This window comes from Astyanax mexicanus, chromosome 14 (assembly GCF_023375975.1).
Source record: "Astyanax mexicanus isolate ESR-SI-001 chromosome 14, AstMex3_surface, whole genome shotgun sequence".
NCBI classification, from domain to species: Eukaryota; Metazoa; Chordata; class Actinopteri; order Characiformes; family Acestrorhamphidae; genus Astyanax; species Astyanax mexicanus.
In genome coordinates, this window is record NC_064421.1 from 3175787 (window position 1) to 3236734 (window position 60948).

At 36.9% G+C, this 60948-nt stretch overlaps 2 protein-coding genes across 3 annotated transcripts in view; both read left to right on the forward strand.

The window, feature by feature from the left end:
• Positions 1-13274, forward strand: part of wdhd1 (WD repeat and HMG-box DNA binding protein 1) — a 49774-nt gene extending 36500 nt beyond the window's left edge. For both annotated transcript variants that reach the window (XM_049464006.1, XM_049464007.1), the window contains exons 20-26: positions 455-591; positions 1177-1236; positions 2477-2508; positions 2980-3150; positions 3398-3537; positions 5134-5269; positions 12731-13274. In XM_049464006.1, the coding sequence (XP_049319963.1) occupies positions 455-591; positions 1177-1236; positions 2477-2508; positions 2980-3150; positions 3398-3537; positions 5134-5269; positions 12731-12925 (871 nt within the window). In that variant the 3' untranslated portion in view covers positions 12926-13274. The remainder of the gene's footprint in view (positions 1-454; positions 592-1176; positions 1237-2476; positions 2509-2979; positions 3151-3397; positions 3538-5133; positions 5270-12730) is intronic.
• A 3351-nt stretch (positions 13275-16625) lies between these two features.
• Positions 16626-49798, forward strand: gch1 (GTP cyclohydrolase 1). The gene is made up of 6 exons (XM_022673309.2): positions 16626-17244; positions 33013-33122; positions 43893-43948; positions 45767-45798; positions 45951-46035; positions 47491-49798. Exons 1-6 carry the CDS (start codon positions 16845-16847, stop codon positions 47615-47617), a joined length of 810 nt encoding a protein of 269 aa, XP_022529030.2. The 5' UTR covers positions 16626-16844; the 3' UTR covers positions 47618-49798.
• Positions 49799-60948: the final 11150 nt, after the last annotated feature.

A 60948-nucleotide genomic window follows, 5' to 3' on the forward strand; every position in this document is an offset into this window, starting at 1 on the left:
AGACTGTAGTCTGTAGTGTGTTTACTGTATTAAAACAAGCTACCTAGGAAGAACCGCTATCTGATGTTACCCGGGCTTACCGGAACACTCAGGGTTTCTCAGTATTAGCCGCTAATGCTAATGCTCCAGCCTAAGTGCTGGAAAAATTCAGGAATCTAAGCTTACTGTAAATAAATGGAAGCTCTTTACTCACCCAAATAAACAGTTTTCTTGTTGTTTCTTAGTAAGAATATGAAAATATTACATTGGAGTTATCTTCGTATCTTTGCCTTATTTTTACAGTTTCTAATTGTCTCTAAATATATGCTCTAAATTACAATATTTTAATTTATTGGTATATATTTAAGTAAAATTATAATTTTACTCAAATATAATTTTTTCCACCTGTAAATTTGCACATAGAAAGTTATGACTGAAACGTAGAACTGAAATGTAAAACGTCTGACGTCCACAGGCATCACCAGGCCAGCAGAGCGTCTAGACTCTCCAGCAGCAGATCAGCAGTGCAGGAGAACGGTGAGGAAGAGGAGGAGGAGGAGGAAGCTGTACAGGAGGAGCCAATGGAAGCAGAGGAGGAAAGCAGGAAGCCACGTAAGAATAACGTTTACATCCACATTAATTATTCAGCTGTAGCAATGGATTTTAATAGAGCACATACTCTTTATTTTTTTCTTCTTCTGCAGTATACTACTGGTAATACATCTTTTACATTACATTACATTACATTACATTACATTTGGCAGACGCTTTTGTCCAAAGTGACTAACAATAGTCAAGTACAATGTAAAATAAGTTTAAAGGTAAAACATCTTTGGATAGGGATAAAAGGAGGTCAAAGGGGAGTAATAGGATAGAGGAGTGAAGGAGGGGAAGAAGGAAATGAGGTTAGAAGTAGTTAGTGTGTTAGAGGTGTTAGGAGAGTAAGTGCTCTTTGAAGAGCTCTGTCTTCAGGAGCTTATTAAAGATAGTGAGAGATTCTCCTGATCTGGTAGTAGAAGGTAGTTAGTTAGAGGTGTTAGGAGAGTAAGTGCTCTTTGAAGAGCTCTGTCTTCAGGAGTTTATTAAAGATAGTGAGAGATTCTCCTGATCTGGTAGTAGAAGGTAGTTTGTTCCACCATTGGGGAACTCTGTATGAGAAAATCTGACAAATGCTGCTGTATTTGATTAATTCTGCAGGTTTGAACCCTTTCAGTAAAAGTTCTAAGGGATCACCTGAGAAACCGTCCCCAAAACCAGGTGAGTAAAAGCTCTTCATGATAAAAACTGGAATTAATGCGTCATTTATACATTTTAATCTGCTGTAAATCAGGAGAGAGACTCTTGTGAGAATTAGCTTAGTTAGTATTGTGAAAGAATGCAGAGTTCAGGGAGCATGATATCATCATTTTCACACATGGATTGGCATTGCGTATACAGCTCTGGAAAAAAATAAGAGACCACTTAAAGTGATGAGTTTCTTTGATTTTACCAAATTAAAAACCTCTGGAATATATGGGGGCGCCGAGTGGTCCAGCGGTCTAAAGCGCTGCCACTATGAGCAGGAGGTCGCCGGTTCGAACCCCAGCTCATGCAGCTTTGCCATCAAGCTGCCGGCGTCAGAGGGAGCAAAATTGGCCCTGCTCCCTCTGGGTGGGTAGATGGCGCTCTTTCCCCACATCACTATGGTGATGTCTGCAGCACAGGGCGTCTTTCAGCTGATGTACCAGAGCCGAGCCGCTGTGCTTTCCTCCAAGCGCGCTGGCTGCTCGGTAATGCTGCATCGGCAGCAGCTCGAAAAGAAGCGGTGGCTGACTTCACATGTATCGGAGGAAGCATGTGTTAGTCTTCACCCTCCTGAGGTATCACTGGTGATAGGGGGAGTCCTAATGAATGGGTTGGGTAATTGGCTGTGTAAATTGGGGAGAAAATGGGAAAAATTAGAAATAAAATTATAAAAAAAAAAAAAAAAACTCTGGAATATAATCAAGAGGAAGATGGATGATCACAAACCATCAAACCACCAAACTGAACTGCTTGAATTTTTGCACCAGGAGTAAAGCAGCATAAAGTTATCAAAAAGCAGTGTGTAAGACTGATGGAGGAGAACATGATGCCAAGATGCATAACAAAAACTGTGATTATAAACCAGATATATTCCACCAAAGATTGATTTCTGAACTCTTAAAACTTTATAAATATGAACTTGTTTGTTTTCTTTGCATTATTTGAGGTCTGAAAACTGCATCTTTTTATTTTTGTTATTTCAGCCTTTTCTTGTTTTCTGTAAATAAATGCTCTAAATGAGAATATTTTATTTGGAATTTGGGAGAAATGTTGTCTGTAGTTTATAGAATAAAACAACAATGTTCATTTTACTCAAACATAAACCTATAAATAGTAAAATCAGAGAAACTGATTCAGAAACTGGAGAAAACTGGAGGATTTTTGTATATATAGTATATTTGAAGATTATTTAAAATTCTTATTTCTTTTTTAGTGAGCAAAGAAGGCAGAGTGAACCCTTTTAAGGTGAGAATATGTTCTTCTATCTTAAATGGCGTACCATGATTTATTACATATAATAAAGTTATTGCCATCAGCTGCCGGAGCCCTGAGAGAGCACAGTGGCCTTGCTCTCTCTGCGTGGGTACAGTACAGTAGATGGACACTCTTTCTTTCCTCTCATCACACCTAGGGTGATGTGGATCAGCACAAGGCTGCGTCTGTGAGCTGATGTATCAGAACCGAATTGCTGAGCTTTCTTCCGAGCGTTAGCACTGTGATGCTACTCGGTAATGCTGCATCAGCAGCAGCTCAAAAAGAGGCGGAGTCTGACTTCACATGTATCGGAGGAGACGTGTGCTAGTCTTCACCCTCCTGTTGTTGGAGCATCACTAGTGATGGGGAATAAAGCTAAAATCTAGTTAAATTGGGAGAAAAATAGTTATTTTATAATTTATCAACAGATAAACATATTTCTAGTATTATATTAATGTATAGGTTGCCGGAGGAGGGAAGTCGTCTGGATCTCCTGCAGGTCAGAACAGAACAGCCAACGTTCTGGACACCATGACCACGACCAGCAGGAAACCCTCAGCACTGACCGGCTCCTCCAAACAGCAGAGCAAAGCTCCAGTACTGAAACCCCTCGCCCCCAAACCCAGGAGCAAGGTACTGAATACTGAACACAACGTAAAAGAACATATACAGTATATACAGTCAAAAGTTTATACACTCCTCTGTTCTTATTTAGTGTTTTAATTATTTCTTGATTTAATTTATTTTCTACATTGTAGATTAATATTAAAGACATTAAAACAATTAAGGGACACATGTTGGATTAGAATCAATTTCAGTCATTGTTTTGTGTATTAATTGGGGTTAAAGTATTTTTATTATTAATTATTATGTATTCTAGACTCAGGCTACCCTGCTGCAGATGAGTGGCAGTAAAGGAGGGAGTAAGAAGCTGGAAGAGAAAGAAAAGGAAAGAGAACCGGAAAAACAGGCGGTACAGACCCCACCAGCTCCAGCAGCAGAAAACACGGAGAACGTGAGGTAGGATATAGGTCCCGGTCTCGATCTGACAAGACTATCAAACATACTGTTTGTGTTTGAGCTAAACGGCTGTTCAGGTGCAGTTTAACCTGATTTATTCCCCAGATAATTATTACAGTGCTGCAGGTTGGTGCCCCAATTATCGGCCATTTAAGTCAAAACTAAATCTAAGCTTAGTGTAAATAAACAGTTTTCAAGAGAAAAATCTGTGTAGGTTAACATCTAGCACTCATTTAATCTTTAAAAGAAAAAGGGTTAATTAATACTTACAGAATTAGAAGGATCCCCTATTTTCGGCCTCCTTACTTTCCACCTAAAATAATCTAAATTAACTTTTAGTGTGGGAGGTTTCATGGCTAAATTGGAGCAGCCTGGTGATCAATCTTCATTAATTGCACATTATTGCACCAGTAAGAGCAGAGTGTGAAGGTTCAATTAGCAGGGTAAGAGCACAGTTCTGCTCTAAATATTACAATGCGCACAACATTATGGGTGACATACCAGAGTTCAAAAGAGGACAAATTGTTGGTGCACGTCTTGCTGGAGCATCTGTGACCAAGACAGCAAGTCTTTGTGATGCATCAAGAGCCACGGTATCCAGGGTAATGTCAGCATACCACCAAGAAGAACCAACCACATCCAACAGGATTAACTGTGGACGCTGTAAGAGGAAGCTGTCTGAAAGGGATGTTCGGGTGCTAACCTGGATTGTATTCAAAAAACATAAAACCACGGCTGATCAAATCACGCAGAATTCAATGTGCACCTCAACTCTCCTGTTTTCACCAGAACTGTCCGTCACCACAATCAATTATTGTACTCTAAAACCAGGTGTTTCAGTTTCACTGTCCAACCCCTGTATATATTTAAGCTTTTATATTAGTAATAACAGCACTTAACATGATATTGGTGCCTAATAAAATGTGTAATAATGCATTTTTTGGGTCACTGGGCTTATTTATTTGTGTGGAAAGTGTCTTTGCCTGAGCCGTCTATTGGAGACATGTCTTAGCGTTTCTGCACTGTGTCTACAGTATTCAGCACCTCCCAGTGGTATTTAATGACATTGCATTTGTCCTGTGTGGGCATCCATACTCTGATTACATCAGGAAAACATGGCGACACCCTCGTTCACTTCGATTTATGCATCCTTAGTAGTGCACAACCTTAAAATCGAGAAAAAATAGCCGTCGGGCTACGGAAATGAGGTGCATGCTCCACACAGTTTTTACACACAGATTTACAAAATTGTTAATGATACTAAAATAATGTTTTATGACGTGTTTTTTTTTTTGTGAGAATAATTTTTTTTTTTTCCTTGATGTAATGTGATTGGAAGAGTGAGGAAAAAAGAAAATCTGGCTGATAATAGGGGGTGGCACGTTAGTTTATCCTTTATTATCAGTCTGAAATCCCTCGTTCTTTATCTGTAGGAGTGAAGTAGGTCTGCTTCAGGTGCGCTGAAGGTTTTAATAGGTTTTCTGTATTTAGTGAAACTGTAAAACAAGTACCTGCATGCTAATTTCACATAACTGAGGCAGTGGTGCAGCCGCAGCAGTTGTTTACCAGCTGCAGTAATTATATTGTGTTTCTCAGGCCGAAGACCGGATTCCAGCTGTGGTTGGAGGAGAACAGGAAGATCATTCTGGCTGACAGTCCTGATCTGGAGGAGACTGAGATCATTAAAGAGGCCATGGGTCGATTCCGCTCGCTGTCTGCCGACGACAGACTGGTGAGAGACTAACCATTAGATTAGTGTTAATAGATTTTACATTATTATTATTATTATTGTTATTATTATTATGTATTAGTTTGAACTAATAAAGCATTTATTACAGTGTTAGTACTGGTTGTAGTAGAGGCTCATCTCACAGTAATTAATCTCATACTAATGTCCTTTTTTACCAGCATGGATCCGGTTCTGTTCTGGTTCAAACACCTTATTTTAAACCATCAACCAACTAAAATCAGTTCTGAAGCCTGAAAAGTTTGTTCCCAGCTGGAACTCCTCCTCCTTTCCTTCTCCTTGTTTCCTACTCCTCCTTCTCATTTCCTCCTCCTAATTTACTATTTTCTTTTCCTACTCCTCCTGTTTTCCCCTCTTCCTTGTTCCTACTATTTCCTCCTTCTCATTTCCTTCTCCTTCTCCTTTCCTGTGTCTTGTTTTCTACTTCCTCTTTCTTCTTTCCTACTCCTTCTCCTTTCCTCTTTCTCGTTTCCTACTCCTTCTCCTTTCCTCCTCCTCATTTCTTACTCCTCCTGTTCTCTCCTCCTCCTCGTTGCCTACTTCTCCTTGTTTCTTACTTCTCCTTCCCTCCTTCTCGTTTCCTACTCCTCCTCTCTCCTCCTCTTTATTTCCTACCTCTCCTGTCCTCCCCTGCTCTTCATTTTCTACTCCTCCTTTCCTACTCCTCCTCATTTCCTCCTTCTCCTCCTTGATTCCTACTCCTCCTGTCCTTCCCTTCTCCTCATTTCCTATTCATTCTCCTTTCCTCCTTCTCATTTCCTACTCCTTCTCTTCTCCTCTTCGTTTCCTAATCCTCCTTCTCTTCCTCCTTTCCTCCTTCTTGTTTCCTACTTTTCCTCTCCTCCTTTTCTACTCCTCGTTTCCTACTTCTTCTCTCCTCCTTCTTTCCTTCTTCTTGTTTCCTACTCCTTTTCTCCTGCTCCTCCTTTAATCCTCCTTTGTTTCCTACTTCTCCTCTCCTTCTCCTTTCCTACTCTTCCTTTCCTACTCCTCCTCCTCGTTTCTAACTCCTCCTTTTCTCCTTCTTACCATTTTCCAGTCCTCCTCCTCTTCCCCCTCTTCCTCCTTTTCTGCTCCCAGTTTCCTACTTCTTTCCTCCTCCTTTCCTACTCCTCGTTTCCTCCTTCTTGTTTCCAACTTTTCCTCTCCAAATCAAATCTTATATTTGCTGTCATGGATTATTATTAAAGCTTTGGTTCCTTTTATTAATTTGAGATTTTATAGATTTAAAAAGCTGATCTAATTTTTAATCCGAGTTTAAGTTTTAATGTGTAATAAGTGTTTTATTAACGCTGTCGGCGAGTCGTGCTGCAGACTGACGCCTGTATAAAAACCTCATAAACCTGCAGTAACTGAAGCTGGAGAGCGCTGGGAGGAATTCCCCTAAGATACTGTGTTTATTACAGAGCGTGATTTAGTGGTTTGGGATGGAGGGTGCATCTCAGAAAATTAGAATATCATTGAAAAGTTACTTTATCTCAGTAATTCAGTTAAAAATGTGAAACTCTCATATTATATAGATGTATTAAACACAAAGTGATCTATTTTAATCTTTTACTTATTTTATTGTTAATGATTATGGGTTACAGCCAATGAAAACCCAAAAATCAGTGTCTCCGAAAATTTTAATATTATAAAAAAAAAACAATTGGTTCTTTTGGCAGTGTGGGCAGTGTGCCAAATCCTGCTGGAAAATGAAATCTGCATCTCCATAAAAGTTGTTTTCAGCAGAGGGAAGCTGTAAGATATGAAGTGCTGTAAGATTTTGTGGGAAAACAAAACTGCACTGACTTTAGACTTGATAATAAAACACAGTGGATCAACACCAGCAGATGACAGACATGACTCTCCAAACCATCACTGATCATCAGTAAATTTTACATTTCTTTTAAAGGAAATCAAGGGAGCAGAGTCTGGAGGAAGAGTGGAGAGACACACAGTCCAAACTGCTCGAGGTCTAGTGTGAAGTTTCCACCAATCAGTGATGGTTTGGAGAGACATGTCATCTGCTGACCAAAAAGCTAAAAGTTAAAGGGTGCAAATTATTAGAAAAAAAATTCAATTTAGCCAACAGAACTTAGAAAGCATCTTAATATTGTAGAATAAAAAGTAAGATAATGTTTCTCAATGTAATAGAAGATAAAAAAAATCAGCCAAAAAGAGAGAATCCCTGTGTATGATGGAGTAAAGGTTGGTGTCAGTGCTGGATGCTAGGGATCTTCAGGCCCTCAGGTGGCAGTGCATTAAATAACAGGCTGTACAGGCTGTGATTCTGTGTTGGAAATCACTGCATAAGTTTAGGAACGCTTTCAGAATTTCAAGAATACAATTCTCAATGCTGTAATTTAATACTAATGCAGATTAAAGCCCAATCCCATTTCACCCATTACCCCTACACCTCTGTTTTGTTGTGTTCACACCAAGGAGTAGGCATGTCTCAATTCTTATTAGGCTGGAGGGGTGGGTTAGGTTGGCTCTTAATACTGAGATTTTTTAGATGCATACTTCAAAACGAGGGGTATGAGAATCACTGGTAAGAAACCCACAAATTTCAGTATTTTCCTTATTAAAAGTGACTATTAGCACTATATTGCTATAGTTTATTGTGTAGTTTCAGTGTTTTATGGCCAAATTCTTTCCAGCAAGCATAAAAAGATTGTAAGTAGTTTGTCTTGGTAGCTAGCTAGCTTGCTAGCTAATTTAAGGCGGAACTGGAAACATAATATAAAATAAAATAAAAGCTAATCAAAGCTAATTTCAGCTCCCCTTCACATAGGAATTAGGGATTGGACAATAATGATTAACAATTTCTGCTCCATCTCCTCCCCCCTTTCTGAAGACATACAATAAAATACACTCTAAAGTTAGCTAGTAATCCAGCAGCAGCAGTTAGGTTGCTGAACTTTATTGAGCACTCCTGATGACGTATTGGGAGCTTGTTAAAGGGTTTCCCAATTCTTTAAGGCAGGATTTCGCCCCTTTCTCTAACTCTGTTTTAAGGAAAAAGGTTACACTGAGAAATAAGTTATAGGGATAAGTGGTAGGTTCAAGAGGTGAATTGGGATTGGGAAGAAGCTATATGGCCACGCCCTCCAGAAACAGCGCCGTCTTCTTCTATGGGCCAAAACTGGTTTAAAATGGACTGAGGCAAAATAGAAGACTGTTCTGTGGTCAGATGAATTAAATTTGAGTTTATATATTTATCTAACCACTAATTACCCCTTAAAATTGGCCCTGTCCCAACTTTTCCCTGTTTTATTTTATGGGTAATGGGGACACAACTATTCTTGCATTTTTTGGCCTGTGTGTACAGTGTGTGTTCCGTCCTGTTATTGTATAAAAACAAAAGTAAATGCGTGTGTGTGTTGAAGAGTGTGTGTGTGTGTGTGTGTGTGTGTGTGTGGTGGGGGGGGGGAGTGTTGTGTCTTGTCGGCCGTGTTGCTGTGGTAACGTGGCCTGGGGGGGGCTGCACTGAGCTGATTGATCTTTATGTTAATGCTGAGTGCGAGTGTGTGTGTGTTGGGGGAGCGTGAGTGTGTGTTTTATGGCTGTATGAATAGAGATGGAGAGATGGAGAACGTGTGGAGGGAGAGAGGGAGGGGGAGTTTCAGGCTGAATGATTAGAGATGGACGGATGATGGGTGAAGAATGTGTGGAGAGCAACAGGTTCAGTAAATCCCTGTATAATTGAGTCTTTACGTAAGAGTAAGCTTTTCTTTGCCTCGTCAGCCTCTGCATTTCATTAATGCAGAGTTTTAAAAACCCACCTGTATTGAGGTTTCATGTGTGACGTTGTGGGGACTACTTTCTATTCTTGCTCATCATTCTCTTTAAGAGTAGATCAGGTGGGCGCTGAGTGGTCCAGCGGTCTAAAGCGCTGCCACTATGAGCAGGTTCGAACCCCAGCTCATGCAGCTTTGCCATCAAGCTGCCGGCGTTAGAGGGAGCAAAATTGGCCCTGCTCCCTCTGGGTGGGTAGATGGCGCTCTTTCCCCACATCACTCCTAGGGTGATGTCTGCAGCACAGGGCGTCTGTGCGCTGATGTACCGGAGCCGAGCCGCTGTGCTTTCCTCCGAGTGCGCTGTGATGCTGCTCGGCAATGCTGCATCAGCAGCAGCTTGAAAAGAATCGGTGTCTGACTTCACATGTATCGGAGGAAGCATGTGCTAGTCTTCACCCTCCTGGTGTGTTGGGGCATCACTAGTGATAGGGGGAGTCCTAATGAGTGGGTTGGGTAATTGGCTGTGTAAATTGGGGAGAAAATGGGAAAAATTTGAAATAAAATTAGATCAGGTGAGCTCTGTCATTGGTGGATTGCTATTTTAATGGTGCAGCTACCTGGACGTGTTCAACAAATGCTTCTCAAGAGAGGAAACTCAGCTGCGCGTTCACGTTGGGTTTGTGCACTGCTGCATTTCCATATGTGTGTAACAAGTGGGGGGTGTACATGAGGCATGCCAGTGTTGCCAAGATAGCAATAAACATTTGACTGTTGGCGTCTGTCTAGGTTGTATTCAGTCAGTGGAACTCCTATGTTTTCTGTTACCAATATAAACAAGCAAAACTCCAGAAATGTACCTGAACACACCTCATTTCCAGACCACCACACAAGACATCGCAAGATTTGTTAGATTTTATTAATTACTCCCTTTGTCCGATATTTTTAGTACGGTCCCTAAAATGTTGCTCATATAAAACCCTTTATGCATGTAAGATCACAGTTTGGACAGTAAATGAAATGAATAAAGCAATAAAATTATTAAATTAGTTTTAATATTAAAATATTAAACTGTATAGACATTTAGAGATGAGAGGAGTTAATGTACTAGTGCTAAATGAATAGAGATGGAGGCATGGAGAACATGTGGAGTGAGGTGGGGTATTTTAGGTTAAATGAGTAGTGGATGAAGGGATGGATGGATGGAAAACGTGTGGAGTGAGATGGAATATTTTGGGTTTAAATGAGCAGTGGATAAAGGGATGGATGGATGGATGGATAATGTGTGAAGGTGCGGTATTGGGTTAAATGAGTAGTGGATAAAGGGATTGATGATGAAAGGGATGGATGGATGGAGAACGTGTGGAGTGGGTTATTTTAGGTCAAATGAGTAGTGGATGGATGGATGGGTGGATGGATGGATGGAGGGTTGAAGGTGTGAAGGTGCGGTATTGGGTTAAATGAGTAGTGGATAAAGGGATTGATGAAGAAAGGGATGGATGGATGGAGAATGTTGTGGAGTGGGTTATTTTAGGTTAAATAAGTAGTGGATGGATGGATGGATGAAGGGATAGACAGATGGAGAATGTGTGAAGGTGGGGTATTAGGATAAAGGGATTAATGAAGAAAGGGAATTAGGGATGGATGGATGGATGGATGGATGGATGGATGGATGGAGGGAGAACGTGTGGAGTGAGATGTGAATGTTGGGGAGGGATGAAGGGATGGATGGAGAACGTGTGGAGTGGGTTATTTTAGGTTAAATGAGTAGTGGATGGATGGACGGTTAAAGGGAATGGATGGATGGAGGGATGAATGTGTGGAGTGGGTTATTTTAGGTTAAGTGAAGAGTGGATGAATGGATGGATGGATGGATGGATGGATGGATGGATGGATGGATGGAGAACGTGTGAAGTGGGTTATTTTAGGTAAAATGAGTAGTGGATGGATGGACGGATGGAGGGATGGATGGATGGATGGAGGGATGAATGTGTGGAGTGGGTTATTTTAGGTTAAGTGAAGAGTGGATGGATGGACGGATGGATGGACGGATGGATGGACGGATGGATGGACGGACGGATGGACGGATGGATGGAGGGATGAAGGGATGGATGGAGAACGTGTGGAGTGGGTTATTTTAGGTTAAATGAGTAGTGGATGGATGGACGGTTAAAGGGAATGGATGGATGGATGGATGGATGGATGGATGGATGGATGGATGGATGGAGGGATGAATGTGTGGAGTGGGTTATTTTAGGTAAAATGAGTAGTGGATTGATGGAGGGATAGACAGATGGATGGAGGGATGGAGAACGTGTGGAGTGGGCTCTGTATCTGATCAGTGTGATGTGTGTTTGGTGAGTCATCGCTCAGCTCTGTAATATCCAGCAGCTTGTTCTGCTCAGTGAAGAGAGACAGTATCTGTCCATCCTGATCTCACACACACACACACACACACACACACACACACACACACACACACACACTCTGGATCAACCTCACTCCACCAGGTCATACAGAAACCTTACATACAGAAAAACAACATTTTCAATATGATAGTAGTAGGGATGCATTATTGTGGTTGTTTGGGTGTTTCCTGCATATTTGTATTTTCATCAAATAGGAATTCCCAAGCGTCTCTCTGTAAACTCTACGTCTGACTGAGCACTTGTTTTGAATGAATGAACATTGTTGTTTTATTCTATAAACTACAGAGAACATTTCTCCCAAATTCTAAATGAAAATATTGTCATTTATAGCATTTATTTATAGAAAATGAGAAATGGCTGAAATAACAAAAAAGGTGCAGAGCTTTATAAGGGTTATAAGAGTTCAGAAATCAATATTTATAGTGGAATAAACCTGGTGGTTTTTAATCACAGTTTTTTTATGCATCTTGGCATCATGTTCTCCTCCACCAGTCTTACACACTGCTTTTGGATAATTTTATGCTGCTTTACTCCTGGTGTAAAAATTCAAGCAGTTCAGTTTGGTGGTTTGATGGTTTGTGATCATCCATCTTCCTCTTGATTATATTCCAGAGGTTTTCAATTTGGTAAAATCAAAGAAACTCATCATTTGTTGCTCTCATATATTTTCCAGAGCTGTATCTGCAACATAAGGGAGTACACTTGTCCAAATAGATATTTTTCATCTTTCTGTGTTTGTTAATGCGGAAGCATAAATATGGTTAATTGTTAATTGACTTGCGGTTGTGTTGTATTCAATGTCTGAGGCTCCTGTGCATTCCTAAATACACCAATAATTCAGTTAAACACCCTTTACCAGAGTTTATACTCCAACTGCACTCTCTCTGACTCCAGCTGCTGATGGATAAGCCGTGTGACCTGGAATTTGAGCCGAAATACAACTTTTTTTTTCTGGCCCTATTTTACCGATCTCTAGGTAAGCCGTCATCCATGCACTGTGCGGCTTGATTTAGTTGATGGGTGTGTCTTTGCTATCGTAACGGTGAGAAAAGTACACTTTGCTTGGCTGAAATCGCAAAAATGCATGAAGAAATTTTCCGCCCCCAAGATAGCAATACGCCAGAAATGTACCTGAACACTTCCACAACTTCCAGACCATCATGCCCATCAGTGTGGGTATATATATTTAGAAGCACTGTTGCTATTTAAATGAGGCACGGTAATTGGTGTGAAAATAGACTGTTGGTAGGGTGTAAGATAGCAATGAGCATCACATGGCGTGTCTGTGTTGTCTGCAGAAATGGACGGAGCGAGCGAAGGGCGGGTCGGCGGAGACAGCGGATCTGAAGAAGAGGAAGCGTGAGGAGGAAGAGGAGGAGGGTAAAGAGGCGGATGGAGGGATGGAGGTGGAGGAGAGCAGCAGCAGCGCTAAGAAGAAGAAGCCGCTGGACACTTCGGCCAGACTGTCCGCATTCGCCTTCAACAAGAATTAAACTGGTTCTGATCGGGTTTCTTTGTTTGGTTGGGTTTTATCTGGTTTTAATGTTTCGGCAGGTTCTTTAGATTGAGATTGTTCAGGGTTTGAGGGAGCTGGTTGCTCTGGTTTGGTGTGTGTGATGATTCTTCACTGAGATAATTGAGAGATAAGTGCTCGGTGTGTGTATGTAGCTCTTGGAAAACCGATGCTGTGTGTGTGTTACCTATATTCTCTCAGTCTGACTCGATTTTATATGTATTTTTTGTTAGAAATGTTTTGTTCTGTCGTTTTTGTATTTATGTATGTGAACTCTGTACTCTGTGTAAACTAAAAACAAATAAAAATACATTTTTAAATTTAAAAAAGTGTCAAATCTGCATTTGTCTTATCATTTGTATTTTTCCCCCCCTACAGATTTCTTATGTTTTAGCTTTTTTGTCATAGTTACATTTTTGAGATTATCAAATTAACTTTAATATCAGACAAATATAACCTGCATAAATATAAAAAGTACTTTTTAAATGGTTATTTTATTTATTAAGGGGGGGAAACTATCCAAACTGTATGTAAAAAAAAAAAAGAAAGAAAGAAAAATTGTTAGCCCCTGCCATAAATAAACTGTGATATTAATCACACTTTTTGTAAAGCTAAATTCAATTTCACTACTTACCACAACCAGACCTGATTACTGCCAGACCTGTAGAATCAAGAAATCACTTAAATAGAACCTGTCTGACAACATGAAGCAGATAAAAGATCTCAAAAATCAGCAGAGAAAGACCAACTGTGCTCTCTCGGGGCTCCGGCTGCTGATGGCATCTAAATGCAAAGGTAGAAAATTTGATGTAAAATCTTTTCGTCATATATATATATATATATATATATATATACTCATCCACTTCTCAATATATATATATATATATATATATATATATATATATATATATATATATATATATATATATATATATATATATATATATATATATAATATGTATATATATATATATATATATATATATATATATATATATATATATATATATATATATAATATGTATATGTAGTGCAGTATACAATAAATAAGTTTTCATGTGGTCAGTGTAATGTTTGGCAGTTTAATTTTCTGACTGTTTCAAGCTAAATTTGAAAATAGAAAATTGGGTATAAAACTTAATTATTCGTTCAATATGCTTTGTTTATTTTGTGCTTTGATTATTAATGACATTTCCTGACCGTTTTAGGCTAAATGCAAAATTAGAAAATTAGATGTAAAAAAATATTTCACTTTATGTAGAGCAGTGCCCCTCACAATCAGAATTTTAGGAAAAATGAAAAAAATGATCTTTATTTTATTTTCTGATTTTTACCATTTTTGCATTTTGCAAGGATTATACCATCAGATAAAGATACAAAAATGGACAAATCTGAGAATCTGAGAGAAGATTCACCTTTTCATTGTTTTTGAAATTCTGTTTGCAAAAGGTTGAAATGAAAAACTAGATTTGAATGAATTAACATTACACTGGTCTTATCCATTTTTCCTATTAGTTTTTTTTTTCATTTCTGCCCCTCACAATCTGAATTTTAGGAAAAATAAAAATTATATTTTCTTTTTCAAATTTTTCCATTTTTGTATTTTGTAAGTTGGATTATACCATCTAGATTTGTGTTTCAAGATACAAAAATGGACAAATCTGAAAATCGAGAGAAGATTCACCTTTTCTTTTTTCTTGACATTCTGTTTGTGAAAGGCAGAAACAAAAAACTAGATAATTGAGAAAAAAAATGGATAAAAACACATTTCTTCTTTACTCTACTGAGTGGGAAAAATAATACGTTTTATGTTACACTGACCCTTCTGCCTCAGCATGTAATTAAATCACAGTGAGGGGAGTAATTTTATTTATTTATCTTTTAAACACACCTCTTTTGGGTCAGGCTCCGCCTCCTCCTGTGCTGAGACTGCCTACACTGTCCTCAATGTCTCCCTTTCTTCTCTATAGACTGGATCAACAGGTTTACGCTTTAATGGGGAATTTCTGGCATATTTTAGTTGTTTTTTACTGAGTTTTGCACCAAATCAACTGCTGTACGAAGCAATACTCACTCCACTATACTGTTAAAGGATTTAATCATTGTTTAATATGTGTAAATGTTGGTGTATTCTTTGTGTGCAAGCATTATATTATATATTTGTTATTAGTTAATGATTTTTTTTTGCATTGTTAAGAAACGTATTAAGTAAATAAGATCAGATTATTATTCTATTATAACATTTACTAGACAAGGCCAGTTTATTTATATGGCACCTTTCATACACTATAGTCATTCAAAGTGCTTTAAAAATTAGAAAATACAAAAACTTGTAAGAGAATAACAATAAAAATGGAAATAAAAGTTAAATAAAGCATGAATAAAACATGATTTAAACATGATTACATATATATTTTTTGTAGCACAGATTAATGTAAAGTGATTTCATTTTTTATTACAGTTTTGTCAAATAATTCCACGTTTATTACATATTTATAGACTTTTATTTTTGATTAATTACTCTAAGTAAATAAATATCTGTATTTATTTAAGTTGAAACAAGAACACTGGATGTGCATATATTATGCATTAAAAGGTGCCATTGGAAAAATGATCATTTAAATATGTAATTAGGTGCTACCTTACAGGTTAAGAATTATTGTCCCTGAAATTACATGTTTTTATTACAATTTTTCCCAAAATAATTGCACTATTTATTACTTCACATCTTGAGGTGTTACTACGTTTTTAGAGTATCAGTAGTAAGTGCTAAGGTCTGCTTATAGTACATTAGATGTGTATCATAAAACCTTAATAAATGTAATGAATAAGTATATTATATTATATATATTTAAATAAACATTTAAAAATAAATGCGTATGTATTTGCTCTTCTTTACTCAAGCCCAACTTAATGTAAACATTATTGTTATCCCAGATATTGCATAAAACATTTTTTTTTTAATAAAAAAATGTGCACAATTTATTACACATGTATTTTTTTGATGATTATTTAAATAGAATATTTATTATTAATATTTTAGGTTTCTTCTGTGAAGCAATACATTTATTATTTTTGATAAATTTGTTAAATTCATATTTAAATATATCATTAATAGCACAGATTAATGTAAAACATTATCATTACATTACATTTTTATTCATTTTTATCCAGATTAATTCCACTATTTATTTTTTTTTGTATCTCTGAATTTTATTACTTTTCTTTACAAAATTTTTGGTTTACAAAATGTAATAAATAAAGTGCTACAACTTCTATTTACAGTATATTAGACATGTATCATATATCCTAATTATTGTAATAAAATAATTTATTGTGAATATTTTTTATTTCTAATTAAAGTATAATTTGTTTTATTCCTGGAAAGATGATTCAGGTTTGCTTCCACTAATCATTTATTGATTTAGCTGTTGACCAATCCCAGCGAAGGTGGAGGCACGATCAGCCAATCCCGTTCGACTATGTCCCTGAGGGGGCGTGGCTGAGGCTGGCTTGCCTGAATACGGGCGTTTAAATCAACGCAAACCAAACCCATCATCCTCTTACGGAGCCCCGCCCTGCGGGGGACGTGGCGTTGCGTCACAGCGCGACTCGACCAATGGCGTTTTAGGAATTAGCGGCGTGTTTATAAAGCCCAATGTGCTCGCGCCGCCGCTGAGTGTGTGCGTGTGTGTACGGTAGTGTGTGTGTGTGAGTAAGGAGTGTGTGTGTGTAGTTTCATTCTGACTGTCTGACTGTCTTTCTTCAGTTGAGAGAGTAAAAAAGAAAAAGAGGGAAGACAATAGAAAATAAGAAAGAAAGACAGGAAGAATCTCCCTCCCTCTTTGATCTCTTTGGTCTGTTTTCTTTGATCTCGCGCTGTAGACAGATAGTAGTAGATGGAGCGCGCGAAGCTGAGGCAGGGGGAGCAGGAGGACGCGGCGGCGGCAGCGGCAGCGGCAGTGGCGGGGGGGGAGCAGCACTCTCTGAACGGGCACTGCGAGGGCGGCCGGTCGAAGGTGGCCCGGTGTCGGGAGTCCCCCGGGGAAGCGTCCGGCAGCGGCGCGAGGACCCCCGGCCAGAGCGGCCACAGCTCCTCGGTGATGGAGAGCTGGAAGGAGGAGCGCACGCGGAGCGTGGAGGACAACGAGATGAGCCTCCCCAGCATCGCCGCTGCCTACACCACCATCCTCCGGGGGCTAGGAGAAGACCCCCAGAGACAGGGCTTACTGAAGACCCCCTGGAGAGCTGCCACTGCCATGCAGTTCTTCACCAAGGGCTACCAGGAGAAGATCATAGGTGGGTAAAGTTTAAAGTTACCTAGAAATAGTAAGTACTAGTAGATGTATTGAACACAGAGTGAATGATTATGCCTTACAGCCAATGAAAACCTAAAAATCTGTGTCTCAGAAACTTTTGGCAGTGTGCCAAGTCCTGCTGGAAAATAAAATCTTGATAATAAAACACAGTGGATCAACACCAGCAGATGACATGTCTCTCCGAAACATCACTGTTCATCAGTAAATTGAGGTCTAAGTTTCCACCAATCAGTGATGGTTTGGTTGGAGAGACATGTCATCTGCTGGTGTTGATCCACTGTGTTTTATTATCAAGTCTAAAGTCAGTGCAGTTTTGTTTTCCTGCAAAATCTTACAGCACTTCATATCTTACAGCTTCCCTCTGCTACTGAGAACTTTTGTAGAGATGCAGATTTCATTTTCCAGCAGGACTTTGCACACTTCCCACACTGCCAAAAGTGCCAATTGGTCTAATTATATAATATTCTAATTTTCTGAGACACTGATTTGTGGGTTTTCATTGGCTGTAAGCTTCATAATCAACAAAAAAAGAAAAAAGCTTAAAATAGATCACTCTGTGTTTAATACATCTATACGTTATGAGTTTTACATGTTGAACTGAATTACTGAAATAAAGTAACTTTTCAATATATATATATACACATATATATATATACATATATATATATGTATATAAATATGTATATATATATATATATATATTATATATATTTTTTTTTTCGACGCACTTTCAAACCGATGCTTGCTGATGTTTTTATTGTATGCTGGAAAAGGACCAAACAACACTGGCCGCAGTAATACAATTGGTCATCTCTCCTTCATATTAGACCCACATATTTAGGGTTCATAGTTAAATAAGATCAACCCAAAAAAAAAAATTTGAACAAAAACTAAATACAGTTTTTCTTACGGATTTTCTATAATTTATGCATATTAAATAGCTTTAATGTATTTTTGTGAAGTCTTTTCAAAGAAAAAGCAATTGCATAATTACAGTTTAAAAATATTTATTCAACACTGAACATTTTCAAAATCTCAGCTGCTTACGAGTATTTCCATTTATTTGTCCGAACACCAAAGTGCTTTTTTTCCCTCATTTTCATCCAAATAATTATTCGTATTTAAATCAAATGAAATCAGGTTTATGGACACATCACTGTCACACAGTTACACACGTTTACAGGTGAGGGAATAACATGCATACATAATGTGAATAGTCTTTCACTCTTTCATAATAGTAAAATAGCACAATATACACAAATAAACGCCACTCTACATCTTTATTTTAGACTATTTTCTACTAAGTAAGAGGAGTGATCTACAGTGAAACAGACCTATAAATCAATAATCAATAAAAACCCTAAAATTACAATCAAATATTAAGTGTAAAAGTGAGAAAATAGGAAAATTGAACATCAGTAGATTGTGCTCAGTGCTGTTCTTCAATAGAAGTAAAGGTATAAATCAGTTGAAACTACATTATAATTAAAACAAAATATTTTTTTTATTTAAAAGTAGCATCATTATCTCCAAATTTAGCAAAGAATACAGTTTTATGCTAGTATATAGGTCAAACACAGTGTACAACTTAAAAAAAAATATATATATATATTTGTAAAAAGTTTCTTGTCTGACATTTTAATCTTGTCAGAATTACATATTTTTTTAACTGTGTTTTCTGAAAAGCCATATTAAAGCAAATTCTGTGAAATTCTTCGAAATTAAACCATAAATAACAAGAAACACGAGGTGGAACTAAGTAGTGGTGAGCGATATGACGACATTAGATCACGAGAACCCAAACCGTGTTTTATTATAAAAGGGTAATAGATATACTGCTGCACATTGTGTGTTCGGTCTAAATAAAAAGCTTAAAAAATACTAAAATAGCAGTAATAAAAGGAAATATCACTTATTGTAACATATTTGCTCTGTTATGGTGTTGAACCAGTACCTTAAGGTCATGTTGAGAGCATATTTAAGCTGTATTCCATAGATTAAACCTGAGCAGAGGTTGCCAAATATTTACAAATCAACCCAATTAATACATCAATTTTATTTAAAAAGTCATCCAAAGTTGGGGATCGTGGCCCACGGATTAAAAACCACTAGTTTACGCTTTGTTATAATACATCTGCTGAATACAGTATAGCAGACAGTGAGGAACAGCCGGCATAGGGCATGTTTAAGTTCATTTTTTACACTCGACTGAAAGATACGAGCTGTAAAGGACTAGAATAGCATTAGTAGCATTAGCTGAACTAGCTTAGCCTTAGCATGTGATCGTTTAATAAAAGACAGAGGTATATTTATGATAACTGAGATAAAAAATTATGTTGCTGGGATATTAACAATGTTCAGTGTTAACTAACATTTCAAAGCTGTAGTTTTATAATTGCTTTTCTTTGAATTTGAAAGTATTTATTTCAGTTTCAGGCAAAATTGTTATTTTCTGTGCATATCTAATAATAATTATCCATCATAATAGTACATGGTTCTGTGGAAATGTATCCCTGTGAGATGCTATAGTGTATAAAGCTGTATAAAGTCATATAAATCAGTGTAATAATCAGTTTTCAGTGTTTTGCATGCAGTCAGGCCATGTGGTTTTCTAGGAAATAAGCAGACCATGTATAAAAGGAAAGCATAAAGCTGGAAGGAACTTCCTGCAGAGTGTAAGTGTTTTTTTTTTTGTGTGTGTGTTTTTTTAGCCGTATACTTTCATATTTATTTTTTTGTTTTCCAGCTTGTGCAGTTTTTGGCTAAACCTGTATTTCCCCCTTGTTCTTGCATCATTTTGGCAATTCCAGTAATACATTTCCAATTTAAGGAAGGAAAAAGGATCAGGTCTTCCTCATTCCTCCTGCATGTGCTCTCCCTTTATTGTGCTCATCATTTCCTTTATTGCACTACCTGTGCTTCACCAGTGATTACTGACTCACTTATGGTCAATTAAAACAAAATTTTCCCATTACGCTCCAGTGTTGACCCAGCTTCATCACGTTAACCAATCAAGGCCCAGAACATTGTGCACAGTCGGGTTAAAATCTATATAATGTGCTTAATTTTTGTGCTAAATTTTGTTTCTGCAGCAGAGCTTAGTATTTAATCCTTATATAAACTCAGATTTACTCTGAATGAACAGGTTATTATGCATAGTCATTAGTGTGGAGTCGCTCCCCTATAACAGCTACAATATGTGGACAAAAGTTTTGGGACACTTAAATATTACACCTACAGGGGTTTTCACAACATTACATTCTATATCACTTGTTATTATTATGTTTTAGGGTAATGTTAGGGTTAGGTTTTAAGTCTGTATAATAGTTAGGGTTAAATTTAGTGTTGGAATTAGATATAAGTTTTAGGCTAATGTTAGGTTTTAAGGCTGTACAGTGGTTAGTGTTAAATTAAATGTTAGGGTTAGATTTTAGGCCGAACTTAAGGTTAGGTTTTAAGGCTGTATAATGGTTAGGGTTAAGTTTAGTGTTGGGGTTATTTTTAAGTTTTAGGCTAATTTTAAGGTTTGGTTTTAAGGCTGTATAATGGTTAGGGTTAGATTTAAGTTTTAGGCTAATGTTAAAGTTAGGTTTAAGGCTGTGTAATGGGTAGGGTTAAGTTTAGTGTTTGTTTAGATTTAGATTTTGGGCTAAAGGTAGAGGTAGGTTTTAAGGCTGTATAATAGAAAGGGTTAGATTTATGTTTTAAGGCTGTGCAATTATTAAGGTTAAACTTTGTGTTAAGGTTAGATTAAGGTTTAGATTGATGTTTTAGGCTAAAGTTAAGGTTAGGCTTTAAGGCCTGTGTAGTGGTTAGGGTTAGATTTAGTGTTGGGGTTAGGTTAAGGGTTAGATTTAAGTTTTAGGCTAAAGTTAATTTTAGGTTTTAAGGCTCTGTAGTGGTTAGAGTTAAATTTAGTTTTAGGGTTAGATTTAGGTTTTAGGGTAATGTTAGGGTTAGATTTAAGTTTTAGGCTAAAGTTAATGTTAGGTTTTAAGGCTCTATAGTGGTTAGAGTTAAATTTAGTTTTAGGGTTAGATTTAGGTTTTAGGGTAATGTTAGGGTTAGATTTTAAGGTTGTATTATGGTTAGGGTTAGATTTAGTGTTAAGGTTAGATTAAGGGTTAGATTAAAATTTTAGGCTAATGTCAGGGTTTAGTTTTTATGGCTGTATAATAGTTAGGGTTAAATTAAGGGTTGGGGTTGGATGTAGTGTTGTTTTAATAGATATTCAGTTGAATGTTCGTTAAATGTTAGTTGAGGTGTATTTAATGGACCTTCCAAGTAAAGTGATACCCTAACGTCTTAAATAAATGTGATAAATAGTGAAATAATTTGTTATTTTTGAAAGTTATGAGGTCTGAAAGCATGTTATATTGATGATGACTTTGCAGTTTAGTCTGTATTATAACTGGTGGAGGCTTGGCGACGCCCCCTTTTCTCGGTTTACCCCAGATCCCCTTAAAACTCCACATCTGGACCTGGTTTAGACAGAGGTTTAGGGCATTTCTCATGCAGATGTGTGTTTCTGTGCTTTCCTGTAATAAACCTGCACATGTTAACTGTGTGTGGAACTGCTGCCCTCGCTGACCTTTACCCTAAATAAGCAGATATGAGCCAGCGGAGAGCATACAGCGCGCTTTATCACCGTGACATAATGATGAAATAGGAATATTCTGAGAAAATCTCTCGTCTGATTGGCCGGCGTGTTCACCACCCCCTTAAATAGCTGCGTGGCGGACTGTAGACTGTATACTGTTTAAAGTACAATAAGAGAAAGGGGGTGAAATGTCATAAGTATGACAAGACATGGATCATAAATATATAGATTTTGATCAGTTGCACCAATAAAAAAGGGGGATTAGAGCTTGAAACTTTACACAGTGTTACATTACATTACATTAACTCAAACAGGGTTAAATATAGCTCTTTTATTAAATAAAAAATGAATAAAAATGATAAATAACTGTATGAATATAAACTAACTAATATATCTACATTTAGCTTTTATTACACCCCATTCTAAAGCCATAGTCCTTAGTTTGGAGTCGGTCCCCCTTTTCCCGCTACGTTATAATGTGGACAAAAGTGAAGAGACACCTACCATTAGAACCAACCCTAGTGAAAAAAGGTAGATTAAAAATATTAATCATTATTATGCTATAGTGCACTAAAGTGTTCTTGTAGCCTCATTATTCATCAATATATTTAAAGAGTGCTAAAATGGAACAGCTTTTTTGTACTTATTATACTTTAATTACAGTATAAAAATAGTATAAAAGTCTTACTTAAATTGTATTTAAAGTGTATTTAACTGCACTAAAATGAAACCATTTTAAATATACTTAAGTAACATTTTAAACATTTAAACTACTTCATGTATGTAACCCTATATTTTAAATATGCTTACAGTAAAATTATAATACATTTAATTATTAGAGTATTACAACTGTATCACTATTATTATTATTATTATAATACACCAGGTATATTAAAGTATATGTACTAAAAATGATGTTAAATATATGTGATCTATTTACATTAAAGCACAAATATGCTTCTTGTTCCTGTCTTTTGTAAGTAGCACACTTCTAGTATACTTTGTTGGGTATAAATATATATTTTAATATACTGTACTACAATTTTTAGCTTGTTACAAATTTACTTACATTTTTTATTTGACATTTAAATGTTATTTAACACTGTATGTTATACTTTTTAATATTTATATTTTCCTAAATATAATTACAGAGCCTTGAAATACATTTTAACTGTTCCATTTTAAGTTACATGATACATTGCACTTTAAGTGAACTACTGTTACAGTTGTTTTTAATACACTTTGCTAAAAAGTACAAAAGTATATTTGGAAATAAGTATTTTAGAAGTATATTGAATTACATTAAACTAAAACTGTACTTCATAGTAGTCTATTTATTTAAAATACACTATATTGTTCTTTTTAAAAAAAAGTATGATCAAAATTTACTTTCAAACATTTGATGAAAGCATAATATTAATGTACTTTTAATGTATTTTAGGTAAGTACATAAATCTGTAAGTATATTTACAGCATACTTAGACATTTCTCAATATGTTTTAAGTACAATTATTTTTTTTTATTTTATTTTTTTTCCGTCAGGGCATAGTCATTAGTTTGTAGTCGATCCCCGCCTTTTCAGCTACGTTATATATTGGGACACCTACCAATCTAAACCCATAGTCATTAGTTTGGAGTCGGTCCCCCTTGCAGCTCTACACTATGTTCTGCCAGCCTCACTCACAAGATAATACCTCACTACTTATATAGGAGTGGGAGTTCTCAAGCCATTCTTCAGAGGAAACACTTCATGATGTATGTATTTAGTATATATTGCCTGTTCTGTGAGTGAGTGCATGTCTGTGCATAATGTGTTCATTAGACCCAACTCCATCAGTATATTTTCAGAGAGGTTCTGATGAGGCTGATGTAGAATCCACAGTGTTGGGAAGGTTACTTTTAAAATGTAATCCCTTACAGATTACTGATTACATCACTCAAAATGTAATTTGTAACGTAATCGGTTACATTACTTCAAGTGAGTAACGTAATCTGATTACTTTGGATTACTTACAATATTGTCGTTTTTTTAAGCCTGAATGAATGTAGCAACCACATCTTGCATATTATTGTTTTATTTTTCCTTCCAGTTAATAGATAGACAAATAAAACAGCCTTTTCAATCACCCTATAAAAATACTTATGAAACCATTTAATCAAACGATTTTATAAAACACTTCTATAAATTGATGATAAAATCATTAAAAACCAAACAATGTAACAACAACTGTAAGCTAACTATTTGCAGGTTTGCCACTTTCTGCAGGTGGATTTTTTGCCAGGATTATCTAGGGGTGTAAATCACAAGATTCATTACGATACGATACAATACGATTATTTTAGTCAGCGATACGATAATGTACGATACCTCAAATTATGTCTTTATACGATACAATTCGGTCCAATAGGATTTAATGCGATTACAATCTGTTCCTTTTCTAAGAACTCACAAATGCAAAAAATATATAATTTGAATGTTTTATTATTAAATGTCACATGCAGTGTAATCATAAACAGTAAACAATAATTCACTTCAACACTTTAATTTCCATTATTTAAGTTCCATTTGAGAACATCAAATGCAGAAGAAAAAAAAAAAAAAAAAAAAAAAAAAGCGCCTGTTATATTTAGAGTTTACAATGTGTGTATGGATGTTGGTGATGAATAGTCAATCATTCTCTACATTTCCTGATTCAGTAGGGTCTTGACAAACAAATTACAAAATTTGTAATTTATATCACAATGCATTGAAGAGTTACACTGCATTATATTAGGTGTCCACCGGGCGTCTCCAAAGTGTTCAAAACCTCTCCAGTAAATCTGTCTCTATACAGCCAGAGTTTGTAATATTTTTGTTTGTTTGTGATAAAATAAATGAATGTAAGTCTATTTCAGAGTAATATTAATACTTTTTGATGAAATGACAAACAAAATTATGTTTATTACTTATGTTTAGCAGAGGGAATTTGGTGACAGCGGTTAGGCATGCCCCTCCCCCAGCCATTAGGAGACCAATCAGGGCAAATTACGTACCAATGTTTTCGTCTAAGGGTGGACTATTGGTTGAAATAGGTGTCAATCACTTTTGTGACGCTGGAGAAAGGCTATGACCTGATTGGATTGGATTGGATTGATCCAGCGCTCACGTTATTGGTTCAAAAGACGATCACTCAAGAAAAATAGTGGTTTGTGGACCAATAAAAAACACAGAATCTAGAAGAGGACATCCTTAGCTTTGTATTCACGTACAACTTTACGTGAAAATATTACATTGTGTAGTCGCTAGGAGCCTGAGAATATTACGTTTCAGCTGCGCTGAAAATAAACGCATGTTTGTGAGGAGAAGTAAGCAGGAGAATAAAGGACTTTAAGGATATTTTATCTGCGATTCAGTGCTGTACTGTGGATGCTGTGATAGTAAGTGAATTTTCTATAATGTAATATGATGTTATTTTATATACTAATAATATTTTATAAGGCTATTTTGTTGGGGAGGCGTGTTTCACATGTAAACAATGTGAAAAACAGGCTGTTTTCAGTTGGCGATTTCTGGCGACTGGTTTCATGTAGATGGTTGTAAATTTGCATGCAGGTAGTTAAATTAGTACTAAAGAATATGAGTCGGTTATTTGGTCGGTGTGTTTAGAATATTTGACGCTTATAAGCATTCTACTTTACATAGTCAGAACGGCCCGCCGACGGGCTAGAGGGCGCTTCTGCAGTGAAAACATTCTGAGCAGGAGGTTGTGAATCATAGAATATTCTGATGTCGTGATTTATGTGAATGTGATTGCGTTTTGTCAGTGTTGGATTGGAAGACCAAAAATAGGGAAGTACCGCAATGTAATCCATTTATTTTAGCAGAGTAACTGTAATCTGATTACCATTTACTGAAGCAGTAACTGTAACGGATTACAGTTACTCATAATTTGTAATCTGATTACGTAACGCTGTTACATGTAATCCGTTACTTCCCAACACTGAGAATCCATGCTCTTATATTTAACTACAACTGCTCTCAAACAGCTGATCCCACATCAGTATTCACACTGCAGAAACATACGTAAATATAAATATAAAAATAGTGTGATTTATGTATTAATATATTCTATGCACTTTTTTTAAACATACAGATCCTTCAAATGAAGTGATTCAATAGAACAGGGTGTAAAATTCATATATATATATATATATATAAAGAGCCATTTAAAAGCATTTTAACAAAGCAAGGGGTCAGAGAACATGTAATGTTTTTTTTTTTTTATTGTACTTTATTATTTATTATATTTTGTTACCAAACTATCAATTGTAGGCACTTGAAATAGACATTGAAATAATATTAAAAAAAAATAAACATAGCCTTATTATTTTAACCTATGCCCCATAGAAAGGAATGACCCAAAATGCCCAGTGCTTACTCACTTACTCACTCAATATCTCACCATACCAAATATTGATTTCTGAACTCTTAAAACATTAGCATTGTTGTTTCTGAATGCATTTGAACTTGAAAAGCTCTGCAAAGGTCTGAAAGCTCTGCATCTTTTTCCTCATTGTTTTTATTTGTAATTTGGGAGAAATGTTGTCTGTAGTTTATAGAATAAAACAACAATGTTCATTTTACTCAAACATAAACCTATAAATTGCAAAATCAAATAAACTGATCATTTGTTCCGTAGCTGTAGGTTAATACTGTATAAATAAGCTACATTTTCTACAAATAAATGTTAAAAAAGGTGAGAGTCAGTACTGAGCATTTTGGGTGATTCTCCTCTGTGGAACGTAGCTGTAGGTTCAAACAAAAAGTGGCTAAATTTGTTGCTACTCACTTATCGTATTTTTCTAACTGTAATGCGCATTTAAAATCACTTTTAGTTTTTACTGAAATGATCAGTGTGTCTTATAATCCGGTGCTCCTTATGTATAAATTCTACCAGTCAGGTATTAAGGAGCAGTAAAGCCACTCCACTGAAGTACAGAGTTATACAGGAGTTTCAGTTTAGGTCTCCAGCACTAAGGCTGAAGCAGTATTAGCATTAGCATTAGTCGCTAACCACCACGCTAGCTCTTTCGCTGTTCAAAGGCAGGCATGTGTACTGTGTTAAAACTAAGTTACCTGGGACAAACCGCTAGCTGATAGCGCCCTCAGTGTAGCACTATTGGCATTGCATTTATGCCCCGCTAGCACTGCGGTTAGCGGCTAATGCTAATTCTGATGCTGCTGCACTCAGCTTTAAGTGCTGGAGAAACTTCACTGAAAACTTATTCATAGACAAAATTTTGGGAATCTAAGCTTACTGTAAATAAATGTTTTCAGGAGGAAAATCTGTGTAGATTGACATCCAGCGCCATTTTGATTTTAAAAGAAAATGTTGTTTTTTTGTCGCTTAATGCGACAAATACTGTATTTTGGAAATAACTCTCTAGAGGAGTCTAAGCATAAAATCACTGAGTTTGCAACACTGGCTTTATTCCTTTATTCAGGGATTTATTCCTGCCTGTATACAGATTTTGCATATGTGTAATCGTACGCTCGTTTTTACCAGTTTTCCCTCAAGAATCACAAAGTTTTTTACCCACATCAATCTACTGTACTTCTGTTCTGAACTGATTCACACTGTATCAGTTGGCAGTGGACTTTGGGCGGGGGTTGCCACCCCTGCCTCCCCCCGCTAGTCCTCAAGAGCTCCCATTCACTCCCATTTGATTTCAACAACACCAAGCAACCATTTAGAACACAGCTGGAACCACTTGGAGAACACCTGGTACACCATGGCAACCTCACGGCAACCTCATTGCAACAGCTTAGCAACCAACCCCCTTTTCCATAGTGTTACATTTACATTAGAGCTGACCATGATTCAGAAATACATTAAAATACCTATAACTAATATTAAGGTGTGCTGTTTTTATATTATACAGTTCATGTTGTGCGCAATACAGTTGTTTTTAGTAAAATGTACACCTTTCCCATTGGCTTTTGGCAACATCGATTTGCATATTGGGCGTATCCTCCCACCACTCGCTTACCATTAGTGTGTAATCATTTCCTCTGGCTGCCTACTTTGACATTATTTTTATGTGTTCTGTTAACTGGCTGGTCTCAGTGTTTAAGGCGATAAGAGCAAGTTACTTTTTTTATGTTGCAGAGAGTGTGATTATAAACAGTTAGTATTTATGCAAATGTGTAGCAACTATAAATTACAGAATGATAATTTATTAACTTAAATTAGACCAAAATATATGCATATTTGATTAATGTTGATTTAATTTTGTTGACTCAACATTTTTTTTTTATTTGCTTGCAAATGCTTGAGTTGTACAATATACATTTCACTAAACTTAAATTAGACCAACTTTAACATTAGGCCAACACTTTAGACATTAAGTACATTTTGAATTTTAAGACTAATTTTTTTGCATATACTTATGTAAAATAAATTATCTGAACACCATATAGCATGTTTGCACAAAAAAAGACTTCAGTAAAATTACATATCTAACCTTAATATTAAAAGTTGTAAGTATTTTTTTTTTTCTGTTAGTTTGGTGCACTAAGTTGCCTTGAAATGTTGAGTTTTCTCTTTTTTCTCTTTTTTTCAATTATTTATTTGTCGTCTTTTTCTTTTTACAAAAGCACATGTATAAAAAGCACAAGGAATATTTATGATAAACAGTTTTCTCAATTTTAACAATGAAGCCATCTTGGATTCTGAATTTAGGGTTAGTGAGTAGAAAATAAAAAGTGTAGGAGCCATACGTGTAGAACTATTCTCAGTTCTCTGTTCATTTTTATAGTTTCTATCATTTAATCTGGTATTTAAATGGTTCTTTGGGTTCCTGAATGGAACATTTTAGCCATTTTTAAGGAACCCGTTTAAAGGCTGCTCTTTTTAAGGTTGTACGTGTTTGTGTTACTGTGTGGATGTTGATGTGTAATAGTGGTTTGGTGACTCAGGAGGTGAGTTGGTGAACAGGAAGTGCTTAATTTGTATGTAATTAATGATGTCAGAGGGTCTGTCTGAAGAACACGAGGCCAGAGAACCGATGGAGGCTCTAAAAAACATCTGGATTTGAGCTCCTTCCTCCAACACAGCGTCCTCCAGCACAGCCTCCTCCAGCACAGCCTCCTCCAGCACAGCCTCCTCCAGCACAGCGTCCTCCTGCACAACCTCCTCCAGCACAGCCTCCTCCAGCACAGCCTCCTCCAGCACAGCCTCCTCCAGCACAGCGTCCTCCTGCACAGCCTCCTCCTGCACAGCGTCCTCCTGCACAGCCTCCTCCAGCACAGCCTCCTCCTGCACAGCGTCCTCCAGCACAGCCTCCTCCAGCACAGCCTCCTCCTGCACAGCGTCCTCCAGCACAGCCGCTCCAGCTCTGCTGGGAGAATGCTTTGAACATTCAGTTAATGGCAAATTGGATCATGGATGTTTCCCATCAATCTGTACTGTATAACACACAGACACACAGACCCGCTCTGGACTTCCTGCTTTAGCCCCTGTGCTGCTCTGTGGGCGGAGCTTACGGCTCGGTAAACTGGGCTCCTGTGAATCTGAATACAGGCCCTGAAATGACCCGGCTATAATCGCGTGTATAGAATGGGGGCGTATTGAATGGCCATACAGAATGGGGTTGTATAGGATGAGCTTATATAATGGGCATATTGGATGGGTGTATTGCATGGCTATATAGGATGAGCTTATATAATGGGTGTATATGAAGGGGGGGGGGGCATATAGAATGGGTGTATTGCATGAGAGTATAGGATGTAGATATTGGATGGGGGTGTTGGATTGGGGGTGTTGGATGGACGTATAGGATGGGTGTATAGGATGAAGTTGTTGGATGGGGGGGTGTTGAATTGGGGGTGTTGAATTGGGGATTTTGGATGGCTGTATTGCATGGGTGTATAGGGTGAGCTTATATAATGGGTGTATATGAAAGGACATATGGGTGTATTGCATGGGCGTATAGGATGGGGGTGTTGGATAGAGATATTGGATGGGGTGTTGGATGGGGCATTGGTCTGAGGACCCCTTCGTTGACGTCCCTACAATCTGAAGGGTTTCCATGGTAACCTGCATGTATTTGCTTAGTGTGTGGTGATGGTAGCGGGTTTGAGAGAAACGACTTCAGGGCAAAGCAGATTTGATTTCCTGTTCTTTTTGTTCGGAGCTTTGTTTCACAAGAGCAGTGAGTGTGTTTGTGTGCACGCGAGTGTGTGTGTGTGTGTGTGTGTTCGTTCGTAAAGACCTGGATGTTGACAGCTTTCACAGTGAACAGCTGCTGCCCTCAGGTTGGGTTAAACTGAAGCTAAACTCTTAAATTTATCTGGAGCTGCTCTTAAACAGCAGCCTCAGGTGTTGTTAAACCTCCTGTTATGATGTGGGGGGAAACATGGTGTTTTGTATCTTTTTTGATACATTTTCTGACCTGAACTTCATTATTGTAGGTTTTTACAGAAGTTAAAATAAGTCTGTGAGCTATACAAAACATGTTCATGAAGTTTAGTGTCTTTCAGAATGGGCTGTTTAAGGGCTCGGCCCTTTAATGCCAATAAACTGTTGCAGGCTATTTCATGTTTACGGTGAGCATTTGCCACACGTTAGTGTTAGTTTGTGCTAGTTCTAGTTAGTTCATGCTTATCTGTGATGGAAACAGAAAACTCATTATTGGAAAGTTAAATCTCCCTCTTCTGCTGACTTGCCACAAAAAGCAGGTACAGATCCCTCCCTCAGAAGAAGTCTGCAGGATAATCCTGCTGTGTACTGTCTAAGACTTTCAACCAGCAGAACGAAATGGAAACGCTTCTTCAACTTCTATATTAGGCGGGGCTCTGGTGGGAGTTGACAAGTGAGTGGTGGAGCCATGTTGGTTCTATACAGATTTCCTTATTGTGATGCCACAATAAAGGAGGAATGAGAAAATGATGAGTTTCTTTGATTTTACCAAAGTAAAAACCTCTGGAATATAATCAAGAGGAAGATGGATGATCACAAACCATCAAACCACCAAACTGAACTGCTTGAATGTTTGCACCAGGAGTAAAGCAGCATAAAGTTATCCAAAAGCAGTGTGTAAGACTGGTGGAGGAGGAGAACATGATGCCAAGATGCATGAAAAAAACTGTGATTAAAAACCAGGGTTATTCCACCAAATATTGATTTCTGAACTTCTCATTTCTCATTTTCTGTAAATAAATGCTCTAAATTAGAATATTTTTATTAGGAATTTGGGAGAAATGTTGTCTGTAGTTTATAGAATAAAACAACAATATTAATTTTACTCAAACATAAACCTATAAATAGCAAAATCAGAGAAACTGATTCAGAAACTGAAGTGTGTATAGTATAAATCATGCCGTTTATCCTGGTAATAAGCTGTTTTAGTACATTGTGAGCAGCGTGTGTGTTATGAAGGGATCTGTGATCACAGCTTGTTATCAGGTCGTGCTGGTTTAATATTAGGGTTTGTTTTCTGCTCTTTATTGGATGCACTTGATGCCGTATTGATCCCGCTGGTGATAATGGGCTCTGGAATCAATATGTTTGTAGTGTCCACAGCCCTGCCCGTAAATGACACCCTCAGACACCCAGAGCAGAGAGGCAACAAGTGGCTCCCTGAGCCGCCCGCTTCCCAATGAAACTTTCCCCCGCCGGAGAGATAGACAGCAGGAAATTAAACGCCGAGCGAGAGAAAGAGACCTGATAACAGCAGCAGAGACGGCGTCAGGGTATTGCTTTATATATAATCACCCTGCTTTACAACTTAGACTACAGGTTTACCACAATAAAACCAGTTAATTTATAGCACCTTCCATACAAAGGGCTTTACATTGTCAGGAATACAATACAAATACATAAAAACTAAATAAAAACCTTTGAAAATTGTAAATATATATATATATATATATATATATATATATATATATATATATATATATATATATATATATATAGTACAACGAGTCATTAAAAAGCAAGGCAATTAAATTACAGCATATCGATCCACCTTTATTTAATCTCAGTAATACATTTTCCATGCAGCTGAGCATTTACAATTTAAAAAGACTGAAAAAAAAATAATTTAAATTAAAATCATGTATTTTAATCAGGTGAGCTAAAATAAGTAATTTTATAAACTAAACAACAAAAATTAAAATGTAAAGGCGTTAGAAAAACAAGCAAACTGTATGAGATTTAATTAATAATAAATTATATAATTCAGAATAAAAAGATAAGTGGATAGTCTAAAATGTAAAGCAATACAATAAAGAAATACATAAGTAGAATAATAAAATAGAAACAAATAGAGGACTAAATAAATGAAGTAGATAAAATAACACCAAGACTATATAAAAAGTAAGTAAGGAAAATAAAATAAAAGATAAAACAAATTGAAGACCTGATAGAATAAATAAAAGGACAAAAAAGGACAAAAATAAAATGGGGAATAAAATTAATAGAATGATATTAAAAAAATAAAAAATCTGAAAGGTAGAACAGAACTAAACTTAACTAAAACAGTGGCAGGCTGTCTGAAGGTGATTTTGTAGTTTTTATATGAACACGTATCAAGTAATGAAGTACAAATACTAAGTAGTACTTTACTGGAGTAATTATGTTTATCTGAAATTTCTACTCCTTACATTTTAAAAATATTCTCGTTACTCCTATTTTATTTCAGCTTGTTTGCATTCTGGCTTCCAACTAAGCTTCTTTAATATATTTACATTGCTCTGTATGTAAAATACATTCATTTTTAATGAGCATATATGCAGCTGAAACACTAGGGAACAGCCTAGTGCAAAATCCCAAATTTATTAACATTTTAACATTATAATCACTATGGCTTTTAGAAAAATGTTTTTGTTCTTAATGGCTTTATTTTTTCTTCTTACATTAATTTTACTTTTATACTTTGAGTAGTTTTGAAACCAGTACTTTTAAACAAGTACAGTAAAAGGTAAAAAGCTTAAGGACAATCTGCTCTGCCTCTGGTTCTTCAGGTTAAACTCAATGAAGGCAGTCTGAGACAAATGCTTGGTCTGGGAGAGGGTGGCAGGTTTAATGAATGAGCAGGTGTATCTGGTTTTCTGGCTGTAAATTAAAGATGTTTATTTCTTTGTTTTTGTCGTTTCTCCTGCAGATGTTCTGAATGACGCCATTTTTGACGAGGATCACGATGAGATGGTGATTGTGAAGGACATCGACATGTTCTCCATGTGTGAACACCACTTGGTTCCCATCTTCGGCAGAGTAAGCCTCGTTTTACCCTCCTCACTTTATTGATTTTAACTATCTAGGCACTATCTAGCTTCCATGCTGCAACACCATCGGAACCACTTAGCAACCACCTTGGATGTTATTTATTCTTATTTATTCTTAACTATTATCTTTTTTTTTATTTATTTATTTTTTTTACTTTTATTTCTAATTTTAGTTGTTCTCTTAGCTCTCTCTCTCTCTCTCAAAAAAAAAATATATATTTTTCTAATTTGGCAGCACACCAGAAGTGATTTTTCTTTTTGCCAAATTTTGCTATTTTTTCAGTTGCCAAATATTCTACGCATCCCTATTAATAACACCAGGGGTTGTGTTATATGTATGTTTTTAGTGTTTCTGAAGGAATAAATGTTGAGTAATGTTCTGAGCTCCGGCACGAGCAGCGCTTCAGATACGACACTGTCATAATGAGTGTAATTAACTCTCCCTGAGGGACAGAAATACCCCGGACACACACACACACACACACACACACACACAGAGAGAGAGACAGACAGACAATGGGCTGCTCTTTATCCTCAGGTTTGACATTTAGTGCAGCCTACAGTACACAGCGCAGCAGGTGCGTGCCATTTAAGACAAAGCGGCTCTGCGGTTGTTTCACGCTGTAAATGGAGGTGTTGATTGAACACGTCGCTGATCAGCCGCTCAGAGGGAGACGGCCCTTTCTTCTCTCACTCGCCGCAATTTGGTTTGTCAGATGGAGTCCGAGGGCGTCCGTGTGCTCGCTGACAGCTCCGCCGGTTCTGTCGTCAGCAGCCCCCCATCATCCCCCTCTATCATCCCTCCATCCTCCACTCATCCTCCACTCATCCCCTCCTCAATAAAAAGATAAAAGCCCAAAAGGTAAAACAGAAAATTGGATAAATACAAAGACAAATTAACTAAAAGGTAAAAGAGAAACTCAACTAAAACTGTTACAGGCTGTCTAAATACAGAGGAATAAATGGAGATACTTTTCACACTCCATACTCATCCATCCCCTCATCATTCCCCCTCATCCATCCCCTCACCCCCTCATCATTCCCCCTCATCCATCCCCTCATCACCCTTCATCCATCCCCTCATCATTCCCCCTCATCCATCCCCTCACCCCCTCATCACCCTTCATCCATCCCTTCATCACCCTTCATCCATCCCTTCATCTTTCCCCCTAATCCATCCCCTCATCATTCCCCCTCATCCATCCCCTCATCACCTTTCATCCATCCCCTCATCATTCCCCCTCATCCATCCCCTCATCACCCTTCATCCATCCCCTCATCATTCCCCCTCATCCATCCCCTCATCACCCTTCATCCATCCCTTCATCACCCTTCATCCATCCCTTCATCTTTCCCCCTAATCCATCCCCTCATCATTCCCCCTCATCCATCCCCTCATCACCTTTCATCCATCCCCTCATCATTCCCCCTCATCATTCCCCCTCATCCATCCCCTCATCACCCTTCATCCATCCCCTCATCATTCCCCCTCATCCATCCCCTCATCACCCTTCATCCATCCCTTCATCTTTCCCCCTAATCCATCCCCTCATCATTCCCCCTCATCCATCCCCTCATCACCTTTCATCCATCCCCTCATCATTCCTCCTCACCCCCTCATCCATCCCCTCATCATTCCCCCTCATCATTCCCCCTCATCATTCCCCCTAATCCATCCCCTCACCCCCTCATCATTCCCCCTCATCCATCCCCTCATCACCCTTCATCCATCCCCTCATCATTCCCCCTAATCCATCCCCTCACCCCCTCATCATTCCCCCTCATCCATCCCCTCATCACCCTTCATCCATCCCCTCATCATTCCCCCTCATCCATCCCCTCACCCCCTCATCACCCTTCATCCATCCCTTCATCACCCTTCATCCATCCCTTCATCTTTCCCCCTAATCCATCCCCTCATCATTCCCCCTCATCCATCCCCTCATCACCTTTCATCCATCCCCTCATCATTCCCCCTCATCCATCCCCTCATCACCCTTCATCCATCCCCTCATCATTCCCCCTCATCCATCCCCTCATCACCCTTCATCCATCCCTTCATCACCCTTCATCCATCCCTTCATCTTTCCCCCTAATCCATCCCCTCATCATTCCCCCTCATCCATCCCCTCATCACCTTTCATCCATCCCCTCATCATTCCCCCTCATCATTCCCCCTCATCCATCCCCTCATCACCCTTCATCCATCCCCTCATCATTCCCCCTCATCCATCCCCTCATCACCCTTCATCCATCCCTTCATCACCCTTCATCCATCCCTTCATCTTTCCCCCTAATCCATCCCCTCATCATTCCCCCTCATCCATCCCCTCATCACCTTTCATCCATCCCCTCATCATTCCCCCTCATCATTCCCCCTCATCCATCCCCTCACCCCTCATCCATCCCCTCATCACCCTTCATCCATCCCCTCATCATTCCCCCTCATCCATCCCCTCACCCCTCATCCATCCCCTCATCACCCTTCATCCATCCCCTCATCATTCCCCCTCATCCATCCCCTCACCCCCTCATCCATCCCCTCATCACCCTTCATCCATCCCTTCATCACCCTTCATCCATCCCCTCATCATTCCCCCTAATCCATCCCCTCATCATTCCCCCTCATCCATCCCCTCATCACCTTTCATCCATCCCCTCATCATTCCCCCTCATCCATCCCCTCATCACCCTTCATCCATCCCCTCATCATTCCCCCTCATCCATCCCCTCATCACCCTTCATCCATCCCCTCATCACCCTTCATCCATCCCTTCATCACCCTTCATCCATCCCTTCATCTTTCCCCCTAATCCATCCCCTCATCATTCCCCCTCATCCATCCCCTCATCACCTTTCATCCATCCCCTCATCATTCCTCCTCACCCCCTCATCCATCCCCTCATCATTCCCCCTCATCATTCCCCCTAATCCATCCCCTCACCCCCTCATCATTCCCCCTCATCCATCCCCTCATCACCCTTCATCCATCCCCTCATCATTCCCCCTCATCCATCCCCTCACCCCTCATCCATCCCCTCATCACCCTTCATCCATCCCCTCATCATTCCCCCTCATCCATCCCCTCACCCCCTCATCCATCCCCTCATCACCCTTCATCCATCCCTTCATCACCCTTCATCCATCCCCTCATCATTCCCCCTCATCCATCCCCTCATTACCCTTCATCCATCCCCTCATCACCCTTCATCCATCCCTTCATCTTTCCCCCTAATCCATCCCCTCATCACCTTTCATCCATCCCCTCATCATTCCTCCTCACCCCCTCATCCATCCCCTCACCCCCTCATCATTCCCCCTAATCCATCCCCTCATCATTCCCCCTAATCCTCTCATTAATCCCCTCTCATTCTTTATCCCTCATCGATCCCCTTATTTCCTCTCATTCATTTCATTATCCCCCAATCCTCAACTCATCCTCAGTCATCCATCCCCTCATCCATCGTGGACAGCTTGACTGGTTCTGTTGTCAGCACCCCCCCATCCCCCCATCCTCCACTCATCCCCCGTAGTCCCTCATCCATACACTCATCCACCCCCTCATAACCCCTCATTTATTCATTCATCCTCCACTTATCCCTCCATGCTCCACTCATTCCCCCCCATCCATTTCCTCATTCCCTCTTTATTTGCCCTTATCAGTCCCCTCGATCTCCCTTCATCCATCCCCTCACTTCTTCTCATCTCCCTTCATCCATCCCCTGATCCATCACTGACAGCTCGGCCGGTTCTGTCATCAGCAGCCTCCCTCATCCCTCCATCCTCCACTTATCCCCCCTTCATCCCCTTATCCATCCCATCATCCCTCCATCCTCAACTCATTCCCCCTTCATTCATCCCCTCAATCCTCCTCTCATCCATCCCCTCATCCCCATCTCATCCATTCCTCTCACAGCACCCTTCATCCATCCCATCATCCCTCCATCCTTCCCCTCATCCCTCACTAACAGCTCAGCAGGTTCTGTCGTCAGCAGCCTTCCTCATCCCTCTCTTATCCCTCCCTCCTTAACTTATCCCCCCATTCTCCACTCATCACCCCCTCATCCATCCATCCTCCACTCATCCCCCCTCATCCATCCATCCTCCACTCATCCCCCCTCATCCATCCATCCTCCACTCATCTCTATTTCTCATCTCTCTAATCTCTTCTCTTCCCACCTGTTTTCTCTCACCACACCTGTTGATTTTCACCTTTTCTTACTTAAACTTTGTTTTACACCCATTTTAGATGATTTATTTGATATGTTTTATTTGCTATCTCTTCTTCTATCTTCTTTTTTCTCCCAGCGTTTTAAGTGAACACTGCTATTTGTTTTGTTGTTTCTGCGACTCCTCGTCTCACGGCGCAGATTTAAGTGATCACGGCTGCTGCTGCTGCTGGTGTTGTTGTGAATAATGGCTCGTATCTGTTTGCAGCATCGTTGGGTATCAGTGATGGCGGGTCTGAGCCTCTTAGTGTCCGTCATCTTCTCTGAGCTGGTCAGGTGTGATGCTACAGCGTCTCACGCTCTGTATCACTCCATCACTCTCCCCATCTCACCCTCACCGCCACCCCCACTACCATCATCATCCTTTATACAATAAACTAATATTACAATGTTAAATGTAGTCAATCCTAATATATAATTTAATCCTTAATATTTTGTTTAATCAATTTATCTACACTACTGGTCAAAAGTCCAGTAGCTGCAGTGCTGTATGATCTGACAATCTGCTTTTTTAAATTCTCTTTATTTTATCAGTGATTGATTTCTGCAGTTCTTCTTCTCCTGTCAGATTAATTCTAATTCTAATTCTCTGCTCTGCTGAAACTGAGACTCAGTCCTTAATCATGTTAATCTGAACTAAAGGCTAAAGCTGCTGTTTCCATGTGGGTCAGCCAGACGTGACTCTTACTGTTGCAGTTTATTTTCTCCAGTTTCTAAGAGTCTGAATTTGAAGGTGTTGGAAAAAGTGAAACAGTACTCACCGCTCTCTGACTGCATCTGTAATTTCCCATTTTTCTAAAGAAAAGAACTTCTACTTTTAGTAGTTACAGAGTTCTCTGTGTTTCTGGGTCTTTTTCTAGTTATTATGATGATGAAAGTGTGAATGTGCTGTACATTTTTTGTCCTCAAAAGCCCTTTTTTTTTATCATTTTAGTTCACTGGATTTTATACCATTTCAGGTTATTGACTGGACCTGAAGAGCTTAAATGGCAAAAAAAAAACAAAAAAAAGAGGGTGTTGTAAAACTTTTGACCAAAAAAAACATTGATCTATGACAGTAATACTGTTTATGGCAATTATTTCTGAGACAATACATTGTATATTATATATATTTATTTGACATTTTTTATTTAAATTGTTTTCTGTTTTCGTAGACTGTTATTTTTCATGGTTAAAGCATTAACACGTGCAATTAATTTGAAATTGTTTATTTTGCTTTCTTTTAACGTTTATTAGCTGTCCCATGACTTTTGGCGTGTGTGTGTTTGTGTGTTTGCTTCCGTCACTGCTGCGTTTTCCTCATAGCTCTGGTTTATATCTACAGTAATGAGGCCTGAGATAAATCAGGATGTTCCTTTAGAGCAGAGAAGTCTCTGATTTATTTATTTTTTTAGTTTTTTTTTTATATTTCTAAATGTTAGAAATGAGTTAGATTGGTGGGATCTGGCGGGTCTGAGTGGAGCTCAGTGAGCAGCTCTTGATGTGGTTTTATCTCTGTAGAGCAGAAAGAAAGAAAGAAAGAGAGAGGGATGGATGGAGGAGAGGAGGAGGAGTGGGAGCGAGGGAACCGGCGCTGCCCTTTCTCTCGCTCGTCTTTATCAAATTGTATTTGGCATTTGAGAGCAGCGGTGGAGTGGAGCCGTAGCTCCGGGCTGGTTTAGAGGCTGCACTCGTTTATACAGCGTAAACAGATTCTCTACATCTCTATATCCGTCTCTCTGTTCTCTCTCTCTTTCTATTATTCTGTCTATCTGTCTATCCGCACTGTTTCATCTGTGCGTAATAATCCCATCTGCACAGTTTCATTCTAAATAATAATAATAATATTTATAACAATAATAATCTTTATTTAGTAAGAAAAAAGTAAAATAGGAAGTAAAATAGAGCATAGAGCATGCATTTACATCAAACTATTAAACACAATTTAAAAAAGGTTTAAGAGCAAATAATAAAGGGCAAAGTAGATCACTCTATTCATAATATAGCAGGAATAAGGGCAGGTACTATCATAAAAAGGAAGCAATAGATAAAACGGTTAAACAGAGTATAAAGATACAAATACAATTTAAATACAAATTACAAGCTCAATTAAAAATTTGTTTTAAGTTGACATTTAAAATATATATATATATATACTTGCTTAATACATCAACCGATGCTAATTATACAGTCGCTCTTTAGAACAACTGTGGCTTTCAGCCTGAAGCTGGTGTCGTCAGACGGTGCCCAACCTTCTTTGGATGTTTCGACCCTTAACCGCTACACCCTCCAGTTGGCGGGTCAGCAGTGGTGGCCAGGTCACTGCCCTCCAGCTCCAGGCTTCCAGCCCCCCTCCTCCCTTTTAAACCAAAGCCAACAAGAGGCTCTTTCTGCTGCCTCCCCAATCCTGCGTATAGCTATTTTACGTTCCTTGCCTGATATGCCAAGTGACGTGAGAAGTGACCATACAGACTGTGCCGGGAACCCTCTACACCCCACCTCCACTGGAAACAACCATGCTTGCCACCCTTTCTCTCTACACTCCATGACAAGTTCTTGATATTTTGACCTCTTTCTCTCATGAGCCTCATCACAGCCTTCTTCCCAGGGGACAGTTAATTCCACAAGGATGATCTTCATTGCTTGCTCTGACCAGATGACTATATCAGGCCTCAGAGTGGTCTGCACAATGGATGGGAAAGTCAGCTTTCGTCCCAGGTCAACTTCCATCTCCCATCCTCGTGTTCCTTGAAGAATGTTGGGTCTAGTCTTCCTTGAAGAAAATGACTGCTCCCCTGCCCTGATGAACTGCAATTTTGGTGCTTGTGGCTTGTGTGTTTGTGGTTTTTTCCTAGCCTGCTCCAAGATGTCTGCGATCACTCTGAGGACCTGGTCATGCCGCCACCTATATCTCCCCTGTGTCAGAGCTGTTTGACACCCAGCCAAGATATGGGAGAGCGTGCCCGTCTTCCCGCACAGCTTGCATAATGGATCCACCCTCAGTCCCCACCTAGCAAGGTTCACTGGTGATGGAAGTGTGTCGTAAACAGACCTCAAGAGGAAACTTATGCGGAATGGCTCCAGCCTCCAGAGTTCAGTCCATGAGACTCTCCTTTTAGGCAGGTCCCATTTGGTCCATGTTCCCTGGGTTGCTAGTTCGACAGCTTTCGCCTTCCGTGTCTCCTCTACTTGACGACGCACTTCATCCTGGACCAGCTCTCTCCTCTGCTGCACACTTGCCTTCCCCCACTGGATGAACCGGGAAGTTCCTAATCCCTGCCGCCCTGTGCAGACATTGCCAATGATGTCCCTTAGCTCCAAAGAACTTTCAGCCTGCCTGATTGCAGCATCTGCTGCCCACTTACGGCCTGCTCTTGTTGTGACCCCGGCATTTCGGACTTGCTCATCTCTAGAGTCTCGGAGGATCATTGCCACTCTGCACTTGGCCACCTTAAACTCCTCTACCACAGATGAAAGTGGAAGTTGAAGCTGCCCTGACCGGATATACAGCCCCACTGCTGTAAAACTGGGTGGGATACCGAGCCACCGCCTCAGATGTTTATTCACTCTTTTCTCCACGCCCTCCACAATAGTCATTGGAATCTCATAGACTGTAAGTAACCACATCAGCCTTGGTAGAAGCCCATGCTGGTAAATCCAAGACTTAAATTTGCCTGGTAGCCCCGACACCTCAATCCTCCTCAGCCACTCATCTGCCTGTTTTTCAGTGCTAGAGATGTTATTCCTATCACTGAGGGTGTCATCATACCACTTTCCCAGGCATTTGATAGGATTCTCTTGGATTGTTGGGATCTCTTCACCTTGGATCTGGAGTCTGACTGCATTAGTCAATCTCCCCCTCCTTATAACCATACTCCGCGACTTCCTGGGCTTGAAGGTCATCCTAGCCCACGATGCCACAGCACCAAGTGTTTTCAGAATCCACCTTGCCTGCACATGAGTATCTGTTGTTATTGTAAGGTCATCCATGAATCCTCTCAGTGGGGGTTGCCTGGCCCCTGCTGCTGTCACTGGTCCCTTGGCCTCCGCTGCTGCTGCTGTAATAAGGAGATTCATCCCCATGATGAACAGGATGGGGGAGACTGTACATCCTGTTACAATCCCCTTCTCCAGTGCTTGCCATGCGGTGGTAAAATGTGTGGTCCGGAACCGCATCTTGAATGACCCCAGATAACTGCTGATCATGTGCCTGATTTTATCCGGGATGTGGTAGTGATCCATTGCCTTATTGATGAGGCTATGTGGCATAGACCCATACGCATTAGCGAGGTCCAGCCAAACAACAGTCAGGTTTCCCTTTGAATTTTTGCACCAGGAGTAAAGCAGCATAAAGTTATCCAAAAGCAGTGTGTAAGACTGGTGGAGGAGGAGAACATGATGCCAAGATGCATGAAAAAAAAAAAAAACTGTGATTAAAAACCAGGGTGATTTCCAGTGTCCAAATATTTGTTCACACCGACCTTTTTCATTAAACTTCGGTTTTAAGTGTTTTTTTTTTTTTATAGCATTAAGACTATCCTGCTTCCAAACTTATAAACTTCTGGTGTATTCTATCAACATACAGCACCAGTACCAGTCAGTTTGGACATACCATGAATAACTAACGTCATCCCAACTATTAAGAAAAACATATTAAATGATTTAGTCAACAGTAAAAAGTGTTAAACAAACCAGAATATGTTTTATATTTTAGATTCTTCAAAGTATCTCCTCTTGTTTAGATGATCAGTTTTGCACATCTCTGCTGGATTTTTCTCAGTCAGTTTTATGAGGTAGAGTCAGCTGGTATTCAGGCTTTCAGTTAACAGCTGTGCTGAACTCATCAAGAGTTAATTACTTGAATTTCTTGTCTCTTAATAAAGTGTTTGAGAGCATCAGTTAAAGTAAAGTAGTGAAGAGGTAGAGTTACAGGTATACAGTGAATAGTGAATATTTGAGTAATGTTCGAATCCAGATTATGAGAAACAAAAAAAAAATACTTTAAGAGAAAATGAAGGTCAGTCAATTCGAAAAGAAGATTTTTAAGAACTTTAAAAGTATCAAGTGCAGTCACTACAAAGACCATCAAAAACCAGAGGAGGAAAAAGTACTGAAAAATTGTAATTAAGTAAAAGTACCTTTACTTTGCTTAAATTCTACTCAAGTAAAAGTAAAAGTACCCATCTAAAAGATCTACTCGAGTAAAAGAGTATTTAATTTAAAATGTACTTTGAGTAAAAGTTACATAGTTACTTTTAATTTAAATTATTTGATGTAAAAAAGTAAAACAAATCATAAATTAAATCGTTTTAATGAACTATTATTCCACATAATAATTTGGATCTTTCAGGCAGTTTTTGTTCAGACCCCCCCATACAACATTTTCAAAAAACAAGTGGTATAGGTTTCTATGATCCATATTTTTCTTTACTGTTAAAAAGTTATGGTCATTTATGTGACTATAAACTGTATTTTTATAGTTTTACAGTTTATTATTTTTTTAACTTGCCATTGCTATGCTTTTTTACATTTAAGCAGATTGTTTAATGATAAATATACTCACCACCGCAGGCTTTCTCAGGTTTGATGTGGAAGTTTTGAAAGGTGTCTGGAGGGGCACATTTTGTATTGCATGAGGACGTTATTGCCTCGTTATTCTACGAGCGAGAATCTATGCCAATTTTTTTTTTTTTTTTTTTTAATTCAGACATTTTTTTTCCCCCAGCATTTTATTTTTTACTCAGTAATGGGGAGTTTTCCAATGTAGCAAAGTAAATTACTTGTGTCAAAATGTACTTGAGTAAAAGTAAAATTACCTATTTTAAAAACTACTTTAAAAATGACAAATTACTCATAAAATCTACTCAATTACAGTAATGTGAGTAAATGTAATTCGTTACTTTCCACCTCTGCCAAAAACATAATAAGGATGAAACTGGCACTCATCAGGATCGCTCCAGGAAAGGAAGCGCGAGAGTTTCCTCTGTTGTACAGAATAAGTTAATCAGAGTTACCAGCATCAGAAACCACAAGTTAACAAACAGCTCCCCAGATAAGAGCATCTAAAAGCTTCTTCACAGAGTATTTTGGTTTGTTTAACACTGTTTTAAGTTACTACATGATTCCTTATGTGTTTCTTTATAGTCTGATAGATCACTTTACTATTCATTTACAGTATAGGGAAAATAAAAAAAACATTGAATGTGGTGATGTGTCCAAACTTTTTTACTGGTACTGTATTATTAGTCGACATGATGCATAAAATATTGTAGTTTGTTTAAAAGACTATGTTGTGGCTCTGCTCATGATGCCTTATATATATATATATATATATATTTTATAAACTGCATTTATACATTTAATGCATTGTATAAATTGTCTGTCAAACACTTTTCTTCAGTAGTATGTGTTTATTACTCCCACTTTCATTTGCTGTTTTTATTTTATCTATATGTCTGTGTTTGGTAAGGGATTAAGGTCTAAATCTTTTTTGCCTTTTGATGGATGAATGGGTAATATAAAATGACTTTTTTTTTTTTTTATCTGTTTAGGTTCATATAGGATATCTCCCAAACAAGAGGGTGCTGGGTCTCAGCAAACTAGCCAGGTACGTAATCCATCAACCCACACAGCACTGCTACTACAGTATTTCACTGCATTTAACATTTTACACAGGGTTTTTTTTATACCTCAAATCTGAACCAGGGTTGATGTTTGTTAATTATTTAATTATATTCTGTTCTGCATTTAGTCGGTTACATGGTGGCTCCAAAGAAATGGAAAATAGACATTTTTTTTTTGTTCAGAGGGAAGTGTGTTTAATGTTAATATGTTAAGAATCAGTTGCGGTAATAAAGAAGTATAATAATATTAAGAGACATTTGTAAACTAACTATTCAAATTGATGGTTAGTTTTATAAACACTGTCAAAGAGAGATAAAGATAAAATGATGTGTAAATGATAGTAATTATTATTATAGACACCCCTGTTCTAATGTCTCTAATGAAGCTGCTTAATCTCAGCCTCTCACTCAGGCGTATATGCTTTTCTTCTTTAATTAGGAAGGTGTTTGTGTGTGTGTGTGTTTACATGAATGAGTGGGCAGCAATAAGCAGATTATCTGTTATGTGTAAGTGACAAAGAAGAGACTCATCCTATCTGACCCCAATACCCAAGATTAGCCTTTCTCTTACATTACACACACACACACACACACACACACACACCTAACCTACCTGATACAGTACACCATGTACAAAAGTGTTGGGACACCTGCTCATCCATTGTTTCTTCTAAAATCAAGGGTATAAAAAATGATCTATATTACTTTTGCTGTCTATATAGCTGTTTCTACTGTCTAGAGAAAAAAAGCTCTGATAGATTATTCATTATTGGAAACAGCATTGCTGTGAAGATTTGATTGCTTTCAGTGAGTTCAGTTGGATAGCCACCCTTTTTAAAGTGGAGATCTGTGCAAGCGCAGTAGCCGAAACTAGCCCAAAAAAAATTTGTGCATTATAGAGTCCATTTAACCTACAGTAAAGTTGTAAGTGGTATTAGTGAATATAGTAACTCTGTATTGTAGTGGAGAAGTGGGCGGAGCTTCTTCTGGTCATGGTGAACATAAGGCTTGTGTTGTGTACAGTAGTAAAGTTGTAGTAAAGTGGTATTAGTGAATATAGTAACTGTATTGTAGTAGAGAAGTGGGCGGAGCTTCTTCTGGTCATGGTGAACATAAGGCTTGTGTTGTGTACAGTAGTAAAGTTGTAGTAAAGTGGTATTAGTGAATATAGTAACTCTGTATTGTAGTGGAGAAGTGGGCGGAGCTTCTTCTGGTCATGGTGAACATAAGGCTTGTGTTGTGTACAGTAGTAAAGTTGTAGTAAAGTGGTATTAGTGAATATAGTAACTCTGCATTGTAGTGGAGAAGTGGGCGGAGCTTCTTCTGGTCATGGTGAACATAAGGCTTGTGTTGTGTACAGTAGTAAAGTTGTAGTAAAGTGGTATTAGTGCATATAGTAACTCTGTATTGTAGTGGAGAAGTGGGCGGAGCTTCTTCTGGTCATGGTGAACATAAGGCTTGTGTTGTGTACAGTAGTAAAGTTGTAGTAAAGTGGTATTAGTGAATATAGTAACTCTGTATTGTAGTGGAGAAGTGGGCGGAGCTTCTTCTGGTCATGGTGAACATAAGGCTTGTGTTGTGTACAGTAGTAAAGTTGTAGTAAAGTGGTATTAGTGAATATAGTAACTGTATTGTGGTAGAGAAGTGGGCGGAGCTTCTTCTGGTCATGGTGAACATAAGTCTTGTGATGTGTACAGTAGTAACATTGTAAGTGCTATTAGTGAATATAGTAACTCTGTATTGTAGAGAAGTGGGCGGAGTTAATGTTAATTCCATTAATAATTGCATTGTTTTTATTACAGGATTGTGGAGATCTACAGCAGGAGATTACAAGGTAAGCTTCTTTTAAAATCCCGTACTAATCATAAATATAAGGATGTACTGAATAATGTGTATAATGTGAAATATTGTATATAGCTGATCTGCTCCGCCCCCAGAACCGCCCCTTTCTCTGACTTTAATTTGTCTGTTCTCCACTGGTTTCAGTTCAGGAACGACTGACCAAACAGATCGCAGTGGCCATCACTGAAGCTCTGCAGCCGGCCGGAGTGGGCGTGGTCATCGAGGCAACGTATGAGCTCTTACACACACAATAACAATACAATGACATCATAACTTTAACTGTTAATCTTTTTATTTTATAGTGATATTTTATATAACTTAAAACATTTTCCAGAGATGACCCAAGCTGTTCATAGTAGATACTGAATCATTTGTAGTAGACACTATCTACTATGACGAATGCATATCTACTAATTATTCAAATTACTCAGTGTCTTCTACAATTGATTCAGTGTCTACTTCTAATTATTAAGTATCTACCTCAAATGATTCAGTGTCTTACAATTGATTGTTTACTTTGGCAAATGCATATCCACTTCAAATTATTTAATCAATTGTAAAACTGAATCATTTGAGGTAGATACTTAATAATTTGGAGTAGACACTGAATCAATTGTAGTAGACACTGATTTTTTTGAAGTAGATACTGCATCAGTCATAATAGAAACTGAATTAACTGTAGTAGGCGCTGAATCATTTGAAGTAGATTCTGATTCATAGTAAAAACTGAATCATTTGAAGTAGACACTACATCGTTCATAGTAAATACTGAATCTATTTTAGACACAGAATCATTTGTATTAGATGCTGAATCATTTGAAGTAGATGCTGTATAATTCATAGTAGACACTGAATTATCATTCGTAGTAGATTCATTCGAATCAGCTGTAGTAGGTACTAAATAATTTATAGAAGATACTGAACAGTTCATAGTAGATACCGAATAATTCATACTGGATACTGTATTTTAGTACATTCTAAATCAATCATACAAGGTACTAAACAATTTATAGTAGATACTGGTTATTTCATAATACATGTGAATACAGTGAATATTCCAAAGTAGATAGTAAATCATTCATAATGGATACTAAATTGTTTATAGTCGATAATAAATCATTTGTACAATAGATATGGAATCATATTTATATTGGATACTGAATTTTTCATAGTAGATTCTAAATCAATAATAATAGGTACCAAAACAATGAATCATTTGTAGCAGATACTGAATAGTTACTAAATAGTAGATACTACAGTGTTAGTCATAGATACTGAATAATTCATAATGGGTTCTTAGTAAGTGATGGTAGTTACTGAATGGATACTGAATTAGACTTACAGTTCATATTCATTTAGTACATATACCTCATACTTCAAGTACACAGCTTAGTGTGGTTAAATTACAGCAGGTGGCGCTCTCCTCCCTCATCACTCTTAGTTTGATGCTGGTCAGCACAGGTGTCTGATCTGGGGATTCGGCGCTTTCCTCAGAGCACACTTTGATGCTAGCTGGAGATGTTGCAGTGGTCCTCAACCTCCTAGTGTTGGGAGTATTAATAGTGATAGGGAAGTTAATATAAACAGGATATACATTGGATAGAAAATTGTATTTATGATCAATACCTTTGATCGGTAGTTTGGTAGATTGGTGAGCCTCTGTCTCTGTACCCGTCTCCTGCAGGCACATGTGCATGGTGATGAGGGGCGTGCAGAAGATGAACAGTAAGACGGTGACCAGCACCATGCTGGGGGTCTTCAGAGAGGACCCCAAGACCCGGGACGAGTTCCTCACGCTGATCCGGAGCTGAGGAGCATCATACAGCTCGTCCCCCTGTAACACACACTTCCTCAACCACTGAGTCATCTCTAATCATCCGCCTTCACTGCAGGCTCCGCCCAGCCGAGCCCACCTGACCAATGGGCACGGACTTACCTCAGCTCCACCACCTCCCCCAGTAGTCTCTTTACGTACACGTGTACATGTGTGTGTGTGTGTGTGTGTGTGTGTGTGTGATATTGTATGTATTATGTGTGTTTGTGAGAAAGAGAGCACAGTAAGTGTGCATCACTATAGGTAGTTTATTATAGTTATAAGGTGCTGTACGGTTCGGCAGGTGATTGATTGATATACAGGATGTGATTCAGTCTGTAGATGAAAAATCATCAGATATAATTTAATAATTTGATTTTTAACACCTGAAACCATATTTTAATAATTAGACAGTCAAATATTCCACTTTAAAGGAGAAGTCTGGTGTGAAACTGACTTGGGTGACATAGTGAAACATGATGGTAAATATATATATATACTTATATTGAATAGCCCACACCTCGGTTCTGCTTCCCAAATACAGAGGTTTTAGCTCATGCTAAAACGAGCCACAATGCTAGTGATAGGGGCATAGAGTTGCCGATTCAAATAAATGGCTATTTTTACATTATTATCAAACTTAAAGTAGATCCACACTTTAGTAGAACACATTAGTAGAATTATAAGAGCCCTGATATGTAAAATAAGACATTGGGAACTTTAAAAGTGCACAGATATCCTTCAAAAAAATCCATTGGCGAGAACTAGACAAAATATATGTACACAGACATAAATTCTTCAAAAAAGTCAAATCAAGCAATCGCAAATAAAGCAAGAAAATACAGATTTTATGGCTTAAATTTATAGACAAAAATCTAAATAACTTGACTGGTAACCTTTTGTGCTTACTTTGTTGTTTAAATTACTTAGAATAACAATGCTTAGTACAGCCTTATCCGGACGTGTTTAGTTTCTCAGGGGTTTCTGGGGTAATTTTCTCTTTTTTGGTGGGTCCTCTGTGATTTTATCCTCTACTGTTTTTCTCTGAACTCCGTGCTCCTCCGGTAATTTTAGTCTCGTCCAGACGCACATCTCTGAGTTTCGTCTCCTCGCCTTTAATAAAAAAGCTATTTGTCCACTGCCGCGCACCGTAATTACACTTTGTGTGCTTGTTTCCATGGAGATCCACGTAAACACAACAGCGAGTGGAAATGGAGGAGCTACTGAACCCTGTTTTTTTTTTTCAATTGCAGATACAATTGCAAGAGTTTAATCACTGAGTAGAAGTGTGAAATATTTTTTACAGATAAGGCTTAAGACAACAATTCTTATCAGAGACAAAAAAAAAAACTAAATTTATTGCCTTAAAATGAAAGAATTTCACTTGCTATTTATTTATTTATTTTTTTAGTTTTATTTGCTGTATTGTGAGCCTGTTGGGAGCATTGGTTAAAAGCTCTGTATTTGGGAATGCTGGGCTATTTGTACAACCCAAGTCCATTTAACACCAGATTTCTCCTTTAAATATTTATATAACAACCAGTATAATCTGATGTGCTGCCATTCATTTAATTGTACTGGTATTATTTTACATTCCAGCCAAAGGAAATTGAACTGACAGCAGTTTTAGTACAGTACTGATTACTATATATATTATTGCTGTCCAAAGAAAATTTCTATTGGTCCATTGGTCAAGAACTTTAACAAATATATGTATAGTATATTTACTGTTTACTCGATTAAATGGAAATTACAATTAAATTAAATTATTTTTAATTATACAGTATGTTTAGTACTGTACAGTATTAAATATATATTATTCTAAAATATTTAACTTAAAATCCCAACAAAACAACTTATAATAAAAATGCAAGTAATTATTGTAATAATGAACAGAGTTAATAATTTCTCAACTTAACCACTGTAGTGAAAACGTGTGTAAATTAACAGTATATTGCTGATAAATAAAATCATTCAGTACTGTCATGTTTCTCCATTTACACTACTGTTCAAAAGTTTGGAACTAAAAAACATTATTATATTATATTATATTTTAAATGATTGTAATATAATAGACTTTATGTGTTAATTGGAGATTTTTTTTTAATTATTGCAAATTCATGTTATTAGAACTTCTATTATTCTGGATTGATTTTTAAACTATACACTGCCAAACATGCCAAAAGTCATGGGACAGGAACTAGTATTTGTAAAGTGTCCCATGACTTTTGGCTTGTCCCATAGTAGCTTAAAAACTATTGGGCAATTCCAGCCAGAAACTGCCTTCCACTTACCATGAGCACACCGCTGGCCAGTGTTCAGCCTCACTCACAAGATATCACCTCACAACGTATGCAGGTGTGGGCGTTCCGAAGCCATCCCCTGAGGTAACAAAAGTAAAAAACAAAAAAAAGATGCATTTTCAAACTTTTGAACAGTAGCATTTTGTCGTGTGAAAAGTGTGTGTAGCTTTGCTCAGCCTTCTGTGGCAAACGTCAATCAAATTTCACGACAAATGTGTTGCTTAAATCCTTCTAGATCACTGAGGTGTTGCTGTGGTTCTGAGGTGGTACATGTGGACTGATGAACCCTCAGTACCGTGCTGTGTGTGGTGTGTGTTGTAGTGAATCTCTGGGCCGGTCTCTCTGTGCTTTGTTTACTATTGTAGGTGTTGTTTGTGCTCAGACGTCCAGAGGTTAAAGAGGTTTAAAACTCCACTAACTCGCCGGTTCGAATCCCGATCATGCAGCTTGCCATCAACTGCCAGAGCCCTGAGAGAGCACTCTGGGTGGGTACAGTTCTTTTCCCACATCACTCCTAGGGTGATGTGGATCAGCACAAGGCTGCGTCTGTGAGCTGATGTATCAGAACCGCCTCGATGCGCGTTAGCGCTGTGATGCTACTCGGCATCAGCAGCAGTTCAAAAAGAGGCGGAGTCTGACTTCACATGTATGGGAGGAGGCATGTGCTAGTTTTCACCCTCCTGATGTGATGGGGAAGTCCTAATGCGTGGGTTGGGTAATTAGCCATGTAAATTGGGGAGAAAATTTTAATATTTATATATATATATATATATATATATAACTCCACTATCTGTGAACGTACATGCATAATCAAATCAATAGCTGCTCCCAGAAGGAAGTGTGGGTTTGTTTTAATGTTCAGCAGGTAAATAAAAAAAAATATATAAAAAAAGTAAAAGTATGGAGTTGCTTCACACCTCTTTGCTAGAATCCGGAGAGCCCTGACATTTAAAACGAGGCATTAATAACTTAAAAAGTGCAGAAGAAGCTTATTAAAAACCTCTGATTACATCCTATAATGCTTATAGCTTCAGCTCCGAGCGCCGCCATCACTGTACTAATAATAACAGACATATATACATAGACTCCGCATAGGCTGCCTCCTGGCACCAGCTGCTACACTATGCTGAGTCTATGTATATGTATGTCTATAAGATTATCAGTACAGGGATGGCGGCGCTCGGAGCTGAAGCTAGTAGCGTTATAGGATGTAAACAGTGTTTTTAATAAGCTTCTTCTGCACTTTTTAAGTTATTAATGCCTCGTTTTAAATGTCAGGGCTCTCCGGATTCTAGTAAGGAGGTGTGGAGCTACTTTGAGCTGGATAACGGTGTAAAAAGTGATTTATCAGGGTAAATTATGTCCCGTGTCGCCCAGTCTGAAGGGTGTTTTTGGATAAACTGTTAATTTCTGGACCTCTGAAAGCTGTGGGAGAACAGAGGTGTGCTATTCATCACACCAAGTTTCATTCCTGTTGATTGTTTCCTTCTGGGTGCAGCTATTTTAGTTGATGATTCACATTAGTGGAGTGATGCTGATCTGCTTATTGATATTTTCTCTTTTACATACATTTTTTTTAAGGATTTACTTACTTTTATTTGATGTTGTCTTTGAGCTGTAGGACTCTGGTCTCACTGTTGGATCAGCTGAGCTCAGTCTGAACTGCGGGCTGAAAGATAACATGCTTTATTACTCAAATATTTCTATACTGTACATATATAGTTAAATACAGTTAGTTAAAGTAAAGCACACAGAGGGAATATATACAGACTCCTCTGTACACATTTAATTTACTTACCTTTTCTTTTTTTTTCATTTTGGTTTACTCTTCTCTGTTCTCCTCCTAGACCTGATATATATTTTGTTTGTTTTTAATATGTATGTGTTTTAATATGAGCTGCTGTTGTTTCCTCTGAGGGAGAGATACAGTACGCGCTACAGCGTTTTATGGATGTGTAATTAGAGACGAGCACATTTATCATTAGAGCTCTGATGTCCATGTGGCCTTCACCGGGACTGATCTCTGTAGTCCTGCAGATCGTAATTTACAGTGTTAATTTACAGCAAACTGATGTTTGATCATTTTAATTTAATATGGAAATAAATTATGTTTTAAAAAAGTGCCTCAAAAATGCCTTTTTTTATTTATAAAATATTTTATAAAGATATTGATTGCTGGAATGTAGTAAATCTTTATCTGGGTGAATGTAATGATATATTAGAGTGAAACAATTCAAGTTAATTGGTAAAACTGATTAAAACAACTGAAAACAGGTTTTCCTTTGTGGAAATAACAGGATTTACGTGGGTCCTTAAAAAGTCTTAAATTAAAGTCCTGGTAATTAAGGTCTTAAATTGTCTTAAATTTACTGGAAATTTGCTGTTGGTATTACATTTTTAGATGTAGGTGTGTTAAATACCAGTGGGAAAACACATCTAATTCAGGAAAATAACTAATGTTAGCAGTGAGCTAGCTACATTACTGAGGAGAGAACTAAGGTTAGCAGAGAGCTAGCTAAGGTTAGCGGAGAGCTAGCTACATTACTGAGGAGAGAACTAAGGTTAGCGGAGAGCTAGCAAACATCAGCGGTGAGCTAGCTACGTTACTGAGGAGAGAACTAAGGTTAGCGGTGAGCTAGCTAACATTAGCGGTGAGCTAGCTACATTACTGAGGAGAGAACTAAGGTAAGCGGAGAGCTAGCGACATTACTGAGGAGAGAACTAAGGTTAGCGGAGAGCTAGCGACATTACTGAGGAGAGAACTAAGGTTAGCGGTGAGCTAGCTAACATTAGCGGTGAGCTAGCTACATTACTGAGGAGAGAACTAAGGTTAGCGGAGAGCTAGCTACATTACTGAGGAGAGAACTAAGGTTAGCGGAGAGCTAGCAAACATCAGCGGTGAGCTAGCTACGTTACTGAGGAGAGAACTAAGGTTAGCGGTGAGCTAGCTAACTTACTGAGGAGAGAACTAAGGTTAGCGGAGAGCTAGCTACATTACTGAGGAGAGAACTAAGGTTAGCGGAGAGCTAGCTACATTACTGAGGAGAGAACTAAGGTTAGCGGAGAGCTAGCAAACATCAGCGGTGAGCTAGCTACATTACTGAGGAGAGAACTAAGGTTAGCGGAGAGCTAGCTACATTACTGAGGAGAGAACTAAGGTTAGCGGAGAGCTAGCTAACATTAGCGGCGAGCCAGCTACGTTATTGTATATTATACTTTTATATTGTATATATTGTTAGGTATAGGTATGTTATTTTATTAACCACCAATTTGTACTTTGCTACTTGTTTGGAATTAAAATGATATAACAATCAGTAAAATTTAAATGCAAAATTTAAATAATTTTCCCCACTATTTAATACATTTTAGATATATTTGCGTAAGCTGTCCAACTGGACATTTAAAACATATTAAAAGTGTGAATAAAGTATAGATTTAACACCACATTCATTTTGAGGAGTGTATATAAACTGATAAAGCATTGCAGCATCAGCTGTTAAAGTTATTTTACTTCCACTAAACTAAAAAGTAAAAACTTAAGTATAATTTAACACACAAAAATTAAATCAGCAGTTTTAATTTGTATTTACAAAATCAATGTTTTGCTATCAAATTTGACTGAAGTAGAGTTTTAGTGCAGAAATATAAGCTCCTAGGAAATATTTACTAAAAGTATAGTTTTATCATAAAAAGCAGTTTTATAAAATAATACTAAGTATATATGTTTTAAGTATATCATCATCAGTACAAACATTGCACAGCAAACTAAAGTATATATAAAGTATATTAAATACTGATTAATTAGGTGAAAATGTAAGTATAAGGAGAAAAGGTATACTTCGGTTATTTCACATATAGTTAAAGTACTCTATTATAATATTTAAATATACAATTTTTTCACAAGGGGTGCTACCTTGTTTGGCGCCTCTAGCCTGGATAGAAGTCAGATGTTGTTACAGCTGGGCCTGTAGATCCTGTAGCTCTACGCTTGTAGGTCCCAGCTGCTCCATAAATGCATTTAATAGATTATAGACCATTAATAGACCATATTCCTTGTTTCTCGCTGTGTGTGGGTGAGCATTATCCTGCTGAAAAACACAAATGTCTGCAGGATGTTCTGCACATATTACTGAGCTGTTAGTTAGTGTTCCTTGTATCACTACTGTTTCACAGATCATCAATCACACCAGCAGTTCACAGGGATAATTTTTCACTCCACAGCAAAGAGGATTGAAGAATTCAAGTGTCATCAAGAGGGTTTAATACTCAAACCAGACTGTTCTTGGATCCCAAACACAACCTGGATTAATCGCTAAAGACATTAGGAGACGGTAGCTGGCTGATGGACGTCTAAGATGGCTGGACATTTGTTTAAACGACTGTCCTCCTTCTCTCAGTCCTCTAAAAATGTAATGAATGGGTCATAGATGCATAATATCTAGCAGAAGTATCTGGCAATACTTCTGTAGAAGTTGAAGTATCAACTCAAGCTTTTTACTCTTTAGATAAAAGTGTAAAAGTACTGGTTTTAAAAGTATAAAAGTAAAAGTAGTGTAAGGGGAAAAATTAAAGCCATTAAGAACAAAAGCATAGGCCACGCCCACAGAGTCGTATAGTGCACAATGTTAACTATAATGTTAAAATATTAAAATTTATGCTTATTAGAAATGAATGAACACGGGACGTGTAGGTGCAGGTGTGATGGATCACAGTATAAACCAATAGGGAGTCGGAATGGAATATGTTTATACTTCTCTACATCCAATCACAATCAGATTCACTCTATCTGGATGGAGAGATTTATCTGGATAGGGGTTTTATTAAACGATGAGAAGCCGGAAAGAAAACCAGCTGAAATGAAACAGGAGTAACGAGGCTGTTTTTAAAATTTAAATAGAAGAAAATTCAGATAATTGTATACAAAAAATAAGTAAAGTATAGATAACTAACATATTTTCTGCTTCAGAAGTAATGTAATAGAGTGTACTGAAGATGATACACCTTCAGGTTTCACATTTCACATTTTTAAGCAGAAATGAGTTATTTTTGCAATAAAAAAAATAATAAAATAAATCAAAAATGGACCAAAAATTTTAATGTAGGAAAGACTACAGTCTTATATATTTCGTGCAATTTTGGTGATAAAAATGTAAGGTGATTTACACATTTAATTTGAATGCACTCTGTAATGTCATGTTTTACCCAATTTTACACATATTTTAGATTATAGTTTATATTTAGAAATGTAACTTTATTATCAAAACTTAAAAAAGAAAAAGAAAATGCATTATATTGAAGATGATGCACCAAAACTGGTGATATTTTTTAAACAAAAAAGAGATATTTTAACAAGAAAATGCATTATATTGAAGATCAAACAGCATCAGGTTACATTTTCTAGTGGTAATAAATGATTCTAACAATAAATAAATAACACTTCAAAATGGATCAAAAAGGTAAGACTATAGTCTTTTATGTATTTTGTCAATTTTGGCAACAAAAAAATGCAAGATGATTTTTATGCTTTATTTTTATGCACAATGCTTCTGTATGCTAAAATGTTAGGTTCTCACCTGATTTTACACATATTTAGTATTATATTTCTAAACATAACTATTACCAAAACTTCTTAAAAAAAAAGAAAAATTATTTATTTTTTTGCAATAAATACAAATACTACAAAAATGTTAATACTCTGCATGGCTGTATATAAAGGAAGATTCTGTGTTTTCTGGGTTAAACTGGTCTCTTTATGTCCATATGTTTATTATTAGGGGATTGTGGGAGTTTTACAGGCCTGATCACAGTGACTCAGCACTTTCTACACTCAGCCTCAAAACATACAAAAGTATTTCAGAGCGTCTGATTGGCTAAAACTGAGAGGAGACTTCACTCTAAAAACAGCCGGTTAAACGACCCTAAAAGCAGAGTTTTTTCACTGTTTTACTCCAGTCTAAAGCGCTGACATCTGACTAACTACAACACATCTGAGGGTAAAGTTCACACTGACTTTCACAATTTACACAAACTGGGGTTTCCTGAACTATACAGACAAAGAGGATACTATAAATAAAATATAGTGTTTAAATTACATACAAACGCAGTGTAACAATATATATTTATATACAAGATTTACTCTAAATATATGAAAATATTATTACAAATACTAAAGCAACAATATTTCTCACATCGTCTCCATACTGAGCCAAAGAGGTAAAGCTTACCGCTGCCCACTCAGTCACAGAAAAAATATATATTACAGTAATTAAAATGCAAAAAAAATATATATATATATAAATGTATATTTGAAGTAGAATAGAAAAAGACTAGCCCTACATATTTTGCCAATTTTGGTGAAAAATGCACATTTTTGAAAGAAAAAAAAAAAAAAACAATTGCATTATATTCAGAAATATGGCTATTATAAAAAATGTTTTTTTTTTTTTACTTGAAAAAATGACATTTTAAGAAAAAAAAGCATTATATCAAAAAATATACACTATCATTTTATCATTTTTGTGGTAATAAGGGATTTTTGCAATACAACTATTATAATAGTTCCACCTATTTTTATATTTAGGATTGAAACTGTGACAAAAACTGGTGATTAAAAAAAAATCCTTTTTAAGAAGAAAAAAAAAGTATATTAAAGATAATTCAAAAATTGATCAAAATCGCTCATGAAGGAAACACTATAGCCTTACAAATTTTCCAATTTGGTGAAAAAATGCAAAGTGAGTTTTATGTTTTCTTAAGATAAACAACACTATACTGAAGGTGATATGCCATCGGGTTACATTTTAGGCAGAAATAAATAAGTGATTTTTGCAATAAATAAAGACACTTCAAAACTGGACCAAAAATGCTCATGAAGATAAGACTTAAGTATTTTTCTAATTTCAGCAACAAAAAAAAAAAGAATTACGTTTTCTTTGGATGAACAATGCTCCTGTAAGCTGTCTGATCACGTTTTAATATCACATTGTTATCTTATTTGACACATTTTTGCATTATATTTAGATTTTTTTTTACTACAAAGTAACATGTTAAGAAGAAAATGCTAAATATTGTATTTGTTTTACCATCAGGAGTCATTTTTAAGCAGAACTAAGTGGTTTTTGCAATAAACTTAAAAACTTAAAAAAAAAAAAAAAAAAAAACGTGACCTCAAAAATGGACTAAAAATGCTGATGAAGTAAAGACTGTAGTCTTGGGTATTTTGTCAAGTTTGGTGAAAAAAAGCAAGGTGATTTGTATTTTTTATTTGTATGCACAATGCTTCTGTAAATTGTGTTTTTATTACACAATTTAACTTATTTTATTTTTATATTTAGAAATATAAATTTAAGCTACTAGCTATTAGAATATTTTAATATACTTTTACAGATATTTTAGCATTATATTCAGAAATATAATTTTCACAAAAACTGGTGATTTATTTTTTCAAACCAAAAAAAAAAACATATTATAAGAAGAAAAAGCATTATAAATGTATTTCCAATTTTCTAATAACAATAAGTGATTTTTTGCAATAAATAAGGACACTTCAAAAATGAACCAAAAAAGCTCATGAAGGAAAGACTATAGTCTTGTGTATTTTGCCAATTTCGGTAAAAAACTTTCAAGGTGTTCTCTTGTTTTATTTTTATGCACAATGTTTGTATAAGCTGTATTATAATATTTTATCTGATTTTACACACATTTTAGCATTATATTCAGAAACACTAACTATGACCAAAACTGTTGATTATTTAAAAAATAAAAATAAAAAAGACAGTTTTAAGAAGAAAATGCATTATATTGAAGATGAGACACCATTGGGTTACATTTTTAACCAAAAATAAGTGATTTTTGCAATAAAAAAAATAATTCTCATGAAGGTAAGACCACAGTCTTACGAATTTTGCCAATTTTAACGTAAAAAAAATTACAAGGTACTTTTTATGTTCTACTATTTTACAATAAATAAAGACACTTCAAAAATGGACCAAAAATTCTCATGAAGGTAAGATTACAGTCGTGTGTATTTTGCCAATTTTGGTGAAAATAAACTATACTTTATATAATTATACTTATGTTTTATTTGCTCTATACTGAAGATGATACACCTTCAGGTTACATTTTTAAGCAGAAATAAGTGATTAGGTTTTCATAGGTTTTCATCTGATTTTGCACATATTTAGTATTATATTTCTAAATATAACTTTATTACCAAAACGTCTTAAAAAAAAAAATAAAAATGTGTTATATTGAAGATGATACACCATTGGGAGACATTTTCACATTAAAAAGTGTTTTCTTTTTTTTGTAATAAATAAAGATACTACAAAAATTTATCAAAATCGCTCATGAAGGAAAGACTATAGCCTTACGAATTTTCCAATTTTGGTGAAAAAATGCAAAGTGATTATGTTTTCTTAAGATAAACAACACTATACTGATGATGATACACCATCGGGTTACATTTTTACACAGAAATAAGTGATTTTTACAATAAATAAAGACACTTACAAAAATGGACCAAAAATTCTCATTAGGGTAAGACTATAGTCTTACATATATTGTCCGATTTTGGTGATAAAATCATAAGGTGATTTTCACATTTAATTTGAATGCACAATGCCTCTGTAAGCTGTAAGCTTTAGCATTATATTTATAAATGTAACTTTATGACCAAAACTGTTAATATTTTCCAACCTAAAAGGAATTGCATTATATTGAAAATTATACACCATTAGGTGACATTTTCTAGTAGAAATAAGTGATAACTGCAATAAAAAAAACTAAAAAAAACTAAAAATGGACCAAAAACCCTCATGAAGGTAAGATTATAGTCTTATGTATTTTCCCAATTTTGGTTAAAAAAAAAAAAAAAAAAAAAAAAAAAAAGGCAAGGTGATTTTATTTGGATAAACATTGCTTCTGTAAGCTGTATTATGATGTTTTTACCTGATTTTACACATATTTTAGTAATATATTTTGAAATATAACTTAAAATTTTAAGAAGAAATTACATTATTTTAAAGTTCTTTTGCAATAAATAAAGAAAAAGTGGACCAAATATTCTATAAGACTATAGGTGTATGTATTTTGCCAATTTTGGTGAAAAAAAAAAAATACAAGATTATACTTATGTATTATTTGCTCAATACTGAAGATGATACACCATCAGGTTACACTATAGTCTTACATATTTTTCCAATTTTGGTTTAATTTGAATGCACAATGCCTCTGTGAGCTGTATTTTAATGTTTCCACCTGATGTTAGTATTATATTATATAACTTTGACATAAATTGGCGATATTTTTAAAATGTTCACTTTTTTACACAAAAATCCATATACTACACCTGTTTGTGTTTTCCACATGCTGACATATTGAGTTGAAGTTAAATCAAAAAGTGGCAAATTGTTGAATTATAATGTCAAAAACAGCATCTTCTAGTTTAGCATTTCTATTGATTCTAATGTTATAATTACTTAGCATACTCTCAACACGTCTCCTTTTTCAAAAGTTACTCTTTAATACTTTGTCTCTGGTTATTACAAAGATGTCAAGCATTGAACACAGACTCAAAAAAACAAACAAAAAAATAACCAAACAAAAGGTACAAACTCTCCCACAAACAAACAAACAAACAAACAAACAATCAACACATTCACGCTGAGAAATACAAACATCAGAGGCCGAACTGAAATCATTAGCCAGCTTTAGAGCTAAATCATTAGCTTTTAGCTGGATTCAAACAGAAAACACGGATTATTTGTACCTCCCTCATTTTACCTGCAGTTTTTTCATTTTTAACTCTTTTTAAAGACAAAAAACTGACGTTTCTTCTTTAAGCTTAATAGGAAGCTGTAGTGTGTGAAATGTGAGTGAAACTCCATGTAGGAGAAATGATAGGGGGAAATTAAGAAGTCGTGGAAAATGGAAAAAAGTTCATTCTTATTTTTAAAACTAAAAAGTTGGGAGGGAAAACAAAAAAAAGGTATTTTATGTGAAAAATAAAAGAAATAGGGAACAGAAAACAGAAAAAAATAGAGTTAAACCCTGGAAAATTCAGTTTTTATGTCAAATTACAGTTTTTTGTCTTTTTTCTGAAAACATATATGTACAAAAACAATTACAACACTCTTACTTTCCACGTCTCTCACAAACATACAACACACTGATACGTACAAATACATATATACACATATACACATCTGTTTGTTGTAGACAGCTATAATTTCATAACTTCATATCAGCATTGAAAGTACCTAAAGTGTACTGAAGTATAATCCGACAGAAATAAAAACAGGCAAAAAAAAACAAAAAAAAAACAGGACATGCTCCTTAAAAAACAAAAAAAAATAATAAAGTAATAAAAAATAAAGCACAAAACAAACAATTCTGTCGTGTTCATCACTGTTTTTTGACCGTCAATGCGTCCAGCTTTGCTATAATAACCACTAAAAGTTTAAAATCCATATAAAATCCTTTACATTTCGAGTAAATAAGTCAAGTCAAAAAAAGGCACTGCCATTTGTTATTCTAAATACGACTTCCCAGCCTGACATGCATTTCTAAAATATAAATTACCTTCTTTTTTTTTTTTTTTTGCTTTTTCTGTCTTTATTTCATTAAACATAATGCTATTCTTTTTAAAATATATATATTTATATATATGTATATAATATATATATGTATGTAAGCCTGCAGTCAATACAGGACATCGGCTCTTGAGGATAAAACAGGAGAAGGAGATCTAGTAAAGAAGACACAGTAAAGCGGTATAGATACAGTATAGATGCAGGAGGGTTTCTCTTTAAACAATAAAAAAAGAACAATTGTTGAAAAATAAGGAAAAATTAAAGGATATTATGGGGTGTGACGTTAACGCTGCTTTAACTCTTCCAGACCTAAACTCCAAATCAGTCTGGAATTTGAAGGTAGTGCTCATATTAAACATATTAAACCCTGATAATCTGTTTTATTGACCTTTTGGTTGCAGCTTCACACTCTGGGAGATGGTGCAGAGCCTGGC

What these genes read in the sequence shown, in the direction of transcription:
- gch1 (XM_022673309.2), top strand. Translation starts at nt 16,845, where the DNA reads ATGGAGCGCGCGAAGCTGAGGCAGGGGGAGCAGGAGGACGCGGCGGCG. An exon ending in CTACAGCAGGAGATTACAAG is followed by an intron (nt 45,799 to 45,950) that starts GTAAGCTTCTTT and finishes CACTGGTTTCAG; the next exon opens with TTCAGGAACGACTGACCAAA. An exon ending in GGCGTGGTCATCGAGGCAAC is followed by an intron (nt 46,036 to 47,490) that starts GTATGAGCTCTT and finishes CGTCTCCTGCAG; the next exon opens with GCACATGTGCATGGTGATGA.